The sequence below is a fragment of the Psammomys obesus genome, unplaced genomic scaffold, assembly GCF_907164565.1.
Source record: "Psammomys obesus unplaced genomic scaffold, mPsaObe1.curated_primary_1811, whole genome shotgun sequence".
NCBI classification, from domain to species: Eukaryota; Metazoa; Chordata; class Mammalia; order Rodentia; family Muridae; genus Psammomys; species Psammomys obesus.
In genome coordinates this window covers 1,164,257-1,236,345 of record NW_026590412.1, presented here as the reverse complement: position 1 = coordinate 1,236,345, position 72,089 = coordinate 1,164,257, and the positions used below count along the sequence as shown (strand labels likewise).

General features: G+C 37.8%; 1 protein-coding gene and 2 pseudogenes across 1 annotated transcript; 2 read left to right on the top strand and 1 right to left on the bottom strand.

Annotated features, from left to right (window-relative positions):
- The first annotated feature begins 1,430 nt into the window (after positions 1–1,430).
- LOC129676806 (PRELI domain-containing protein 1, mitochondrial-like) lies at positions 1,431–2,024 on the top strand (annotated as a pseudogene).
- Positions 2,025–33,920: 31,896 nt separating this feature from the next.
- Positions 33,921–58,666, bottom strand: Vbp1 (VHL binding protein 1). The gene is made up of 6 exons (XM_055607326.1): positions 58,547–58,666; positions 55,590–55,714; positions 50,530–50,596; positions 46,547–46,645; positions 37,888–38,026; positions 33,921–34,952 (listed from the first exon to the last, which is right to left on the bottom strand). The coding sequence occupies exons 1-6, from the start codon at positions 58,634–58,636 to the stop codon at positions 34,882–34,884; spliced, it is 591 nt and encodes a 196-aa protein (XP_055463301.1). The 5' UTR covers positions 58,637–58,666; the 3' UTR covers positions 33,921–34,881.
- Positions 58,667–61,521: 2,855 nt separating this feature from the next.
- Positions 61,522–64,224, top strand: LOC129676805 (E3 ubiquitin-protein ligase RING2-like; annotated as a pseudogene).
- Positions 64,225–72,089: the final 7,865 nt, after the last annotated feature.

The following is a 72,089-nucleotide window of genomic DNA, read 5'->3' as shown; positions in this document are numbered from 1 at the left end:
AGAGGCAAACATGGTGGTATATGACTATAGTTTTGAGGCACTTGGGAGGCTGAGGCAGGAGGATTGCTATGAGTTCAAGGCTAGCCTGTGCTAAAGAGATCCTGTCTCAAAAAACACAACACAACAACAATAGCAATCCGTACCATTTAAATTTCTGGAAAGACAGCTAAATAGTTGAAGAACATACACTGTTATTACAGAGGATTTTAGTAGCACCCAAATTCCTAGCATCCAAATTAAGCTACTCACAACTCCAGCTATCGAAAGATCTAACACCTCTGGCCTCTGAGGGTGCCTGCACTCATCATAACCACACCCACAAACACACATATAATTTAAAATATTAAAAATAATCTATGGTAAAAATCAGTTACCATTTTTATACCCTAACAATGGATTATCTGAAGAAAAAAAAACTAAGAAAACAATTACATTTATATCAGCTACAAAAAATAAAATTAGGAATAAATTTAACCAAAAAAAGATAGAACACTTAAAACTATGAAAGAAATTGAGAAAAATGCAATAGATAGATAATACCCTGCATTCAGCAATTGGAAGAATATTCTTAAAATGGCAGGTGATTGTGGAATTTGCCTTTAAACCCAGCACTCCACTAAGGAGGCAGTGGCAGGAGGATCACTTAGTTCAAGGGTAGCCTGGTCTACAGAATAAGTTCCAGGACAGCCAAGGCTACACACATACATACACACACACACACACACACACACACACACACACACACACACACACAAAAAAAAAAACCTAGAAAATAAAAAAAATCTGTGTGATACTGAGAAATATAGCGATTTAAGTTTGATTTCTACTAGAATCCCAATGACACTTTCACAAAAACAGAGACAGAAATTCTAAACTTTGTAAAGAACAAAAAAAGCTAAACAGCTTAAGCAATATTGTACAAAAAAGAACGCAGAAACATTACACTATCTAATTTTGAATAAAATCAAATACAAAGACAATATGATCAAAACAATTTCATATTGAATAAAAATAAACACAAACACCAATGGGACAGAAGAGACAGTTAATATCTAAAAGATATAGAATCAGTATGCCTAACAGATACCACACAATCACCTAAGTGAAGAAAAAAATCTATGGAATGGGAGAATAGATATTTAAACCATATATCTGATAATAGAATATGTTAGGAAATGCAAACAACTTGATAGTTAAAAAAAAATCAGTAGGCAAAGGACCTGAATAGAAATTTCTCAATAGACACAGAACAGTGTGTCTATGACAAAATGATACATATCGAGTCCTCAAGGCCCTCATGGCAGCAGTGGGGATCTGGGCACTGCACAGTGGTGACTGAGCTGCAAGCCTGGTGGTCATGCTCTGAGCCACATTCTTCCCCCTACCCAACCCCTGGGATCTTCACCCTAATGCTGCAACGGATGCTGAGCTGGCCTATTTCCTGGGCCAGAGCATGCTCCTAAGTTCCTGGGACCAAGTGTTAGCTGCCTTAACCAAAGACATAATGCACCAGGAAGTGACCAGAAGTTTCTGTCCCGAGAGACTCCTGTCCAAGACCAACAGGATGCCACAGTGGGCAGAGTGACTGTTTCCTGCTAATGTTGCTCACTCACTGTACATCTTAGGACTCTGTTGTGGACCCACAGAATAAGACCATGACCACCTTCACCTGGAACATGAACCACGCCTGGCAGATGGTGGTGGAGGAACAATGTGTTTACTGTGTGAACGCTGACCATAGCGGTTGGACTGAAATCCATAGCCTGGATCTCCTTTAGCTTATGTGGCATCTCCAGAGCTGTCCAGGAATTTGTTTTTGCCTGGTTCAAAAGCAATGTGACCAAGACAATGAAGGGCTTTGAGTACATCTTGGCCAAGCTACAAGGTGAGGCCCCTTCCAAAACGCTTGTTGATAGAGCCAAAGAGGCCAAAGAGAAAGCAGACAGCATTGGCAGCTACAGAAAAGACCAAGGACCTAGACAACATGGCCGCCACCCAAGCAGCAGCAACAGCAGCTCATATAGTTTACTTCTCTTCTCCCCAGTGTACTTGATTATTAAAAATTGACCTGCAGCCCTCTCTGCTGTCTGGGTGCTGGGTCAGGGTACTGGCCAGGTCAGCATCTGCCAGCCCCAGCTCAGTGTCCACTGGGAATTGCCCAACTTCCCAGCAGGTGGTGCTGTAATACATGATAGACTGTACGCTCCAGGAGGGCAGGGCTCCTTGTTTTATTCTCTGGTGTGTCCCAAGTACCCTGAACAATATTTAGCACATAACAGGCACTCAATAAACATGATTTAATTGCCCCCTCAAAATGATAAATATCTCTAATCATTAGGGAAATAGAAATCAAAACCATAAGGTGTTAATGGCTTCACATGTGTCAGAACTATTTAACTTTTTTTTTAAATATAATGTTTCATTTATTACAATTTTATTTACTTTGTATCCCAGCTATAGCCCCACCCTCCTCCCCTCCTAACCTTCCCCTCCCTCCCTTCCTTAACTCCTCCCTCCCTCTCTGATCTCCTCCCATGCCCCTTCCCCAGTCCACTGATAGGGGAGGTCTTCCTCACCTTCTATCTCATCAGGACTATCATTCATAGTCTTTCTCTATGGCCTGGTAAGGCTGCTCCCAGGGGAGGTGATCAAAGAGCCAGCCACTGAGTTATTTTTTTTTTTAAGATGAAAGATAAATGTTCATAGGGATACAGAGAAAAACTTGTGTACTCTTGTAGGAAATGTAAATTAAACAACAGCATGAAAGTTCCTCAAACAATTAAACCTATCATATAATCTAGCAATCTTGCTATTGGGTATATTTCCAAAGGATACAAAAATTAGCACGTCAAAGGGATAACTATATCCCTGTGTTCCCTGCTGCATTATTCAGAAGAGTGTAGCTAAGTAGAAGAGCATTTGTCAGGCCTGCATTAGTCAGAGTCCCATTCCCATTGTCACACAAAACAAATAAATAGGTGAGCCATGTCTATTAGTACATGAATGAATAAGAAAAATTTAGTGCATATAGATTAATGAAATAAATGAATGAAAAAAAGAATGTGTAATAACAAAAAAAGAATAGCCATTAAAAGGATAAGCTTTTGCTTGTGGCAATATGCAAAGAAGTAGAAGACATTCTATCAAGTGAAATAAGACAATCATAGAAAGACAAGGACCACACAATCTCTCTCAAATTAAATCTTAAAAGGTCAGATTCATAGAAAAGGAGTAAACTGGTGATTACCAGAGGCTGGAGGGTATGGGAATTGGGGTGATATTGGTCAATGGTCACGCAGTTCTAATTAGGAAGAATAAGTTCAAGAGTACCATTGGATAATGTGGTGACAATAGTATATTGTACACTTGAAAAATGTTGAAAACCTTCTAAATGTTATTACCTCAAATAAGAAACTGAAAGCATAGGACTAGTGAGATAGCTTAGTGGATAAAGTGCCATACAACTCTGATGACCTGAGTGTGGAACCAAAGAACCCATGTCAAACCCAATACTGGGCAGTGAAGCACATAATCCCAGTGTGGCACTACTGGGAGATGGGAGATGGAAACAAGAGAATTTCTGTAAGCTTAGAGGATCAGATAGCCGGTCATAAGCAGCAGTGAACAATAAGAGACTCTGTCTCAATGTGGGCAAAGACTGATGCTCAAATCTGACCTCCACATGCATGCCCATATTCAATCAACATGAACATACACACACCAACAAGACAATGGGAGACATTAGTCAGCTTCTTACTATAATGAAATAACCTGAGATGAGCTACTTTATACAGGCTTTTCCTGCTTACTTTTAAAGGCCCAAAGCTCAAATGGTATAATACAGGCTTAGTGAAAGTCACTTCTAATTCTTTCTCTTCACAGTGTAAACAGCAATAGTAAGAGCAACCAAGTTACTTCTCAAACCAATAGCAGAGACAGGTAGGTGGGACCAGGCATATTTCTTTTAAAACAAGCCTTAGTCCTAAGAACTACCTTCTGAGGGCATCTTCAAGTTCCTCAAAGACCATCCACTAGGCCTTACTTCATAATGGTTCCATGGCACTTTCTAACACTCCCATTTATGGGATCAAATCCTGAATCATAGTAGAGACTCCATGGTAGAAACATTCAAATCATAGCTGTGATACAGCACATCAAATACCTTGATTTGGTGATTTCACAAAACATACGTTTTTGTTTTTGTTTTCCCAGTTGGTTTTGTTTTGAGATCCAACTGACCTTAAATTCATGATTCTCTTGCCTCTCCCTCATGAAAGCTGGAATGATAATGCATGCACAAAACCTAGCCTTTTGCTTGCTTACTTGTTTGTAGCTCAAACTGGACTTCGGTTGAGATTACAAGCAGTTACTACCATACCTGGCAGTAGATAAAAGTTTCACTCTGGAATACTTCACTGAGAAATTATTGCTTGGCTAGACATGGTGGAGCACATCTATATAATTTAACACTTGGGAGACAGAATATCGTAAGTTCAAGTGAGTTTGAAAGCTTGGGACTATGTGACTCAGTTTAGACAAAAAACTGACAAAAGCAGAAAAGAGAAAAAGAGAATGAGAAAAAGAAGAGGAAGCAGAGGAGGAGAGGAAGAAAGGAAGGAAGAAAAGAAGGTAAGAAGGAAGGAGGCAGTCAGGTCATCCTACTCTAGTCAGCAATGGACCGAAGTAGTTCTGAATGTAAAAACTGAAGGAAAAAAAAAATCAAGAAACTCTTATTTATTGATCCCCTGGCTTTTTTCTGTTTTCACTCTCTAGATTTCACAGTTATGAATGAGAGAAACTAAAATTATTCAGACTAAAATGAGTTTACCTAAGAAAATGAAAACCTAAAATATATTTCCTATTTGATCACTGTCTACCTCCATCTAACGCTGTGTCGTATTCTATTTTGTAATACTATAACAGTATTACAGTAAGAGACTAAGTGTTTTTACAAAGAATAGAAGTCTCTAGTGTAGTAAATAAAAAGTTTACCCAGACCAACCTCCAACAGTTCCCTTTTTTTGTCTAAATAAAAGGCCAATTTTTTACAGTAAGAATAATTATGAAACAATTATAAAAACCAATAGGTAAAACTATATATATATATATATTCATATACATATATATATAATATTAGTCTAAGTGTACTTCGCAATCCTGAAGAAAATATCTATCTATGAGGGTATAAAGTTTTGTAAGTTATTTTTATAGTTTGTTATCTATCAACCTAAAATATCTATCTAGACCTAACACATCATTTCAATTCCTAAACAACTAAACCAAATGCAAAATTATGACTATTTGATTTTCAATGCCATTAGACTTGAGAAGGAATAAAATTAATTACTTGGGTAAATATGAAGTACATGCTAGCAGCTTCCAAAAATGAGAAAATTGACAGTTTGCTGCCTGGAAACTATAATGTTGGAGCATCATCTTTAGCTTTCTGGCTCAGTATATTTGACAGACATATATGTGAAGCAGGAACTACTTAGGACTTGCTTACCCTGACTTGGCAGAGTTCGGCAGTCAACTTGGCCTGCATTTAAGCTTGCCCATTTTAGGCATAATTCTGTCATGAAGTAAGGGCATTTTCTTTGCCCATGAAGCATTTTGCTTTGACTGGGTGGCTAATTTGCCACATTTGAAGCTATCTCCATATGGATATTCTTCAATGCTCATAATCTTCTTTGAGGTAGGCTGGATGCTGCCAGGAGATGACCATGTCTCATTGTCAAAGAATCTTTAAAATAATAAGAACACTTTTAAATGCCATATTCTGTATGTCTCTGAGGTTTCTGAAGACTTATCTAGCTATAGAAGCATATCTATTAAACCTAGGATGTATTTTTTTGTGATAAATTATACTAGTGTGTGACATGACCATGAGTTGATTAACAATTAACTTGTATTACCTAATATCCTAAACAGTTTGTAACAGCAGTTTAAAAGTATTGGAAGTAACCTTGAATTTGTATCAATATACTAAAATTTATCAAAAATATATTACACCTGGGATACCAAGTGAATAAACTGTAATCAATAAAAAATAAATTAAAAAAATAAATTACCAAAATACTTATTTTTGCATTAGCATACAAAAATCTTATACCAATGAGTTAAAAATAACCTTATTTGAGAGTAATAAAGCCTTAAGTTGGGTAGATTTAATAATCTACCTTTTGTCTTATTATTCCTGTAAGAGATCCCTACATTCCCCCCTTCTTTCCTTTCAACCCCTTTTTTCCATATCTAAGAAAGATAGAGAAAAAGAGAGAAATCCCTAAGTCTAACCTCATTTTTCTCTGAATAAGACCATTAATAACTTATCACCATCTTCCAATGACAATAAACATTCATAGCCCAAGAAAAGAACCAAAAACCTACCCAAATCCCCTTAAGGGAAATTGGATGTTGTTTTCATGGATTTCTTCTAGCTGACATTTGGACATGTAGAAATCCTATTTGGGGGCCCAAAGGAAATTGAGGAAAATGGTTAATTAAGCAAGCAATAACATTTGTGGTCCAGTCTTTGAATGATGAGAAATTTCAGGCTTAAGAGAAGTCCTGTTTGGAACAGTCTAAAATGCTGGACCAATTGAGATCGGTAGCTCTCTTGTGAGCAGGCTTTGATGTGAAACAGCAATTGAAACAGTTGAGGCTGGAACATGCAGGATGCTGGAACAGATGTGTCAGCTTCTCAGCATTCTGAAATATGAATCCTGTCAGGTTTGATTCAGCATCACTGGTATCCAGTTCTTTTGTTCTGAAAATATATAATTTCTCACAAGTATTATACAGTTCTAAAATTATAAATGTATGAGATGTACAGGATGCACAGATCAATTAAGGATGGCTCTCTGCTCTTTGTATGAGCAGAAAAAAGACATTTGTAAATTTTTATTCATGCCATATGAAAGAATGGCATGTACATATATGTCATGAACAACAAGAATTATTGGCTATGGATAAATATCCGTGTCTCAATCAATTTCAGAGTTATTTCCATATAGCAGGATTAGCAATGTAAGTTACCATTATTATTGAACATACAATCATTTCCATGTTGAAATCAAAGCAAGGTTGTATAGATCTAAATATCCTCTCTGGGCTCTTGGGCACCTGTTGTTTTAGGCCAAGCTGTTACCTATCTCCCAAGAGAAGGCCTCCAACTAGAGAGACAAGCTGGAAAAGGCATGTTTTAAGTACCCTTTATATAAACTCCTTTTTTAATTTAGAGTTTAAGCATACCCTAGGCATCTTGTACTTGTTTAGAGGTTTAGGCCTGGGTTTTAATATATGTTGTGGCTATTTTTGCCCTATTACCGTTTTTTACATGGAATGGGCAGTTATGCCTTTATAGCCAAACTTTATATAAACTCCCTTTTACCTTTAGAGTTTAAGCATACCCTAGGCATCTTGTACCTGGGTTTTTACATCAGTTATGGCTATCTTTGGCTTGCCCTCTTTTTGATATGGGATGGATGGTTCCACCTTTTGAACACACGAATTGTAATATTTGAGATTTTAGAACTTAACTAGGCTGGTATGTACTTTGCCACCTGTAAGACTTGTGTCTTTTTTTCCATCAGGCATGACCAACATTTATTTGGCTCCTGTGAAAGGATAAGCTGGCTGCCAGAGCAGTGTGACACCTTAATTTAGTCAGCATTAAAAGTTTTTTGATGTGGGAGGCATGCAATTTGCATGTTTGTCTCTCAATCTAATTTTGGGTCCTTACATTGACCAACAGAGCATATTTCTTAAGCCAAAATGCCCTTTGGTACCAGTTCTCCTGTGGAAGGAGGAGGACGTTGGCTAGCCTTTTTAGAGCAGTGTTGATATCATCTCTCCTTACATAAGCCTAAAATTGATGTGAACCCAACCTTTGGATCAATAAGGACATAAAATCCATTATTAAGAAAAAGAACTTACAAGGTAACCTTAAGGAAAAGTTTGTGGTTTTGAATCCTAGACTGTCTCTGCAAGCAGCCAAACAGCAGGGGTTCTCGCCCTGGCTTTATTATGTAAATTAAGCTGAACCAGAATTCTGAGATCTGCTTGTTTCTTTCTCTTTTATTTTCCAATTAAAGGCATGTGCCCTTCACCATCTTCTTTAAATATTTTCTCTCAAATCCATATTACTGTAACTCAAAGCCTTTAAATGAAAGTCAAGCAAAGACACAAGAAAATTTTAACTTTTGGGCCAGTTGAGCCAATTTAGGCTGTAACAAGCAAAGTCCAGTTAATCATTCTTTGGAAGTGAATCGGTGGCCCCCTTTTCCAGAAAGTGCTGATAAACATCTTGCAGCCAAAGAGCTTTGAATTCCAGCTGTTAGTTATCAATCTAGTTTATATTAAGAAGAGTGCCTTTTTATTGTCTGTAACTTAGTATTACATACCTTGGCTTTTTCCACATTCTCCTTGACCTTGGAGAAGGAATGGATAAGAGCCATATCACCATTAAACATATTGTAACCAGATCCATGACTATGACAACCAAACGAAAGCCAAAGAAGATGCAAACACCCTTTGCCATGGTGACATTTTTTTTTCTTTTCTTTTTTGATGCAGTTCCAGGCAGAGCCCTGCCTAGAGGTCTCTCTGCCTCCCAGTTCCTTCCTCTCTAGCCACGGCTGTTGTTGCTCTTTGAGAGCTGAGCCAGCAGCAGCATTAGGAAGCCATGCTTGTAAATCCCTCCTGGTAGAAGGCAGCAGCCGCCTGTTTTGTTAAGTCTGCTCCTTTCTGCCCACAGTAGGCTGTCTTTAGCTCCTGGGTCTGTTTTAAGAGTCTCTCTTAAAGAGACCAGTAATTGAATTGGGAGTTTTCAGGTTTTAAGTTTGGGTTGTATCTTCCCCCAAAATATAATTCAAATATGATTCAAAGGGTGTGGATACTTAGTTTGGTGCCACTTATTGTAGTAAGTAAAAAGTGTTGGCTATATGTTATTTATTAGCCCTAGGATAATCATGGCAATATTATTTAACCTGCTTCACAAATAAGACACAGACACCTGTTAGGTTTATAAGCCTTATTTACCTTGGTCCAGGCAGATATTTCACTTACACTTTTTCAATATCCTCACCGTCCCAGCCCCCACCCAATGCCATCTACTTTAATCCTCCTCATCTGGCCTACCTTCCGTACATATTCCCAGGGTACTTGCTTGTATTCAACATCTGGGTCTTTTCATGCCATTATTGGAGTCCTTTCTCTCAGCCCCCTTTCTCTATGATAACCCATCTTGGTGTCCTCCTTCTTCCTCTCTTCCCATCCATCTGTCTCCTGTGATTTTCCTGAACTCAAAAGCCTGGGAACCTTAGCTAGGCATACTCTATTCTGCCCTGCCCAGGTATAGGCTCTTTAATTAGCCAATCATGTAGATTTACACAATACAGATAGGCGTACCCAGATCTTGAGGGCTAGTAACATGCGTCAGACCAACCTCCAACAGATCTCCTGGGCTGGTGATGACTCAGTGGTTAAGAGCACTGGCTGCTCTTCTGGAAGTCCTGAGTTCAATTTCCAGCAACCACATGGTAGATGGCTCATGGCTATAACTATAAAGGAATCTGACACTCTCTTCTGGCATGCAGGTGAACATGGAGACAGAGCATTCATACATTAAAAAAACCCAAACAAATAAAAAATTAATTAATTAATTTAAAGAAAAGAATAGGTTTCTTCAGTTCACAGTTATGGATATTTCAAGGCACGATGAGAACATCTCACTTCTGTTAAGTGATCCTTTGATTATATCACAACATGACCATGTAAAAGAAGAGCTCATGTAACAAGACTAGAAGAAGCCAAAGAGATTTCAAGAGCCATGCTTGTGTTTTTATAATGTACTCTTGCAAAAACCAGCTAGGATTCCACAAGTACTATCCTAAACCTGTCTGCAGGTAATACCTCTAATAATATACTTCACTGGATGCCTCTCTGCAGTGGTTTGAATGAGAATGGGCACCCATAAGCTCATGTTTGAACACGTGCTCCCCAGTTGGTGGAGATGTTGGGGAAATTAACAGGTGGAACCTTTCTGGAGAAAGTATTAGGAGTGGGCTTTGAGTGTTTTAAAGATTCTGGCCATTCCCAATGTATTCTCTGCCTCCTGCTTGTGCTTGAGATGTGAGCTCTCGGCTGTTCCTGCCTCTACTATCATCATAGACAGGTCCAATTAAATGCTCATTTTTAAAAGTTTCCTTGGTCATGGTGTTTTATCACAGCAATGAAAAAATAACTAAGACACCCTCTTAAAGTACACCACTTCTCAATATTGCCATATAGGATAAAGGTTCCAACATAGGAACTCACACCACAGCAACCCAAAAACCAAATAGAATTGCCACAAATCCAAAGCACAGATCAAAACCATGGCCAAGGCATAAACAGTTAGCTGAAAAGTCCTGTACACATCAGGTTCATCCATATGGCTTTATATGGCTATAACAAATCTATCAACAAATAAGAGTGAAAAGGACACAAACAAAAGTATACTCTGTAATTAAACTTCAAAACATAATCCACTAGAGTTTTTACATACAGATGAAACCTTAGGCAGTACTCTGTTTAAAATTCAAACAAAGAAGTAATACTGTGCAGGTAATACATAAACCAAATATAAATAATGTCTACTATATACTATATAAACCAATAAACCATTTCTTTTGTTTTACATGTGTCTCGAATCTCAAACTACAACCTTTCTTCTCATAATTACATCACTTACCTTTGGATTTAGAAAGATAAAGATCTGTGAAATATATTCTTTTAAGAAACTGAAGTGGTGATGGTAAGGTGGGGGTGGGGAGCACTGGAGAGGTAGCTCGGTGTTTAAGAGCACTGGGTGCTCCTGTAAAGGATCCAAGCTCAATTCCCAGCACAAACATAGCAGTTCACAACTGTCTCTAACTCCAGGTCCAGGGGATCCAAAGTGAGGTGCGCATATGTGCATGCAGGCAAAATACCCATACACATAAAATGAAATAAATAAATCTTTCAAAAAAACAGCTAAAAAAGAAAGAAGCTGAAGTAGGAAGGGGTTAGGCTGGATATATGGCTTAGCTGTTAAGAACATATACTACTGTTGTTGTTCCTAGCACTCACATTGAGTGGCTCACAAATGCCTATAACTCCAGCTCCACAGGATCTGCCTCTTTTGGCCTGACAGCATTGAAAAAGATAGACACACAAATACAAAAATAGTAAAATTTAAATAAAAAAGGAATAATGGGAGATGGAAATGAAGAGTTCATATTGTTCCAGTAGAGGACACAAGTTCAGACACCAACACCTACATCAAGCTACTTAACTATAACTCCAGTTCCTAGAATATAGTTAAACCTACAACCAGCAGTAATGGATATTGCTCGTGCACTTAGTATCTTTGGGCAACTTCATGCCACATTAGTATGAAACAAGCACTGACATGGCTATGAAATGGGTATGAGACTACAGCTACCAAAGCAAAATGGCTGAAAAGTGTAATGACCCTAAAATTTATCACTTATGTTTCAGACTGAGAATGGCAAATGAATAACAAGAATATGTAATCATTATAGAAATGAACTTAACATTTCATACTTAATAAATATTTCTCAAGTACCAAATCATGATACAGAGGTAAAATTTTTTTCTCAAAAGCCAGATTTCAATTTTGTTCAGGATATGCATACTTTATGGCCCTAAATGGTGCTAACCCTACAGATATTACAGTCTTTATTTGGCAGGAGGGAATGTGAAATACAAATTAAAAAACAAAACAAAACAAAACATGCGTTTAGAAAAATATTACATAAGAATGGCTAAAGAAAATATCAGTTTGGGTTGTCTCTGTTTTAAAGATGAGCATATTACCCATGACCTTGAGCTCTTAGAATGAAAACAATTATCAAGCTGCTGTGGGTCTTAGTTAATAATACTTCACTCATTTCTCAAAGCATCTGAATACTTGTCAGCCTCTGTATCAAACAAGCTCTGTTAACTCAGTATTAAAATTCTACAACTTTTGACTCTATAAATTTAATTTTTTGACAATCTAGTCTCAGAAAAAATTCTAAATACAGGAAAAAGTCTTGTAGAAATATAGAAAAGCATAGTTTAGACATAACCCAAATGTCTAATAATAGAATGAACTTACAAATACCATGAAAAAAGAAAAATAATATTAAAATATGAGTATTAGGTTGGCCTGGTAGTTCATGCCTGTAATCTTAACTCTTGCTAGGTAAAAGTAGAAAGATGAGCAAATTTAGGAACACTGAGACTCTGGTCTCAAAAGAAGAGAACATTATATAAGAAAATTTCGTGTTAAGTACAATTATTTTGTTTTCTACAAATTTATTCCTAAAACAAGAAATAGAAGCCGGGCATAGATATAAAGAATAACAGCAAAGTGGGTAGGCATGGCAGCACATAGCTATAATCCTAACCTGGGATGCACAGTGAGTTTCAGTCCAGCTTGGGCTACAGAATAATACCGTAATCAAATAAGAGAAATAGGAAGTGAAAGGCAGAAGGATGGAGATTAGTTGGGTAAGGACTGCAAGTGGAACTAAAATATCTCCACCTCTGCCATCTTTCAATATTTCCCACGTTAACATTTTATAATGGAAACAGTTAAACTGAAGTTACACATCACGTCTCATAGTCAATCTTCAGCCCATGTATTCTCACTCAGTATACTGTGCTTATATTAAGTCTGATGATATCATGTTATATCTGGATGGTTATATTATTGTAAAAATGCCCATCATTATGAAAGAAACAATTTAGTAGAGTTAAGATTAAATTTCTTCTATTTATGAGGGCCTAATAGTGTTCATGAAACATCAAATATACATTTGCTGAATATTAACTTAATTTGTACCCTATAATTTATTATCACTGAAGAGCTTTTTTTCCTTCAGATTCCTGACATCACGTACAAATTCTTATTTAAATCGTTACAGTAAATACAGACAAAATAGATGTTAACAGAAGAGAAACACCATTCCTACAATAGAAGACAATGCAGCCAGCCTTAATGAGACCTGATAGGCTAGGGTCAGATAGAAGGGGAGGAGGACCTGCCCTATAAGTGGACTAGGGGAGGGGCATGGGGGGAAGAAGAAGGGTAGGTGGGACTAAAAGGTGATGAGGCAGGGGGATGTAGTGGGGATACAAAGTGAATAAATTGTAATAAATACATAAATTAAACTAAATTATAAAAAAAATTAAAAATTCAGTCAAATGTATATAATAAAATCCAAACTTCTTTGGCACATAAAGAGCCACAAAAAATAATCTTAATTTGTATGGAAACAGATTTTCAACATAGGCTAATCATAAAATGACACACATCATAGAAAGACCTGACAAGGAGAAGAATTAAAATGTTGGGCTTTTTAGATAGGGACTCACTCTAGCTCAGGCTGGTCTGAAAGTCACTATGTAGTTCTTAGCCTCCTGAATGCTGAAATTCCAGCACTGACTCACAACAAGTATTTACTGAGCAACCATGAAATATAATGGAAGTTTTGTTTTCTTTAAAAACTCAGTTATATTATCTAAACATGTTTTTGTTTTAATCTCAAGTGTGGGATTTTAAATTGTCCTTTAGTTTATCCACAGCTGATTATTTCCTCATGCAGGGGTGTGGTTTTGCCAGCAGAAGTTAGTTGGATTCTGAGGACTCTGAGAATGTATAAATAGGAGGGCCCAGAGAGAAAAGGGAGCATCCAATAGACAGTAAGATGCTGCTATTCCCCCTTGTGCTCCTGGTTGTTGTTGATGCAGTTTGACAAGAAAAAGTTTGAGATATGCTGAAATGAATATTGGACTCGCCCCCAAGGAACCCAACAACCGTAAACAACAGACAGTAGCCAAAGAAAACTACATGCCTTCTCCTACTAACTTTCTTTCTCTCCTACCTGGTGTTGGAAGGGAGAAAGTGGTACAAGCAACCCAAATAAAATAGTTTAAAAAGTACACGAAACAAGTGGCACCCAGATGTAGGGCTTGAAATAATAGAAAATCTGGATTTTAATGCTATAAAAAAGACAGCAGCATATGAAGAAATTAACATACTGTTTCAGGTTTTCAAAAAGTTTATTTTGGTTGCTGCTGCTTGGTTCTCTCCTACTTGGCTCCCAGAAGGGATTTTTCTTTTTTTATAAATTACAGTTTATTCACTTTGTATCCTAGCTGTAGCCCACTCCTTCAACCCCTCCCAAATCCCACCTTCCCTTCCTCACCTCCTCCCATAGCCCTCCCCAAGTCCACTGATAGGAGAAGTCCTCCCCCCTTCCCTCTGACCCTAGCCTATCCGGTCTCATCAGCTCTGGCTGCACTGCCCAGTAGGGATTTTCTGATTTTGTTTCTTTGTTTTCTTGTATTCTGTTTCAGAAAAGGTTGGGGGAATTGTTGAAAAATTAGAAAAGTTATGTATGGATATGGAGGTATCTAAGAAACAAATATGAAAACAAGAAAACCAGAAATATCACCCAATTCTCTCATTTATGAAAGGATTGCAGAGTTGGCTGTGCAACTAGAACGTTTGCAGGTAGAGAAGGAAACTTTTGGGAAATGAATGGTGCTGCTGGAAAAGGGAGAATACAAAAGGGCCCAGACCTGTAAACTGAGAGACAGAGTTTTCAGAAAATGCCACTATGCCCTGTTCTTCAAGCATGCTGGGGACCTTGAAGGAGCAGAACACCATACAGGTTGAAAGGGTTAAAGGAAAACATCCTCTTTCAAGAGCAAAATGAGCTGTCAGAGAAGCAGCCTCCTGTTAAGAGATTACTAACATTAGCTTTCCCTGCCACTAAAAGCCATAGATATCAAAATGTGAACAGTGTTTCACTTGCAGTAAATTTGGTCATTTAAAAAGAAACTGACAAAGCTGCTAAAAGCCTCAGAGCTCAAAAGGGCTGGTGCATTAACTCTGAGAAATATGGTATGTTCTGCCAGAGAAGTGAATGAGCCATTCCTGGCAACACTGAGTTCTTGGCAAGAAAGTCAAAGTGTCTGGACTTTGTAGACACTGAGGTAAAAGAGGTCACTGGATGAAGGTCCAAGAGGGACATACGATGTAACCTCTTGCCACTAGGAAACAGCTTTGGTATCCTAGCTTGAGGCTCACCAGCAAAAAGTATGAGCTGTTCCAGACAAGAGCAGTGGAGAATTGCCATTTTATAGAAGAAACTATTGATCCAAAAAGCATTTGGTTCCTTGAACATCTCCTTTTAAGAAAGCAACAAGCCCACACTGATCTGTGGCCTGAGACAAGCAAATTATTAGGGAGCAACAGTTCCCTGCTCTGCACCATTTCCTGGGATGGTCTCCAATCTGAGGCCCCTAAGACCAGTACAGATCAGGGAGCATCAGGTAAGGGAATTTCTGTTGTTTCTACAAATATAATGAGCTTTTAAAATTTAGTAGTTAGGCCATTTGCTAAGACCAACCCAAAAGTGCATCCTCCAAGACCAGCATGGATCAGGAAACAGGAGGAAAGAGACCCTTCCCATGTCCCCATCTACTGGCCTGCCACAGCCTGCCAGCAACAGTAGCCAGGTCTGCCTCAGGCCCTGTGTGCTCCACTTCCCCTGAGTGCCCCACACCCCAGTTCTCCAATATGCACCATTTCCCGGGACCCACACTGATCTGCAGCCTCTGAGACCAGCACAAAGCAGGGAGAAGCAGTGCCCTACTCTGAGCTATTCCCTGAGACCCACACAGATCTGAGGCAACAGAGACCAGCAGGGATCAAGGAGTAGAAGAAAAACCAGAGGACTGAGGCCATCTGGGACAACGAGATCTACCTATAACCCCAGAGACTATTACTAACAGAGACCACCAGGGTGGCTAATAACAGAGTCAATGAAATGGCTAGAGGTCAGAACAAGAACACCAGCAACAAAACCTAGGGCCATATGACACTACAAAACCCCAGCTATCCTACCACAGCAAGCCCGGAGAATATTATCACAGTGGAAGCACAAGAAAACAATCTTAAATCTGAGGTTATGAACATGATAGAGGCCTTAAAAGAAGGAAATAAATGCATGAAAGAAACACAGGAAAATACAATCAAACAGGCGAAGAAACTGAGTAAATTAGTTAAAGAAATATAAGAAAATACAAACAAACATGAGAATGAAATGAATAAAACTGTCCAGGACCTAAAAAGGGAAATGAAGCAATAAGGAAAACACAATTCAAAGCAATCCTGGAGATGGAAAACCTACGAAAGGGAACAGGAGTTACAGAAACAAGTATCAATAACAGAATATAAGAGATAGAAAAGAGGGGGCCAAGATGGCGGCACCGGGAGAACACCATGTCTGAGAAGCGGAACAACACACTTCCTGCAGCGACCAGGAGACTGAACTCTGGGCCCTAAAACTACAGCAATCGATCATGTTTCCCAGGTGAGGGGAGGCTCCCACGGCGTGGGAAGCGGTCGGGTCCACTCTCGGCTGCCCAGCCAGAACCTGGAAGAGAACCCGGCAACGCGGGTTTTGGGTCTCCGGGCTGGTGCCGCAAGCCTGCTTATCACGATCAATTTCCCAGGCTGATTAGTGGGCACAAGGGGGCCTAAGGCTGCGAGTCACAGTCGCAAAAAAAAAAAAACCCGCGGGGAAGGAAAGTTGCCAGACTGGTCACGGGTCACCTAGTCTTTCCCTGGAAGGTCTCTCCGACCTCGGCGGGTACCTGCAGCCATCACAACTGAGCTCCCGCCGCGGGCGGATAGCAGCTGCGCGCCCAGCTCAAAATCCCTACTCCCTCTTCGGAGGAGGCAGGAGGTGCCCAACAGAATCTGCCACAGACCACATTATCTGTACCCCAACCCGAGAGCGGGGCTGAGAAAACCCAATCCTTTTGGGCACTCCCCCAAACGCCGCCATCAACCTGCCGCAGAGGAGCAGAAGGATAAAGAGGCGCACAGCGGCTTCACAGTGTTGGAACTCCAGTGCTGCCGGCCGCTCCTAGCAAACAAACTACAGCTCGGGATCTGGGACTGTGGTCATCCTACGCGTCCTGAGATTCTCCTGGGTCCAGCGCAATAAGATATAGCAGCAAGTTCTATCACCGGCGCCCCCCCCCCCCCCCCCCGGCAGAGAAACGCCACCGGCTCAGGGCTCAGGATCCCACTGAGAAGCCCCAACCCCTGCTGGCACTCCCCTGAGAGCACCTCCATAAGCTCGCCCTATCAGAGGAGAAGGTCAGAGGGGAAGGACAGAGAGGCAGCCTGCCAAGGACACAGCACCCTCTCTCCAGCGGCCCCGAGCAGAGGGGATCAAGCTCTAGATCTGAGGACACTCAACCCTACCCGGTACTCTCTTGGGATCAGCAAACATAGATTCTACTGCTAGTCTGCTTCTGGCAGAGAGATCTGGGCCCGGGATCTGGGATTGAATATACTCACCCTAACTCTTTCCCGCGCCACCCAGGGACCAGTCAACACAACCCCTCCTAGCAGAGGGAAAGAACAAAGAGGCAGCACACAGGAAAGGTGGACACCGAGTCCTGCGACCACAGTGTCACAGAGCTGACTATTAGCCTACCCGTGCACTTCTGCAGCAGGACCAAAACTGAGAGTAGTGAGCAAGGGGAACCCCTGTGCATTCCAACTGGTCCTGCAAGAGAGTGAGTGAGCCTTCTAGGGAGAGATTGCCCCAGACCCAAGGCCTCTCCACAGAATCAACCAGACGAGATCCCTGCCACCCACACTCCTAGTGTGGGCATCAGAGAGATTCTTGGGATAGCGACATTGAAGCCTCTGCCTTGCAGCTCCACCAGGGTAATCCAGGCAAACAATCCCTGGATCTCAGTCAGAACTGTGTAATAGTGGCTTGCAGGCCACTGCAATAGTCAGACAATCCGCACACGCACACTGCGCCCGCTAAAAGCGCACGCGAATAGCGCCAGCATCACAATCTTTACTTAGGCAAAACTGAAAACACAGTGCACACCCCCAAAGCAGTGAACCTCTCTCATCTTACTGAAAAAACAGTCCAGAAAACAGAAAGAGAGGATCATAGCCCAAACTACAATCTCGAGGAACAACCAGTGAGGATTATAAATAACCAGATGGCTAGAGGCAGACGTAAGAACACTCCCAACAAAAATCAGGACATAATGATCTCACCAGCAACCCCACAAAAAAATGGACACTTCAATTCACTAGATATTCAAGAAAACGACCTCAAAACTATGTTTCTCCAGCTATTAGAGGCCCATAGAGATGAAATGAACAAAGCCCTCAGAGAAATAACCAAAGAAATCGAGACTAACCAAGAGGAAACAAATCGTGCACTCAGAGAAATGACCACGAAAATTGAGGCAAACAGAGAAGAAATGCACAAAGCTCTCAAAGAAATGTCCACACAAATGAAGGCAAATAAAGAAGAAATAAACAAAGCTCTCATAGAAATACACGCAATTATAGCCAAAGAAGTAGAGGCACAATTAGTGATACATAGAGAGGAAACGGACAAAAAAATAGAAGCTATCATTGAAAAACAGGAGTCCACATTCAAACAGATGAAGGAAATGGTGCAAGACATGAAAACAGAATTAGAATCAATGAAGAAAACACAAATAGAGAAAAACCAGGAGCTGGAGAACATAGAGAAAAGATCAGGCACCACAAAGGTAAGCATTACCAACAGAATACAAGAGATGGAAGAAAGAATCTCAGGAGCTGAAGATACACTTGTGGAAATTGACACGTCTCTCAAAGAAAAAATAAAATCAGAAAAGTTCCAAACACAAAACATCCAAGAAATCAAGGACACCATGAAAAGACAAAACCTAAGAATAATAGGAGTAGAAGAAAAAGAAGACATCAGGCTCCAAGGTCCGGAAAATATTTTCAAGAAAATTATAGAAGAAAACTTTCCCAACTTAAAGAAGGAGATGGCCATAAACATACAAGAGGCCTACAGAACACCAAGTAGACTAGACCAGAAAAGAAATTCTTCACGTCACATCATAGTCAAAACACTGAACCTACAAAACAAAGAAAAAATTCTAAAAGCAGCAAGGGAAAAAGGCCAAGTAACCTATGAAGGTAGACCTATCAGAATCACACCAGATTTCTCAACAGAAACTATGAAAGCCAGAAGGGCGTGGACAGAAACCATACAGTCCTTAAGGGACCACAGATTCCAACCCAGACTACTATACCCAGCAAAACTTTCAATCAACATAGACAGAGAATTCAAGATATTCCAAGACAAAACCAAATTTAAACAATATCTACATAGTAACCCAGCTCTACAGAAGTTACTAGAAGGGAAAATCGAAGCCAAAGAAAACAACTACATCGAAGGAAACAGAGGAAATAGATAACTACACAAAAAAAAAAACAAAAAAAAAAACAAAAGAAGACAAGCAGTGAAACTCAGTGACACCACCAACATCACATCTAAAGTAAGTAACAATTGTTGGTCACTAGTTTCTATCAACATCAACGGACTCAACTCCTCAATTAAAAGAAACAGACTAACAGAATGGTTGCGGAAACAGGATCCATCATTCTGTTGCATCCAAGAAACACACCTATGCAACAAAGATAAACACTACCTCAGAGTAAAGGGCTGGAAAAATGTCTTTCAAGCAAATGGTTCCAGAAAACAAGCGGGAGTAGCCATCCTAATATCTAATAAAATAGACTTTCAACCCAAGTTAATCAAAAAAGATAAGGACGGCCACTATATTCTCATCAAAGGAAAAATCCACCAAGAGGTCATCACAATTTTGAATATCTATGCCCCAAATACAAGAGCACCTACATTCGTAAATGAAACAATATTAAAGCTTAAATCACACATTGATCCTAAAACCCTAATAGTGGGAGACTTTAACACTCCACTCTCACCAAGGGACAGATCAACTAGACAGAAAACAAATAGGGAAATAAAAACACTTACAGAGACCCTAAATCAAATGGACTTAATAGACGTCTACAGATCTTTTCATCCAAACTCAAAAGAGTATACCTTCTTTTCAGCACCGCATGGAACCTTCTCCAAAATAGACCATATAGTTGATCATAAAGCAAGCCTCAACAGATACAAAAAGATTGAAATAATCCCTTGTATTCTATCTGACCACCATGGACTTAAGGTGGACCTCAACAACAACAGAAATAACAAACAGCCTACACACACATGGAAACTGAACAACTTGTTACTCAACGACAGCTGGGTTAAGGAAGAAATAAAGAAAGAAGTTAAAGACTTCATAGAATTCAATGAAAATGAAGGCACAACATACCCAAATTTATGGGACACATTGAAAGCAGTGCTCAGGGGAAAATTTATAGCACTAAGTGCCTGCAAGAAGAAATTCATAATATCACATACAAACAACTTAATGGCCCAACTGAAAACCCTAGAAAAAAAAGAAGCAGATACACCCAAGAGGAGCAGAAGGCTGGAAATAATCAAACTCAGGGCTGAAATCAATCAATTAGAAACAAATAAAACTATTCAAAGAATCAATGAAACAAAAAGCTGGTTCTTTGAGAAAATCAACAAGATAGACAAACCCTTAGCCAAACTAACTAAAAACCAGAGAGAATCTATCCAAATCAACAAAATCAGAGATGAAAAGGGTGACATAACTACAGACACAGAGGAAATTCAAACAATCATTAGGTCATACTACAAAAGCCTATATACCACAAAATTTGAAAACCTAAATGAAATGGACAATTTTCTTGATAGATTCCATCTTCCAACATTAAGTCAAGATCAGGTAGAAAGACTGAACAGCCCTATATCCCCCAAGGAAATTGAAGCAGTCATTCACAGTCTCCCCTCCAAAAAAAGCCCTGGGCCAGATGGTTTCAGCGCGGAATTCTACCAGACCTTCAAAGAAGTGCTCACACCAATTCTCCTCAAACTATTGCACAAAATAGAAACAAAAGGTACATTACCAAACTCATTCTATGAAGCAACAGTCACCCTGATACCTAAACCACACAAAGACCCAACAAAAAAAAGAGAACTTCAGACCTATCTCTCTTATGAACATTGACGCAAAAATACTCAATAAAATACCTGCAAACCGAATCCAAGAACATATCAAAGATATCATCCACCACGACCAAGTAGGCTTCATCCCAGGCATGCAAGGGTGGTTCAACATACGGAAATCCATCAATGTGTTCCACCACATAAACAAACTGAAGGAGAAAAACCACATGATCATCTCCTTAGATGCTGAAAAGCATTTGACAAAGTCCAACACCCATTCATGTTTAAAGTCTTGGAGAGATCAGGAATACAAGGCACATATCTAAACATAGTAAAGGCAATATACAGCAAGCCTATAGCCAACATCAAACTCAATGGAGAGAAGCTTAAATCAATCCCACTGAAATCAGGGACAAGACAAGGCTGCCCACTCTCTCCCTACCTCTTCAACATAGTACTTGAAGTCCTAGCCAGAGCAATAAGACAACTAAAGGAGATCAAGGGGATACAGATCGGAAAAGAAGAGGTCAAAGTGTCACTATTCGCAGATGATATGATAGTATATATGAGCGACCCCAAGAATTCAACCAGAGAACTCCTCCAGTTGATAAACACCTTCAGCAAAGTGGCAGGATACAAAATCAACTCAAAAAAATCAGAAGCCCTCCTGTATACCAAAGACAAAATGGCCGAGAAAGAAATTAGGGAAACAACACCCTTCACAATAGCCACTAACCACATAAAGTACCTTGGGGTGACACTAACCAAGCAAGTGAAAGACCTGTTTGAGAAAAACTTCAAGTCTCTGAAGAAAGAAAATGAAGATAATCTCAGAAGATGGAAAGATCTCCCGTGCTCATGGATCGGTAGGATTAACATTGTGAAAATGGCCATCCTGCCAAAAGCAATGTACAGATTCAATGCAATTCCCATCAAAATACCAACTCAATTCTTTACAGACCTTGAAAAAAAGATTCTTAGCTTCATATGGAGAAACAAAAAACCCAGAATCTCCAAAACAATCCTGTACAACAACAGATCATCTGGAGGTATCTCCATCCTCGATCTCAAGTTGTACTACAGAGCAATAGTAATAAAAAGTGCATGGTATTGGCATAAAAACAGAAAGGAGGATCAATGGAACTGCATAGAAGACCCAGAAATAAACCCACACACCTATGAATACTCGATTTTTGACAAAGAAGCCAAAACCATTCAATGGAAAAAAGACAGCATCTTCAACAAATGGTGCTGGTCCAACTGGATGTCTACATGCAGAAAAATGAAAATAGATCTATATTTATCACCCTGCACAAAACTAAAGTCCAAGTGGATCAAAAACCTCAACATAAAACCAGATACTCTAAATCTGTTAGAAGAAAAAGTGGGGAACAGCCTAGAACTCATTGGCACAGGAGACAACTTCCTGAACAGAACACCAACAGCACAGGCTCTAAGAGCAACAGTCAATAAATGGGACCTCATGAAACTGAAAAGCTTCTGTAAAGCAAAGGACACTGTCATCAAAGCAAAACGCCTGCCTACAGATTGGGAAAGAATCTTCACTAACCCTTTATCTGACAGAGGACTAATATCGAGTATATACAAAGAACTAGAGAAGCTGAAAAGCAGCAAACCAAGTAATCCAATTAAAAAATGGGGAACAGAGCTAAACAGAGAATTCTCGACAGAGGAATATCGAATGGCAGAGAAACACTTAAAGAAATGCTCATCCTCATTAGCCATCAGGGAAATGCAAATCAAAACGACCCTGAGATATCACCTTACACCCATCAGAATGGCCAAGATGAAAAACTCAAGGGACAACACATGCTGGAGAGGTTGTGGAGAAAGGGGAACCCTCCTCCACTGCTGGTGGGAATGTAAACTGATACAACCACTCTGGAAATCTATCTGGCGCTTTCTAAGACAATTAGGAATAGTGTTTCCTCAATACCCAGCTATACCACTGCTAGGTATATACCCAAAGTTTGCTCAAGTACACAAAAGAGATACTTGCTCAACCATGTTTATAGCAGCATTATTTGTAATAGCCAGAACCTGGAAACAACCCAGATGTCCATCAATGGAGGAATGGGTACAGAAATTGTGGTATTTTTACACAATGGAATACTACTCAGCAATCAAAAAGGAGGAAATCATGAAATTTGCAGGCAAATGGTGGGACCTAGAAAAGATCATCCTGAGTGAAATATCCCAGAAGGAGAAAGACAAACACGGTATATACTCACTTATATAGACCTATAAGATATGATAAACATAATGAAATCTATACACCTAAAAAAGATAATCAAGAGAGCGGACATGGGGTATGATTATCAATCCTCGTTTTGAAAGACAGATGGGATGCACATTAAACATTGACAGGAGTCTACTGAGCGCATTTGAAAAACTCTAACTAGCAGTGTTTTCAAAGCAAAGACTCATGACCAAACCTTTGGCAGAGTACAGGGAATCATAAGAAAGAAGGGGAGTTAGTCTGATGAGGAAAGGATTAGGAGTTCCACAAGGACCAAACATATCTGGGCACAGGGTCTTTTCTGAGACTGACATGCAACCAAGGACCATGTATGAATGTAACCTAGAACCTCTGCTCAGATGTAGCCTGTGGTAACTCAGTAACCAATTGGTTTCCCATAGTGAGGGGAACAAGGACTATTTCTAACAGGAACTCAATGACTGGCTCTTTGGCCTCCCCACCCCCCAAGGGAGGAGCAGTCCTGTTAGGCCACAGAGGAGAGCTTTGCAGCCAGTCCTGAAGATACCTGATAAAACAGGATCGGATGAATGGGGAGGAGGTTCCCCCATCAGTGGACTTGGCAAGGGTTACGGTGGAGATGAGGGAGGGAGGGAGGGACTGGGAGGGAATGAGGGATCGGGACACGGCTGGGATACAGAGTTAATAAAATGTAACTGATAGGAAAAAAATAAAATAAAAAAAAGAGATAGAAAAGAGAATCTCAGGTGTAGAAGACATGACTGAAGAAATTGATACATCAGTCAAAGAAAATGTTTAATCTAAAAAAGTTCCTGACACAGAACATCTAAGAAATCTGGGACAATACGAAAAGATCAAATCTAAGAATATCAGGAAGAGAGGGACAAGAAGATTCCCGTCTCCAAGGCCCAGAAAATATTTTCAACAACATCAGAGAAGAAAATTTCTCCAATTGAAAGGAGAGGCCTATAAGCATACAAGAGGCCTACAGAACACCTAATAAATTAGACCAGAAAAGAAAATACTTCTGCCTCATAATAATAAAAAACATTAAAGTATACAGAACAAAGAAAAAATACTAACAGCCGCAAGGAAGAAAGGCCAAGTAACAAATAATGGCAAACCCATCAGAATGATACCTGACTTCTCAAAAGAGACTATGAAAGCCAAAAGGCCTGGATAGATACCATGCATATGCCAAGAAAACACAGATGTCAGCCCAGGCTACTATACCCAAAAACTCTCAGTCATTGTAGATCGAGAAAACAAGATATTCAACAATAAAAACAAATTTAAACAATACCTACCCACAAACCCAGTGTTATAGAAGATATTAGAACGATAAACGCAACCTAGAAAAGCTACTCAGGAAAATACAGGAAATAAATAAATAACCTCACTACCACAACCAACATCAAAATCAAAGGATGTAACAGCCACTGGTCATTAATCTCTTTCAACAACAGTGGACTCAACTCTCCAATAAAATGACACAGACTAACAGAATGGATGCATAAACAAGACCTAACAATTTGTTGCATACAAGAATCACACCTAAGTCACAAGGATAGATATTACATGAGAGTAAAGGGCTGGAAGACTGTTTTCCAAGCAAATGTACCCAAGGAGCAAGCAGGAGTAGCCATTCGAATATCTAATAAAATAGATTTTCAACAAAAATTAATCAAAAGACATAGGGAAGGTCACTTCATACTCATTAAAGGAAAATTCCATCTAGTAGACACCACAATTCTGAACATCTATGCCCCAAATACAAGAGCACCCACATTTGTAAAAGAAACATTAATAACACTTTATCCACACATAGATCCCCACACATTAATATTGGGAAATTCAACACCCCACTCTTAATAAAGGACAGGTCAACACAACATAAATTAAACAAAGAAACAATGACTCTAACAGAGGTCATGAATCAAATGAACCTAACAGACATCTACAGAACCTTTCACCCAAACACAAAAGAATTTAGCATCTTCTCAACACCTCATGGAACCTTCTCCAAAACAGACCCTATATTTGGTCACAAAGCAAGCCTCAACAAGTATAAGAAGATTGAAATATCCAATCTGACCACTATGAACTAAAGCTGGACCTCAACAACAACAGAAATAGCAAAAAGCCTACACACACATGGAAACTGAACAACTCTCTACTCAAAGACAGTTGGGTCAAGGAAGAAATAAAGTAAGAAATTAAAGATTTCCTAGAATTCAGTGAAAGAGAAGGCACAACATACCCAAACTTACAGGACACAATGAAAGCAGTGCTAAGAGGAAAGTTCACAGCACTAAGTGCCTGCAAGAAGAAATTTGAAACATATCATTCAAGCAACTTAATGGCTCACCTGAAAGCCCTAGGGAAAAAAAAGCAGCAGACACAACCAATAGGACTAGATGGCTGGAAATAATCAAACTCAGGGCTGAAATCAATAAATTAGAAACAAATAAAATAATTCAAAGAATCAGTGAAACCAAGAGCTGGTTCTTTGAGAAAAACAGTAAGAAAGAAACCCTTAGCCAAATTAACTAAAAGGCAAAGAGACACTATCCAAATCAGAAATGAAAAGGGGGACATAGCAACAGACACTGAGGAAATCCAAAAAACCATTAGGTCTTTTTTTTTTTTTAAGATTTATTTATTTATTATGTATACAGTGTTCTATCTGCATGTACACCTGCACACCAGAAGAGGGCACCAGATCTCATTCTAGATGGCTGTGAGCCACCATGTAGTTGATGGGAACTAAACTCAGGACCTCTGGAAGAACAGCCAGTTCTTAACCTCTGAGGCATCTCTCCAGCCCCAACCATTAGATCTTACTTCAAAAGCCTATACACCACAAAATTTGAAAATCTGAATGAAATGGACAATTTTCTTGATCAATTGCACTTAACAAAGCTGAATAAAGACAAGGTTACTAAATTAAATAGTCCTATATATCCCCTAAGGAAATAGAAGCTGTCATCAAAAGTCTTCCACCCACAAATAGCCCAGGGCCAGATGATTTCAGTGCAGAATTCTATCAGACCTTCAAAGAAGAGCTAACATCAACACCAATACTCTTCAAATTATTACACGAAATAGAAACTGAAGGAACATTACCAAACTCATTCTATGAAGCCACAGTCACCTTGATATCTAAACCTCACAAATATACAAAAAGTAAAGAGAATTTCAGGTCACTCTCCCTTATGAAGACTGATGCAAAATTACTCAACAAAATACTCACAAACCAAATCCAAGAACACATCACAGATATCATCCACTATGACAAAGTAGGCTTCATCCCAGGTATGCAGGTTTGGTTCAATATACGGCAATCCATCAATGTAATTCACCATATAAACAAACTAAAAGAAAAAAGAAACACATGATAATTTTCTTACATGCTGAAAAAGCATTTGACAAAATCCAACGTTCATTTATGTTTAAGGTTCTGGAGAGATCAGGGATACTATGCATTTACCTAAATATAGAAAGGCAATATACAACAAGCCTATAGCCAACATAAAACTAAACGGAGAGAAACTTAAATCAATCCCACTGAAATCAGGGAAAAGGCAAGGATGCCCACTCTCTCCATATATCTTCAGCATAGTTCTTGAAGTCCTTCCTAAAACAATAAAACAAATAAAGGAGATCAAGGGGATTCAGTTCTGAAATGAAGAATTCCAGGTATCACTATTTGCAGATGATATGATAGTATGCAAGAGTGATGCCAAAAATTCTACCAGGGAACTCCAACAGCTGATAAACACCTTCAGCAAAGTGGCTGGATACAAAATTAACTGAAAAAAAATCAGTAGTCCTAGTATATACAGAAGACAAATGGGCTGAGAAAGAAAGGAAGGAAACAACACCCTTCAATAGCCACAAAGGACATAAGGTACATTGGTGTAACTCTAACCAAACAAGTCAAAGACTTGTATGAAATAAACTTCCAGTCTCTGAGGAAAGAAAAAGAAGAAGATATCAGAAGATGGAAAGATCTCCCATACTCATGGCTTGGCAGGATTAACATAGTGAAAATGGCCATCCTGCCAAAGGCAATCTACAGATTCAATGCAATTCCCATCAAAATACTAACACAATTCTTTACAGATCTTTAAAGAAAAATTCTCAACTTCATATGGAATAACAAGAAACCCAGAATTGCTAAAACATTCCTCTACAATAAAAGATATTCTGGAGGTATCTCCATCCCTAATCTCAAGCTGTAAAATAGAACGACAGTTATAAAAAACTGCATGGTACTGGCATAGAAACAGAATGGTGGATCAGTGGAATCAAACAGAAGACCCAGAAATAAACCCACACTTATGGACACTTGATTTTTGACAAAGAAGCCAAAACCATTTAATAGAAAAAACATAGCATCTTCAACCAATAGTACTAGTCTAACTGGATATCTGCATGCTGAAAAATGCAAATAGATCCATACTTATCACCCTGCACAAAACTAAAGCCCACATGGATCAAAGTCCTCAATTTAAAACCAGACACCCTAAGCCTGTTAGAAGACAAAGTGGGGAACAGCCTTCAACTCATTGGCACAAAGACAACTTACTGAACAGAACACCAAGAGCACAGGCTCTAAGATCAACAATCAATAAATGAGACCTCAAGAAATTGAAAAGTTTCGGTAAAACAAAGGACACTGTCATCAGAACAAAATGACAGTCTGTGGACTGGGAAAGGATCTTAACCAACCCTATATCTGACAGAGGGCTGATATCCAGAATACATAAAAAACATAACTAGTTAAACAGCAACAAATCAAGCAATCTAATTAAAAAATGGGGTACAGAGCTAAACAGAGAATTCTCAAAAGAGGAATACCAAATAGCACAGAAACACTTAAAGAAATGCTCAACATCCTTAGTTGTCAGGGAAATGCAAATCAAACGACCCTGAGATTTCACCTTACAGCCATCAGAATGGCTAAGATCAAAAACACAAGTGACAACTGAGAGGATGTCCATTGCTGGTGGGAATGTAAATTTGTACAACCACTTTAGAAATAATTTTGGTGCTTTCTCAGACAATTAGGAATAGTGTATCTCAAGATCCAGCTATACCATTCCTACGCATATATCCAAAATATGTTCAAGTATACAACAAGGACATCTGCACAAACATGTTCATAGCAGCTTTATTCACAACAGCCAGAATTTGGAAACAACCCAGATGTCCCTCAAATAGGCCCAAAAATATTTTCAGCAAAATCTCAGAAGAAAACTTCCCCAACTTAAAGGAAAAATAATGTCTATAAATATTCAAGAAACCTACAGAATACCAAATAGATTGGACCAGAAATGAAAATCCTCCTGTCACATAATAATCAAAACACTAAATGTACAGAACAAAAAAGAACATTAAAGCCACAAGGGAAAAAGGCCAAGGCACAAATAAAGGCAAACCTATCAGAATTACACCTGACTTCTCAACAGAGACTATGAAAGCCAGAAGGGCCTGGTCAGAGTTCATGCAGACACCAGTGTCAACCCAGACTACTATACCCAGCAAAACTGTTAATCACCATAGATGGACAAAACAAGATATTCCATGACAAAACCAAGTTTAAACAATACCTAGCCACAAACCCAGTTCTACAGAAGATACTAGAAGGAAAACTACATACACCTAGGAATACAAAAATAAACCCACAGCTGCAAAACCAAAAGAAAGGAAGCAGGCACACACACTCTACCACTATCAACATCAAAATAACAGGAAGTAACAACACTGGTCATTAATATCTCTCAACATTAATGGTCTCAACTCCCTTATAAAAAGCCACAGGCTAACAGAATGGATGTGTGAACAGGACACACCTCAGCAATAATGATACACATTACCCCAGAATAATGGCCTGGAGAAAAGTTTTCCAAGCAAATGGACACAAGAAACAACAAGCTGGAGTAGCTATTCTAAAATCTGATAAAATAGACTTTCAACCAAAACTAATCAAGAGATGGGGAAGGGCACTTCATACTCATCAAGGGAAAAATTGACCAATATGATGTCTCAATTCTGAACATACATGCCCCAAATGCAAGAGCACCCACATTTGTAAAAGAAACATTACTAAAGCTGAAATTACACATTGACTTCAACACATTTCTCTCACCAACGGACAGATCATTGAGACGGAAGCTAAGAAGAGAAATAACAAAACTAACTGACATTATGAATAGATTAGACCTAACAGATACCTACAGAACATTCCATCCAAACACAAAAGAGCATACCTTATTCTCAGAATCTCATGGAACCCTCTCCAAAATTGACTACACCTTGGACACAAAGCAAGCCTCAACAAATACAAGAACATGAAATAACATCTTGTATTCTATCGGACCACCATGGATTAAAGCGAGACTTCAACAACAGAAACAATTGAATGCCTACAAACTCTTGGAAACTGAACAACTCTCTACTTAATGACCACTGGGTCAGGGAGGAAATAGAGAAAGAAATTAAAGACTTTCTCGACTTCAATGAAAATGAAGGTACAACACAACCAAACTTATGGGACACAATGAAAGTAGTGCTAAGAGGAAAGTTCATCTCGCTAAGTATCTTCATAAAGAAAGTGGAGAGAGGTCATATTAGTAACTTAACAACTCACTTAAAAGCTCTAGAAAAAAAGGAAGCAAACACACCCAAGAGGAGTCGACAGCAGGATATAATCAAACTCAGGGTGGAAATCAATAACATAGAAACAAAGAGAACAATAAAGATCATCGACAAAGCCAAGAGCTTGTTTTTTGAGAAAAATCAACAAGATAGACAAACCTTAGCTAAACTAACTAAAAGACACAGGGAGAGTATCCAAATTAAGAAAATCAGAAATAAAAAAAGGGGATAAAACAACAGATACTGGGGAAATCCAAAAATCATTAGACCATACTTCAAAAACCTGAATAGCACAAAACTAGAAATTCTAAATGTAATGGGTGATATCCTTGATAGATACCATATACCAAAGTTAAATCAAGATCAGGTTAAAAATTTAAATAAACCTACAACCCTCAAGGAAACAGAAACAGTCATCAAAAGCCCTGGGCCAGACGGTTTTAGCACAAAATTCTATCAGACTTTCAAAGAAGAGCTCCAATACTCCTCAAACTGTTCCACAAAATAGAAACATAAGGAACATTATCAAATTCATTCTATAAGGCCACAGTCACCTTGATTCCTAAACCTCACAAAGACCCAACAGAGAAAGACCCAACAATTTCAGACCAATCTCCCTTATGAACATTGATGCAAAAATACTCAATAAAATACTTGCAACCAAATCCAGGAACATATCAAAAACATCATCCACTATGATCAAGTAGGCTTCATGCCAACAATGCATGGATGGTTCAACATACAGAAATCCACCAATGTAATCCACCATATAAACAAACTGAAAGGTAAAAAAAAAAAAAAAACATGATCATTTCATTAGATTCTGAAAAGGCCTTTGACAAAATCTAACACCTCTTCATGTTTAAAGTCTTAGAGAGATCAGGGATTCAAGGCAAATATCTAAACATGATCAAGGCAATATACAGCAAGCCAATAAGCAATCTCAAATTAAATGGAGAAAAACTTAAAGCATTCCCATTAAAATCAGGGACAAAACAAGGCTGCCTTACTCTTACCATATCTCTTCAATATAGTACTTGAAGTTATAGCCAGAGCAATAATACAAGGAGATCAAGAGGATAGAAATTGGAAGACAAGAAGTGAAAATATCACTATTCGCAGATGATATGATGGTATACGTAAGTGACCCCCAAGATTCTACCTGAGAAATCATATGGCTGATAAATACTTTCAGCAAGTTGGCTGGATACAAAATTAACTAAAAAGTCAGTAGCTTTCCTTTATACAAGTGACAAAAGGGCTGAGAAAAAAATTAGTGAAACAACACCCTCCACAACAGCCACAAATAATATAAAATACCTTTGTGTAACTCTAACCAAGCAAGTGAAAGACCTGTATGACAAGAACTTCAAGTCTTTGAAGAAAGAAGTTGAAGATTTTAGAACATGGAGAGACCTCCCATGCTTGTGGATCAGCAGAATTAACATAGTAAAAATTGGCATTCTGTCAAAAGCCATCTACAGATTAAATGAAATTCCCATTAGAATTCCAACACAATTAAAAGAGCAATTCTTAACTCCATATGGAAAAACAAAAACCCAAAATAGATAAAACAATCATGTACAGCAAAAGAATTTCGGGCAGTATCAACATCCCTGATCTCAAGCTGTACTACAGAGCAATAGTAATAAAAATAATAAAAAAAACCTACATGGCATTGGCACAGAAACAGACAGATTGATTAATAGAACCAAACTGAAGACCCTGAAATAAACCCACACTCCTATGAGCACTTGATTTTTGACAAAGAGGCCAACACCATACAATGGAAAAAGAAAGCAACTTCAACAAATGGTGCTGGTCTAACTGGACGTCTGCATGTAGAAAAATGCAAATAGACCTGTACTTATCACCGCACAAAACTCAAGTCCAACTGGATCAAAGAACTTGATATAAAACCAGAGACTCAAAACCTATTAGAAGACAAATTGCAGAAATATCTGGAACTTACTGGCATAGGAGACAACTTCCTGAACAGAACACCAACACACATGCTCTGAGATCAATTAATAAATGGGAACTCATAAAACTGAGAAGATTCTGTAAGTCAAAGAACACTGTCCATAGAACAAAATGGTAGCCGAAATATTGGAAAAAGATCTTCACCAATGCTACATCAGACATATCTAAAGTACACAAAGAACTTAAGAAATTAATCACCAACAAATCAAATAATCCAATTAAAAAAATGGGGTACAGAGCTAAATCGAGAATTCACAACAGAAGAATATAGAATGTCTGAGAAGCACTTAAAGAAATGTTCAATGTTCTTAGCCATCAGAGAAATGCAAATCACAAGCACTCTAAGATTTTATCTTACACCAGGCAGAATAGCTAAGATCATAAACTCAAGAGACAGCACATCCTGGAGAGGATGTGGAGAAAGGGAACACTCCTCCATTGCTGGCACAACCTCTCTGGAAATCTGGTGCTTTCTCTGAAAATTGGGAATAGTTTTACCTCAAGACCATAATAGCCAGAAACTGGAAACAACCCAGATGTCCCTCAACCGAAGAATGTATACAGAAATTGTGGTACATTTACACAATGGAATACTAATCAGCTAATAAAAACAAAGAAATCATGAAACTTACAGGCAAATAGATGGAATTAGAAAAGAGGATCTTAAGTGAGAAATTAAGACCCAGAAAGATACACATGGGATGTATTCACTTATAAGCAGATATTAGATGTATAATACAGGATAATCATATTACCATACACAGACCCAAACATAAAAAAAGGAGGGCAGAAGGGAGAATGTCACTCAAAAGGCGAAACAGAATAGACAGCATACAGGGATGAAAAGGGAAAATGTACCCGAGATGGAATGGGGAGGGAAAACAAGAGTACGAAACAGATGTGGGGAGAACGGGATGAGGTGAGGGGAGGGCTAGGAACAAGAAGGGAAACTGAGGGTACTCTTTGTCAAGCTGGAAGCTTGCGACAGCATAGGCTCCCAGGAGGTCATGGGTGTGATTCTAGCCAAGACTCAGGGGGGATATGAAAACTAAGTGACCACTTCCTAGCCAGGAACAACAACCCACCAGCAAACCTGTGATCCAAAAATTACCCTGCCTACAAGAAGTGCAGTGATAACAAGGGAACAAAGATTGAGGGAAGAGTACAACCAAAACTGGCCCAACTTGAGACCCAACCCATGGCAGAGGGTCAGTCCCTGACACTAATAATGATACTCTGTTATGCTTGCAAACAGGAGCTTAACTTGACAGTAGTCTGGGAAGCTCTAGCCAATAGCACATCAGGATAGATGCTGGGACTTGCAGCCAAGCATGAGGTGGAGCTCTGGGGTCCTGTGGAAGTGTTGGGAAAAAGATGGAAGACCTGACCAGCAGAGACAACTAACCCAGTCCCATGAAGGCTTATGGAGACTGAGACATCAACTAAGGACCATGCATGATCTGGACCTAGCACACATATAGCTGATTAGTGGCTGGGTCTTCATATGGGTTGTCTGGTGAGTGGAGGGGGGTGGTCTGTTTCTAACATGGACTCTATTGCCTGCTTTTGGATCACTTCTCCCTAGCCTCAGGGGATGATGATAGGCTCAGTCCTGATGTGACTTTATGTGCTGGAAAAGAATGATACTGGAGGTGGATGAATCTCCTTTTCTAAAGGGAAATGGAGAGGATAAAGGGGAAGTGGGAGGAGTGGAGGACGGAGCCATGCTTGGGATGTAAAATAAATTAAAAAATAAACATAAATTTTAAAAATATAGTAGTCATGTACAAGTAAATGAATCTCATAAAACTGTGAAGAGACTCATAACTTTGGATATCATCTGAAATGTTTCTTCTCATGTTAAAATATAAGGTCTAACAGCCCAAAATATTAGGATGTAGTGGGGGGGGGGGTTGAGAAATGAATACTGCCCTTGCACTTCAATTGATCTTACCAGTTTCCATACTCATGCAATATAAATGCTTGTTTTACCTGATTTATGCTATTTGCCAGAAACCTATACAGATTAAGACAAAGAGTAACATGCAAAAAGTATCAGGCAACAGTTTGTATATCATTGTTTTAATAACATGAAATACAAGTACAAAACATCATACAAGTATACTTTTCACTACACGGATATGGAATAACATGCATGTGTTTTTGCCAGAATCTGTATCACCAAGTTCTTTTACCACAGTATCAATGGCTTTCCAGAGATTTTATCCTTCCTATGCAATTTATCACAAATAAAAAAAGCTTACAACTCTTTTTAACCAAAGCAGATTTACATTTATGTTAATATTCCTGCTCCAGGTGCTTTGGAGAACTGTTACATAATATAAAATGACCTTAGCTTAAAATTTTGAATGGTTAGTACTCTCTGACCTTGATCAAGTCTCCTTTATACCGGCATTGCAAAGACAGTGCACTTATTTGGGGCCTAAGTTTTATGTATGTCAACAGCCCTCATAGTATGTAGGAAAGCAAATAATCATTTTCCTGAAAAGTTCAGAGTATCATAAAAGCTACAAGTTAAGCAGACATTCATGAAACCCTATTTACAGAACACAACAGCAACAAAGGGTGATAATGTCCTACAAGTACTAAAGAAAAACAAGTTTACAAATATTGGAACTGTCTGTCTCTTTTGCCTCTAAAAGGTTTACCACATCAAGTGAGAGTAATCAATCAATAAAGAAAAAGTAAACTGTGCTGGTGCCCAGTATTCAGCAACCTCCATAGCATTCCTCACAGTTTTCGGCCATTTCAGTTAAGAGTTGTTTTATAACATAAAATAAAGCAAAAGCAGCATTACCTTGTAGGGAAATATGAAAAAGATACTGTTAGTTTCATAAAATATTTGAAAGTAATTTGTTTTCATAAATAAATAAAATGGTGTTTTTAAAGCTTTAATTTTTCTTGCTATGAAAAAAAAAACCACTCAAAGTTACATCAATCTTTAAAGATAAACACTGGCTTATTCAACATGTTTGGAAACCTGGATCACACTCTCAATTGCCAGTGTTAAGCTTTGTTCTTGGTAGAATCATCTTTGTTTCTTCTTTTTACATCCCAATTATAAACCCTGGCCATATCTGCAAGAACTGTCAAAGAAAATGCAAATATAATTCTAAAGATAACAAAATTATAATTTACTAATAAAGTAAAACAAAGACACAGAAATCAAACAAAGAAAAATATTAGCGACAACTACTGTTGGCAGCCATGTTGCCATACTATCAATTGCTAAAAAAAAATTCTGGAATTAACTTCTACCAAAACCAAGACTCCCAATCACTAACTGCTTAACATATCTAGTCAACTATAATACTACACTTAATATACTCTTGATACTCTCAATAATTTTTGAGACAGCATCTTATGATATTTCTCAGGCTGTCTCCGAACTCATGGGCTCAAACTTAGACTCCAATTCCAAACTTCCATATATCTGAAACTAAACACTACTGTCCCTTCCCTCATGGAGTTTAGATTCATTAGAACATACAATAATGTCTGTCTACCATTCTAACTTTTCCAATTTAGTATTATGTCAATGATAAATGGCACTTCTTTAAGTTTCTAGGACTCAATTTGGATGACTTGTCCATCACATCTCCTTTTTCTCTCGTAATTAACAGTATATCCAACCCATGCTCCCCCACCCTGAAAGGTATAGCCTTCCTACGTCCTAGGGATTTCACAGCTAAATCAGAAGCCTTGTCTTACCCAAAAACTTCCTACTACATGCTCAGAGTTAAGCCAGGAAAACAAAGTACTATGTGCAAGGTAGGAAAAAACCCACTCTGACAGGATTAGAAAATGTTGAGGAATGCTTTGATGTCTAAACTGAGATATTTCCATGAAAATAAAGGGAAATCCTTGCAGGTAGGGGAACAAATGAAGGAAAGAACAAAAGAAGAAAACACAAAAGGTCTGAGACATTTTAGTGAATAAAACTAGTTATTTGAAATATGCAATGAGAAAAACCTGTTAATGGAAATCATTGCATATGACAGTGGCTGAGGTATGAGGTGAGACTAGTAGGAGGCACTCAAGACTGCCTATATGCATATATCATATACAACAGCTAATAACTGAAATATCATAACCAAAAGATTAAAAGATGTGTGACTGGGTAAATTCATGCTGGAGATGTTGTAAAGAACAGATCTACTATGTGCAGGTTCTATAGCAACAAAACTTAGTAACATCATAGTACAGAAAATCTCATGTGGAAAAGTCAGGAACAGAGAGAAGAGACAAAGCAGAGTTTCCTAGTTAGCTTTAGCTGTCACCTTGACTCAGCCTAGAGTCATCAATCAGACTGGCCTGTGACATGTCTGTGTGGGATAGTCTTGACTGTTAGTTGATTCAAGAGGATCCAGCCCACATGGGCAATATAAGAAAGCTAGCTGAGCATGAGTATGGGAGAGCCAACTAGCATTGATCCTACGTGGTTTCTGCTTCAAATTCTTGCTTCCCTCAGTGATGAACTGTAACCTGGAAGTACATACCAAATAAATCCTTTTGCTTTTGGTCAGATTTTTTAACACAGCAACAGAAAAGAAATGAGAACAGAAGAGCTAAGTATTCCTTCCCCTCTAAATTCTGTATTGTATTTGAAAACAGCGTGTAAGTTTTACCTCTTAAAAAGCATTTCCTGACCTAACAACAGAACACATCTGTCATTCTCAAACTTTAAATTATCTTGATGTTGAATACCCAAACCTCTTTACAACTGCTATGAAGTTATCATGGACCTATTCTATACATGCAGTTTTAACAGGGAAAGACATTGGTACAGGGAAAGACATTGATACCGTTTTTCCCTCTACTTGTTTTCATGATTCATACGGCTTAACACACTTGCAGAAACTGCAAAGACTTTCTAAAAGACAGGGTCTTACAGTGGAAGTTTTGGTTTCTTTAAAAATTCAATTATATAAACAGGTTTTTGTTTTAATCCCAAGTGTGGGATATGGAATTGCTTTCAGTTTATCTACAGCTGATAATTGCCTCATGTGGCACAGAGAGGTGCATGATCTTTGCCAGCTGGAGTTAGAATTCTGAGGACTCAAGAGAATATTAATACCAAAGCCCAGAGAGAGAGAGAGAGAGAGAGAGAGAGAGAGAGAGAACAGGGGTTTTCAGGAGATGGACAGAGTACAAAGAAGTCTGCTTGTATGTTCTGCTGCTGCTGTTTGTCATTTACTGTTGCTGGACCGCTAGATATCCTGATGACTGAGATTGGTATTTTCCTAAAGAAACGGGTGGCCCTAACCAGCCAGAACTAAGTCTAAAGAGGTCTATTTCCCCTTTCCCTTCTAACCTTCTTTCTCTCCTGCGTAGGATTGGGGGGTTGGAAGGAAGCTAGAGACCAAATAAGCTAAAGTTTAAAACTCAGCACCTACGGGGTCTCATGGTGTATCCCAGAGTGGCCTCAAATTCATAATACTTTTACCTCAGCTTCTGAAGTGCTGGGATTAGAAGTATGGACCATGACACCTAATTTATGGAAGACTTTTAAATGTTTGTGAAATTAAGCTCTTTGATTATAAAGATATCTTAATAAATATTTGAAAAAAAAAACTTATTCACCACTGTGAACCTGCTGTCCATGCCTATACATTTCTAATTCATTATTTATTTAATCTCTAAGAATTTTGATTCAAATAAAACACGCCCTGGGGGGTGCAGCCTTGCCAGGCCACATAGGAAGATGATGTAGGCAGCCTTGATGAGACTTGATAGGCTAGGATCAGATAGAAGGGGAGGTCTGGGGACTAGGGAAGAGCATAGTGGGAGAAAAGGGAGGGTGGGTGGTACTGGGAGGAGACTGCACCAGGGAAACAAAGTGAGTAAATTGTAATCAATAAATATATAAATAAAAGAAAATTTTAAAAAATCGTTGTTATCTTATGCAATCTCTACCTTCACATTTATTTAAGAATAAAGTCATTCTTCTTATGAAAGTACTTTTCATTAAATCTTTTCCTTCTTTCTGTTGTTTGTTTGTTAAAAGGATACTGACTTCTGTAGTAGTAAATTGATCTCGAAGAAAATCAAGGTCTTCCTCAAGAGAATCAAGATTCTTTGTGGCAGTTGATAAATTCTTTTCCAACAATGCCTGAGCTTCATCAATATCATATTCAAGCATTACATTAGCCTGAAGAAAAGAAGTCATGACAATTACTTAACAATCTCTAGGTTAGGACAAGTGTCTGCAAACTGCAGCCCTTGGGCTAAATGAGTCCGTTTTCTTATACTATGCCACAGCAGAGCATAGAATACACAAAATCACAACAAACATTTTGAAAGGAAATGGGCAAAAGATAGAATAACATGCATTACCATTTCTGCAAAAAGGCAGACAGATATGGTCTTACCTATGCATGCATACAATTTTTCTTGAAGAATACCAAGAAATAGACTGTCGATTACTGAAAAGGTGGGTACATTGCACTAATGAGTGTAGGCTTAATTCTTTATAAATTACCAAGTCTATGATAATTCAGTTATAGCAAGAGAAATTGACTAAGACTTCTGTACCTCTTTAAATGTAAATATGTTACCTGTCAAACAATTATTAAAGCTTAGCATAGAGATTCATGGCTATAATCTTGGAATGCGGGAGGATAAGGAAGGATTCCAAGTTCAATGCCAGACTTTGCTAAATACTAAGAGTTTATCTCAGATCAGAAAAGAAAAACAAACAGAAAAACTCACACCTTTAATGCCAGTACTCAGGAGGCAGAGGGAAAAAGGGTCATAGTTCATGATTATCCTCAGCTATACAGTTTGTTGAAAGCCTGGGATACATAACAATCTCTCAAAAAACAAACATAAAGCAAAAAGCATTAATCCAGAACGTCAAGGCCAGCCTGGGCCTCATAGGAAGACTTTGTCTCAAACAAACAAACAAACAAACAAAACAACAACAAACAGGGACTAAGGATGGAGTTCATTGGCAGAAGACTTGTCTAGCTTATGTAAGGTTCTGTGTTATGTAAGAAGGTAGATGGCTGTAAAGGTAGTTATTGAATCTCAAATACCTAAAAACCAGTAACCCAACTAACACTGATATGCCGGACATAGTAGAGCATGCCTTTAATATCAGCACTTTGGAGAAAATCACTTCCCCCTGGCCGTGCAGCCTTGCTAGCCCAAAGAGGAAAAGGATCCAGGCAGTCCTAAAGAGACTTCATAAGCTAGGGTCAGATGGCAGGGGAGGAGACTCCCCCTTTCAGTAGACTAGGTGAAGGGGATTGGGGGAAGAAAGAGGAAGGGTGGGATTGGGAGGAGAAGGAAGAGGGGGCTACAATCAAGATATAAAATGGATAAATTGTAAAATGAATGAATAAATAAATAAATATAAAAGGAAAAAAAAACTTCAATTTTTATTGCATAGCAACCTGAATCTGAGTTCCTGGACAATTATCACTCATATTTTATTCTAAAATAAACACTCTCTGATTCCCTGCCCTCACCCCCCCTCAAAAAAAAAAAAAGAAGCAGGAGAATCTCACTGAGTCTGAAGTCAGCCTTGTCTACATAGCAAGTTCTAGGAAAGCCAGGACTACTCAGAAAGACCCTGTATCAAAACAAAACAAGAAAAGGAAGGAAGCAATCAAGCCAACAAACTAGCAAATATTAAAAGCCAGGAAACTTACTTAACTCAAAAATACTGAAATTATATACTGGCACAAAAAGTTATTCATAGTATCCCAAAAGAAGAGATACACCAAAATATCTATTAGTTTATAATAAATAAATGAAATGTGGTTTATACAACAGGTTATTTGGGGCAATGAAGAAATGACACTGAAGTGGGTGGGCATGATGGCACACACCTATAATTCCAGCACTCAGGGAGGCAGAAGCAGAAAGATCTCCGAGTTCGAGGCCAACCTGATCTATAAAGTTAGTGCAGGACAGCTAAGGTTATGCTGAGAAACCCTATCTCAAAACAAAACAAAACAAAACAAAACAAAACAAAAAAAAGAAAAAAAAGAAATGAAGCCAATACACAGAGAAAGGAAGTAAACTGGTGGTTGCTTCTTAGCTGTCTGGTAAAGGTCAAATGCAGTGGATGCCAGAGGAAAGGAGGTAGCAGAAGAAATATACAATGAAGAAATATGGTTTCTTTATTAGGTAGATAAAATGTTCTGGAGATAAAAAGAGGTGATGGTTGCATAACTATGAACACACTAAAGGCCATCAAACTATCCACTCTTGTTTTTCCAAGATAAGGTTTCTCTGTGTAGCCTTGGCTGTCCTGAACTTGCTTTGTAGACCAGGCTGGCCACAAACTCACAGAGATCTACCTGCTTCTGCCTCCCTGAGTGCTGGGATTAAAGGCATGTGCCACCATGCCTGGCTGTAAATTTTACCTTAATTAAGTGTTAAAAAGAGACACAATATTTTCAAAGAGATGATTTGAGACCTTTACACATAACAATGTGGAACATAGTAGATATGGGAACTCCAAGCAGTATAAAATATCAGTAGGCTAACTGGGTTTTAACTCAGACATAAGGGGCAAATGTAGCAGGATGTATCTCTTTATATGTAGATGCATTTAAAAAAATGAATGTATAGTGATTATCAGAGACTGGGAGGGGTTTCAGGGTAGGAGATAGAAGGAATCTAGTAATAGGTAAAACACAGTTCTAGTGTTCCAAACAGTTGTGTTAACTAGAGTTCACAATACTCTACTATTTCTATATATTTGGAGGAGGGGTGTTGAAACAAAATCTTACCCTGTAGCCCAGGCTAACCTTGAACTTGAAGCAATTGGCCCACCAAATGCTGAGATTATGTGTATTGCCATGATGCCTGACTCCTATTATGTAGCTGATGAAATACTACAAAAAAGGAGCTTAAAGACTCCAAATGCAAAGTAGTAAAAACATGGAAATATTAATTGACCTTAGTAAATCATTACATATTGTATAATTACCACATTGCACCCTATAAATATATATAATCAAAATAATTAAGAAGTTGGTATAGGTCAGACACTGCCTAGTCTCTCAGTTCAACCCTACTACCAAAAAAATAATAATTATTATTATTTAATTTTAAAATCCTACAAAGAACTACATAGATACCCAGAGGATCTATGAAAACACTACCCAGGTATAGAACAGAGTATCATCGATACAGCAAATGTTTCTTATGTACACTTCTCGTTAACATTCTCCAGCCAAAAGTAATCATTTTCCTGAATGCTCTATCAATGTAGTTTTGTTTGTATTTGAACTTTTGATAAATGAAATCACAGAAGTATATCCTTTGTGATAGACTTCTATATTAGGCAGAATTATGGCTCTTTAAATCTATAATATCCCAACCTAATCCCTGAAAACTGTGGCTCCGGAGATTTGTCAGAGTGGATCCTAACATACAGACACTACCTAATCTATATCAAACCTCAGGAACACAGAATTGTCTATGGTTGGTGGCACAAGGAAATACTGGAAAGATCTAAAGGACAGCATTATTTTTATCACTGTTGGCTTTGTAGACACAGGCCAGCAAATGCACATAGACTATAAACACCAGCAAGGAAGCTGTATTTTGGTGTTACATATAGCACTGGAATGAGGCTGCAAACAAATACTCTTCCCCACAAACTTCCAAGGGAGCCCATCCATATTGATACTTTAAGTTTGGCTTTTTAGGACCATGAGCAGAGAGGACCCACTTAAAGTGACCAATCATTTTAAGACTGCACTGACTAAGAGTTTGCCTCAAAAATTTTTATGTAGTACACAAATTTACTCTTATACTTAACAATTGTATCTCCAAGAAGTATACAAAAAGGGAAGCCTTTCTTTACTAGTTTATATATACGTAAGTATTGGCCACAGTGCTGTTCAAGAAACAGGAAACCTTAAGATAATTTAAATTAACTTGGGAATACTCTATCACAATATTAAAAAGAGAATAAAAAGGCTGGAAAGAGGACACAGTAGTTAAAAGCACTGTTCTTCCAAATGACCAGAGCTTGTTTAACAGTAGCTTTGTTGGGCAACTCACAACTGCCTGTGACGCCAGCTCCAAAGGATGTATGCCTTCTTCTGGCCTCTGTGAATACATACAGTCACATGTCCCTGTCGTTGCTCTGTCTCTGTCTCTCTCACACACACACATGCGCACACTCACATATACACTCAAACTCATACATACACATAAACCCAAGGAGGCAAACCCTGTGTTTACTCAAGAAAAATGGTATCTGTGACACTAAAATGTCACATTGTACCAAAGAGGAAGTGGGCCTAGCTTTTGACAGGGGAAACTTATAGAGCCCTCATCGAGAAAATGACATGATTTCATATGTTCTAGAAGTATTACTTGGGCAGTTAAAGTGGGAAAAGTTCAAAAAGAAAGCTCTAGAGTAAAGGCTTGAAGGCAAAGCTTTATTTAACAGCATTGTCAAGGTCCAGGGAGAAGTCCAAGTGTGGCCAAACCAGGAAGTAGAATATTAGGTAAGAGAAGTATCAAAAGAGTATTTACTAGGCTGTGTTGGAACTTGCCAGCGACTCAAAAGGTTTTTCCTTGAAATGAGATGGTAAATTACCACAAAGTTTGGATAAAATAATGGCATGAGCCAACAAATCTTAATGGATAGTTTTGCCCCCTATGCTTGAAGAGGCTTTAGGAAAACAGAGATGAAAGCAAGAAAATGAATTAAGATGTTAATTTGAATTGAACTGTGTCCATCAAAAGATATACTGAAGCTCTAACCTCTGGTAAAAAATAAAATACATTCTAGATTAAGCAGTGTCTTTCTCCCACAAAAAAATGTTCAGGTCTTAACCTTCAGTACTGCAGACTACAAAATATAATTCAAAAATTATTTGAACATATAATTTCTTTACAAAGGTAACCAATTTAAAATTATTCACATGTGTTAATACAAAAAGGAAAAAAAATTCTGAACACCTATGTGCAGAGGTCAGAAAGGACACATAAAGGCAGAGATCAATAAAGAAATTTTCTCTCACAGCCTTTAGGGAAAAAAAAATGACCCTGATTCCAAGGCTGATCTCAGACTTCTGGCCCCGAGAACCACAAAAGACAACCAAGTTCTGTTGTTAAAGCCACCAAGTTGGTACTACCTTTCAATGGAAGCCATACAAACTATTCACATACATTACTTTAACAGTAATGGCCACAAAAATGGCACAGAGCAGGGAAATAGCAGCAAAAAAAGTGAGAATGGTTAGCTTTTCAATATATTTAGAAGAAGGTTTGATGAAAATCTGGCTAACAGAGTAAGTTAGAAGAGTCAAAGATGACTGAAAGGTTTTTGTTCTTAACTACCAGATAAAAGAGTCTATTTACTATTTACTGAAATAGAAAAGGCTATGGTAGATGGTGTTCTATGAGAGAAATTCGAATCCAAGTATTCAAGTAAGGCACATAAAGCAAAATAAGGATGAAAAAACTGGAAGAAGTGAGCAAAGAAAATGAAAATAAAGAGTGATAAAAGTAAAAGAGTAGCTGTAGAATTTAAGAGTACATACCCCTCATACTCTGTTAGCCAGAGGACCCTGGTTCAGCTCCAATCACCCACATGGAAGCTCATAACTACCTGTCACTCCAGCTCCAGGGGATCCAAAACCCTCTTCTGGCCTTCAAAGTACCAGGAATATATATGATGCACTTATAGAAATGTAGGCAAAACACTCATAGACATGAAAAAAAAATCTTTCTTTAAAAAAAAAATAAAAGAAACAAAACAGAGTAAGTACAAGGACAAAGAAAAAGTCAGAGAAGCTAAAGTAAATCACATCTAATAAAAAAAGACTAAAATAGAGAATGTAACAGATATTGAAAACAAAGGAAATCCAACATATGAATATTTTTATTTCCCCAAATAATAGGATAGAACCCAAATCACATTCAGATACACACACAAATCATTTTTCTTGAAATAAAAAAGATTTAATTTTAAGAATCAAAGGGTCACAGAAAAACTAAATATGGACAGTCATCCCACATTAATATACTCAGGTATATTTTCAGGGGAAAAAAAGCTTTGGTAGCTCATAACTGGAGAAATCACAGACCAGTCCAACGTGGAGATAACTGCTGCTGTTTCACTAAATGGTCATGTCAAACTGCTTTCTTAATATTTTTTTTTTTTACAGTAGCATATTTGTGCTACTCTTAATCTTGGACAGAGAAGTTTCCTTTCTGCAGTGGGTAGTGATTAATGCAGGGATTCATAAAAATGGTCAGTGTTCAGAATAAGTGACTGACACAGAGGACCTCTGAAAGGCTCTGCCCTGCAGACTATCAATGTAGATACTGAGACTTATGGGCAACCTTTGGGCAGAGTGCAGGGAATCTTATGAAAGAAGTGGGAAACAGTAAGATCAGGAGAGGACAGGAACTCCATAAGGAGAGCAACAGAACCAAAAAATCTGAGCACAGGGGTCTTTCTTGAGACTGATATTCCAACCAAGGACTATGCATGGAGATAACTTAAGACCCCTGCACAGATGTAGCCCATGGCAGTTCAGTATCCAAGTGGGTTCCATTGTAATAGGAACAGGGACTGTCTCTGACATGAACTGATTGGCCTCTCTTTAATTACCTCCCCCTGAGGGGGAAGCATCATTACCAGGCCACAGAAGAAGACAATGCAGCCACTCCTGATGAGACCTAATTGACTAGGATCAGAAGGAAGGAAAAGAAGTCCTCCCCTATCAGTGGACTTGAGGAGGGTCATGCATGCAGAGGGTGGAGGAAGGAAGGGATTGGGGCGGGAGGAGGGAGGGAACCACGGGGGGGGGGGGGAAATACAAAGTGAATAAAGTGTAATTAATAAAAAAAAGTAAAAAAAATGAGAAGAGAAAAAAAAAGCCTAAGTGATGAACAGTGAATCTTTCCTTTTAAACACAGAACTAAGACTAAACAAATTAGTTGTAATTATAGTTGAAATTATAGTTGTAGAACAAAATGTAAATGGACAAAGTAAAATTAACTCAACTAACAAAACTTGGATAAATGAACTATATGATAAAAGTGTTAAGTAGTCCATTGTTCACAGCACTAGAGCACCTCCTGAAATAGCAGCAAGGGAAAAAAATCAGTCCAACAGGAGATGTGGATAAGCAGGAAGTAATATGCATCGTGCACTTGCTACTTTGCATGGGAATCTGACTAAAGTAAAAAATGAATAACAAAAAAACTATGTTTAACTAGGTCAGGGGACCAAGGAAAGGAAGGCTGAAAAAGCACAGATACTACTGGGCCATGTATAGTAGCACAGGTCTTTAATCCCAGCATTCAGAAGATAGAAGTCGACATATTTCTGAGTTTGAGTTTCAGGACAGCCAGGGCTACATAGAGAAACCTTGTCTCAAAACAAACAAACAAACAAACACACACCAAAAAAAAAGAAAAAAAGGATATAAGTTTATGAAATCATCTTAAACAATATATTTAGGAAGAGATTGTGGTGGCTGGAGAGATGGCTCAGCTGTTAAGAGCACTAGCTGCTCTTCCAGAGGGACAGATTTCATTTCTTAGCACCCACATAACAGCTCACAACTATCTCTTAACTACTTTTACAGGGGATCTGATGCCCTCTTCTGGCCTCCAAGAGTACCAGGCAGGCATGTGGTACAAACAGAGAAAACACATAAAATACACTCATACACATAAAACAAAACAAAAAATTAAATTATTCTAACCTCAAAGTTTTTATAATCTTTTTCTCCTTACATTTACAGGGATCTTTCTAGAACTATTACACTCTTACAGGCAAGAAACATTTATCAGAACTAAACAGGGACTATTTTATTTCTGTTCTTCCTTCTGTTACATGCTTTTTAAAAGTATGTGTTTGTGTGCATGCACGTAAACGGCAGCACAACCTTAGGTGTCATCCTCAGGAAGACTTCTCATTTTTAAAATAGGGTCTCTCATTGGCCCAGAGCTCACTAATCAGGTTAAAATAACTGGCCTCTCTGTGTCTGTGTGATCCTCCTCTCTGTGTCTCCCAAGGGCTAGGATCACAAACACACAATGTCTTGCATTTTTTTTTATATGAGTTCTGGGTATTAAACTCTGTTGACATGCTTGTAAAGCAAGTACTTTACCAAATGAGAAACAACCCCTCCCCACTCTCTTCCTCTGCATTAAAAACAAACAAACAAACAAACAAACATTAAATGGAGAAACAGTTGGGCATGGTGGCATGCCTGCAATCTCAATATTTGGTAAGGAAAGGCAGGAGGACTATGAGCCGTAGGACACTGTGGGTTATATAAGAGATCTTGTCTTTAAAAAAAAAAAAAGACTGAGGAATATGGATCCATGGTAGAATACTTTCCCAGCATACTCAAAGCCCTGAGTTCATGTTCCTCCCCGTCCCCAACACACACAAAGCTAGAAGAGTAGGTTTGGTCAATTTTGTCTTGACTGGGAAAAACTTTAAACATGTTCAGTCTTGAAAATACTCCTAAATCCAGTCAGTTTATAATATGACTACTTGAACTTCATAGCTTCATTCTTTCTAAATTCAAAGGGAGATAAACACATTGCATATTAAGAAAAAAAATTGCTGGTCAGAAAACACTGGTGTACAAATAATTAAGAAAAAAAATAGCTGGTCAGAAAACACTGGTGTACAAATACATTCGTTGTGGCTTTATGATTTACTTACCCCCAACCACAGGCACACTTTATCAGTAGGAGGAACTGAAGCTTTGCAGTACAGGTTATCTGCCAGTAAGAATCTTGTCTCCATTGAATTGGTAGACTCCTTTAAAAAAAAAAATGACAGTACCACAAACAGGCCAAGTTGATACAAAGTTTATACAGGAAGGATCCCACACCTGATCCTAAAACATTTAAAAGAGTACCACCACAAAGGTTTCCTTAGTTGTAAAATAAATGAATGGTTATTATCATCAAATGACTGGACATGGTATTCGATTCAGCTACTTAATAGCTCTGTAAATTTAGCATGTCACTATTATCTATGCCTCAAGTTCCTCATCCATTAAAAAAGGATAACAATAGTCCCTACAGCTATGAAGGTTATAAGCTTCCAGAAAACACATTTTAGTTTTAAAGATGGGCAAGGTCTTAGCATAAAAGATAAACATATTCCAATCAAATGTCATCATTCTAATATTTGACAAAATAGACTTCAAACTAAAATTAGTCAGAAGAGATAAAGAGGGACACATCATTCTAATCAAGGAACAGTTAACCAAGAAGATATTACTGTCCTAAGCATATATATGAACTCTGGGGCACCCAATTTCATTAAAAAAAAAATCTACTACTGAATTTAAAGACACAGATTAACATCAATCCATTAATGGTAGGTGAGAAACATCAGAACTGACATCATACATCAAATGGACCTACAAGAATATACCCAAAGACCAAAGAATACACATTCTACTCAGCAGCACATGGTAGCTCTTTCTAAAATAGACCACATCTCTGAGACACACTGAAAGCAGTCCTATGAGGAAAATTTACAGCTCTAAGTGCCTATACTAAAAAATCAGAAAGAGCACAAATAAATGGCTTAATAATGCAACTCAAAAAATTGAAAAAAAAAAAAGAACAAACCAAATCCAAACCCAATCAACATCAAAAAAATAAAAATAAAAATCGGAATATCCAGCCAAGCTCCCTCCAAATGCCGCCGGCTCTCGAGGCTGGGTGTCTGAGCAGGTCCCCGAAACTTTAGCTAGTGGCGTCCTCGGCCGGAAGAGAGAAAAAGAAGCGGTTCTCTTGCGGAATTTTACAGCATCACAGGCCACGTGAGAAAAGGTTGATGTGGCTGACGCCCCTGGTGACTTTTTTCTCAGGCTTTCCTGTAGTCAAGCGCTTGGATGCTGTGGATATGGAGGGCAGTTGGAGAGGGGTGGGGTTGCGGGGGTCGGTAGTGGAAGCTGTTAGTTTGCATTGAGTTCTCCCTGTTTTTTTTTTTTTTTTCTTTTTGGGAGGGGTTTGTTTGTTTTTTCGAGGCAGGGTTTCTCTGCACCGCCTTGGCTGGTCCGGAACTCACTTTGTAGAACAGGCTGGCCTTGAACTCATAGCTCACCTGCTTCAGCCTCCCCAGTGATGAAATTAAAAAGACCTACCGCACCACCACCAAAAAAAAAAAAAAAAAAAAAAAAAAAAATCGGAGCAGAAATCAACTAAATAGAAACAAAGAAACAATATAAAGAATCAATAAATCTAATATCTGGTTCTTTGAGAAGATAAACCAAACTTAAATAACCTTGGCCCAACTAACCAAAAGAAAGAGGGATCAAAATTTTAACAGAATCAGAAACGAACAGGGCAACATTACAACCTACACCAAAAAAATATTGATTATGAAGAAATATTTAAATAACCTGTACTCCATTAAGCTGGAAACCTTAAAGAAATGGATGAGTAAACCATTCAGCTAGACCACCAAAATTAAACCTAAAAGTCAATGACCTAAACAGGTCCTAAGAAATGAGGAGATGACATAGAAAAAAAAAAAAAAAAAAAAAAAAAGCCTACCGGCTTAAAAAAAAAAAACAAAAACAAAAACAAAACATATCCAGGACCAGAGGGATTCACAGAAGAATTACACCAGATATTCAAAGAATATCTATAACAAATCCTTCTCAAACTATTAAAAAAAAAAAGCCGAATTACACCAGGTATTCAAAGATCTATAAACACTCCTTCTCAAACTATTCAAAATAAAAAGCCCAGAAAAACAAATAGAAACAGAAGGGTCACTCCTAAAAAACTCCTTCTATGAAGCCAATATGCCAGTAGCACACCCCTCAAAAATTAAATAAATAAATAAAATTAAAACGTTCTTAAATGTTGCTACCTCAGAATAAAACATTTTAAAAATAACTAGCATTTCTAAATAAAATTTTACACACATGTAATCTAAGTGAAGAGCTTAGAATTAAGCTTGATTTTAGGGGACAACCACAAAGCCACCTTTTTGACAGAAGTCTACTATTTTTGTTTTGTTTTGTGTATTCGAGACAGGATTTTCCTGTGTAGCTTTGGCTGTCCTGGACTCAATTTGTAAACTAGGCTGCTGGCCTCGAACTCACAGAAATCTGCCTGCATCTGCCTCCTTAAGTGGTGGGATTAAAAGTGTGTGCCACCACACCAGGCTGAAAGTATTCTATTTTTAACGTTACTGCTTATACTCAAAAAGGTAGAATGAATCCTACAGCATAAATGAAATACTGGTAATCAAAGAGTAAATGAAATCAGGACTCTGTTTAAAAAAAAAAAATTCTGAAACTGAAAAGCTTCCGTAAAGCAAAGGACCTGTCATCAGAACAAAACGACAGCCTACAGATTGGGAAAGGATCTTCACTAACCAGAGGGCTGATAGCCAGAATATGTAAAGAACTCAAGAAGTTAAACAGCAACAAATCAAGTAATCCAATTAAAAAATGGGGTACAGTGCTCAACAGAATTCTCAATAGAGGAACATCGAATGGCAGAGAAACCTTAAAAGAAATCCATTGTTGGTGCGAATGTAAACTTGTACAACCACTTTGGAAGTAAATCTGGCGCTTCCTCAGACATTTAGGAATAGTGCTACCTCAAGGTCCAGCTACAGCACTCCTAGGTGTATATCTAAAAGAGGCTCAAGTATATAACAAGGACATTTGCTCAACCATGTTCGTAGCACCTTTATTTGTAATAACCAGAAGATGGAAACAACCCAGATGTTCCTCAGTTGAGGAATGGATACAGAAATTGTGGTACATTTACACAATAGAATATTACTGAGCAATTAAAAACAAGGAAATCATGAAATTTGCAGGCAAATGGTGGGATCTAGAAAAGATCATCCTGAGTGAGGTATCCCAGAAGCAGACAGACACACATGGTATATATTCACTTAGAAGTAGATGTTAAACATATATAGGATAATCATACTAAAACCTGTACACCTAAAGAAGCTAATCAAGAAGGAGGACCCTGGTAAGATGCCCAATCCCCATTCAGAAAGGCAAATGGGATGGACATCTGAAGAGGAAGAAAACAGGGGAAAGGAGAGGAGCCTATCACAGAGAGCCTCTAAAAGACTCAACCTTGCAGGTTATCAAAACATGCTGAGACTCATAGCCAAACTTCGTGCAGAGTGCAAGGAATCTTATGAAAGAAGCAGGAGATAGACCTGGAGGGGACAAGAGTTCTACAAGGAGAGCAACAGAACCAAAAAATATGGGCACAAAGGTCTTTTGTGAGACTGATACTCCAAACAAGGACCTGGAATCCCTGATCAGATGTAACCCATGGCAGCTCAGTATCCAAGTGAGTTCCCTAGTAATGGGAACAGGGACTGTCTCTGACATGAGCTCAGTGGCCTGCTCTTTGACCACCTCCACCTGAGGGGAGGAGCAGCCTTACCAGTCCACAGAGGAAGACAATGCAGCTACTCCTGATGAGACCTGACAGACTAAGGTCTGATGGAAGGGGAGGAGGACCTCCCCTATCATTGGACATGGGGAGGGGCATAGGAGAAGAGTAGGGGAGGGTGGAATTGAGAGGGGATGAGGGAGGGGGCTACAGCTGGGATACAAAGTGGATAAACTATAATTAATAAAAATAAAATAATTTTTTAAATCCTTATTTGTTTATACTTGGAAACGAAAATATTCTTACTTTTTTCTTCTGCATGTATTTCAGAATTTCCAAAGTCTGTTTAATTTCAGGAATCTGACCTTTCAGCCTGTGAAGAAGGAAAAAAAAGTTAACAGTATTTTACAGGCAAAAATAAACATCACAACTATCTTATTAGCCCTGCAGTTTTCAACTAATATGTCCTTAAAAACTACTTACAGCAGTGGTCTTGGAAAAGGACAGGGAGGAGATGAGGGAGGGAGGGTTGGATTGGAAGGGAATGAGGGAGGGGGCTATGACTGGGATACAAAGTAAATAACCTGTGATTAATAGTAAAAAAATAAAAATTAATAAAAAAACTGCTTACATATATAAAAGTTATATCATAAATTTTATTTGAATTTTTAGATATAAAAGATGATAAATATTGCAAAACAAAGTATATTTAATAAACCATATAAAGAATAAAATATATAAACACTTAACTAAAATATTTACGGGACTAAAGAGATTACAAAGTGATTTAGAGCACGTGTTCTTTCCGAGAATCCAAATTCAATTCCCAGCATGTGGTGGCTCACAACCATCCATAACCCAGGTGCAGATCTCACATTAGTTTTGACCTCCACAGAACCAGGCATGTACATGGTGTATAGACATACAGGGAGGTAAAATATTCATACATTAACTATTTTTAAATTAAAAAATAAAATAAGATATGATGCTAAGTATATACACAATTCATAGTTTAAAAAGCCTTACTTCATGTCTTACTCCCTGTTGTTAACATTTCTAGAACAGGTCACATTTTGCAAAAGTGATTCATAGGCACTGCATTTGATTATAAAATTTCATTTAAAATAGATTAATTTTATAACTAATTTTTAAAATAACATGTATCCAAATAAATTAAATGCCAAATTTAGAAACATCAACCACCTATGTAGTATTGTATTGGGCTGTTTTGGGTATGCATATTCAGCACATGTATATTATAATAAGCTAAGTATCAGGCAAAGCACAGGGATGTCTTCTCAGTGTATACACTTGTCACACTGTTAAAAAAAATGTACAAAATCATCTACATGCTGTCCAAATCGCCCAGTGTGAATTATTACCTATCCTCTCAGAGATACAAGGGAGAAAAGGATATAGACATATATATGATCTCCAGACGCAGAAAAAGGGACAACCTGTGAAGCTGAGAAATATAAATACTGAGCCTCCACTTCAAAGATAACAAAGAGAGCCACGGGCTATCAAGAAAAAGACAAAGATGTCTATCTACTTTTGCCACTCTCCCTAAGTACAGTACTTCAAATTTTAGCCTACAGAAGAAATAAATGGAACTCAAATAAAAAAGAAATCAAATTAACCCTGCTTGTTGATGACATGATTATATACCTAGAGAACCCCAAAGTCTCTACCAAAAAATTCTTACAACTGATGAGTCTACAGCCATCTTACCCTGAAAACAAGGAATCTCATCTGATCTCAGTGATAGACAGGATTGGGTTTGATTTGTAGTTAGATGGATGAACTGGTAAATGAATTAGTAAAAAATCAATAGCTTTTCTATAAACCAATAACGAGTCACTAAAAAAGAAACCAGAAAAACAATCCCATTCAAAATAGCCACAAAGAAATAAAACACACTCAGACAAACAAGAGAAACATGATCAACAATATAAATGCTTCTACACTGAAAATTATAAAATAGTAAACAAAAAAGTGAAAATACTAGAATATGGAAAGATGCTCACTCCATGTTCATGGATAGGCAGTTAATACTGTAAACATGGTCATATTACCAAAAGTACTCTGTGTATTCAATGCAAACCCCACCAAAATTCCAATGACATTCTTCACAGAAATAGAAATCACAATCCAAAAATTCATATGAAACTTCAAATGGCCAAAGTAACCTTAAAAAGAACAAGGTTATATCCTGTATAAATGATAACAAAAAAAAATCATAGTAACAGACTAGTAGCTCACTGGTATAAAACAAAGGACCTAACCTAGACATAAACTCATAAAAAAAAAAAAAACCCAAAATTCAAAAATATATCAAAAACCTTTAAGTAACATTTGACATTCAAAAATACTATAGGAAAACATGAGGGAAATATTTCAAGGTATTAAAACAGGCTACAACTTTTCAATAAGATCCTAATAGCTCAAAATATAGAATTGAAAAATAAATTATATCAAATTAAAAGCTCTGAACAGAAAAATGAACCAATCAGTAAACTAACAATTATGAGGGAGTGGATATATATTTGCCAACTATTCACCTAATAGTGTATTAAAATCTAAAATATGTAAAGAATTAAAAACTTAACCAAAACAAAAAAAATAATCCAATAACTAAGTTGGTAATGATTTGAAGTGCTTGCTGTGGGGTACACTTAAATCCAACATTACTCAAACACCAGGTAAATGCAGATGACAAAGTGTATTATAATCAAGCAGCTACTGATTGATCAGGCCACAGAATAGACTCGGGAGCTGAACAGTGATGTTAAAGGGAGGTTGTACAGCATATTTAAAGGATGAATTATAAAACAAGGAATATAGCATTGTCCAATTTTATTTTGACGTAAGGGGTTGAGCAAGGGAGTTTCCATCAATCAGGGTAGTAGTGGGTTCCTGGGCTGGGGAACATGAACTTAGTGTGACCCTGCCAGAAAGATGGAGTAATCCTTGAGATATCTAGACTCAGATAACTTTCACCTTACAAGTTGTCCCTGAGATATCTGGACTCAGACAACTGTTTCTTTGTAACAGAAGCTGTTCAGCTATTGGGAAATCCCCAGCTCCCCTAGGGCCTGGGGCCTTGAATATAGTTTCTCCCTATGATTAAATAGAGTCTGAAAATGAAATGGTACTTAAAATAAGTTTCTTTTGCTGTTGCAAACATATCAAACGATTAAGAAAATGTTCAACACCTTTAGGCATCATAGAAATGCAAATTAAAACTAAGGAGATTCCATCCCACCAGAATCAGAATAGCTATCATCAAAAACACCAGGTTATGCCTGCTGGTGCAGACCTGTCATCCCAGACACTTGGGAGGCAGAGACAGGAAGATTCAAAATTCAATACCTACTTGGCCAACTTAAGAATCTATTTCAAAATAAAAAAGAAGTGCTGGCAATATAACTCAAAGGTAGAGCACCTGCCTAATACACCTGAGGCCCTATGTTCAATTATCCAGTATGGCAGAAATAATAAAGCCAGGCACTATGGTACACACCTGTAACTCTAACACTTGTACAGTGAAGGCAAAAAAATCAGGACCTCAAAGTCATTTTTTGTTACACAGCAAATTCAAGACCAGCCTATGCTACATGAGACACCATTTCAAAATTAATCAATCAATATTATTGACAAGGATATACAGAAAAAAAGATATCTTACACACTTTTATATAATGTACATTATAATAGCTTTTCTATAAAACAATATGCATGTTCCTGAGAAACATAAAAATGAGGCCAGAGAAATGGCTCCAGCAGGTAAAAGCCCTTTCTGATGAGCAAGCCTAACAACCTGAGTTCAATCTCTGAAACACACACACACACACACACACACACACACACACACACACACAGAAGGATTGAATAGCTGGCATCTGTAATCTCAGCATGGCAAGATGAAACCTGCTCAGGAGACAGGAGAACTGCCCAGAGGCTCCCAGGTCAGCTATCCTGGTATAGAAGAATTTTAATTCAGACCATGGCTGCTCTGGCAAGAGATCACATCCAAAGACCTTCTAGGGCTGTGTGACCTGGGTGGAATATAGATATGCCTTTAATCCAGGAGACAGAGGCAAGCAGATCTGAATTCAAGGTCAGCCTGGTACAGAGCAAGTTTGAGGTAAAGAAAAGCTTAGGTCCAGGTGTGGTGGTACATGCATTTAATCCCAAACAATGAAGGTAAAGTTAGTTTATAGAAGGAAGCACCATGTTTGAAAGTGATGTCTAATTGAGGGGCATACAAAGTGACAAATCAGATAAGATTTAACAGAATAGGATATGCCCAAGTCTCACGAGAAGAGAGAGGAAAGGGTAGCTACTTAATGGACAATGCAGGGGGGGAGGCAGTTTTCACTGGGACAATAATAGACAGGCTGCAGAGAAAGCTAGAGAATTCAGGTGAAGGCAAATGAGCCAGAAAGTGAAAAGGAGGCAGAAGATTAGAAAAGAATGATGGAATTAGTTTGGGGCCAAGCAGAGCAATTCAAAGGCTGAGAGAAAAGCCAGACGGTGTAAGTTAGCTTGGAGAGGAGTTTGAGCCAGACCAGCTAAGTTGATCCAGGCAGCCCAAAGCTTTTAAGAACAAAAGGATGAGCTTATTAAGCAGTAATTCTCAGAAGCTAGGTTAGATTGTTCGGAGGCTTCCAAGACTAGGCCTAGGTTAGAAGAAGGAGTCAGTAGGCCTCTGAGAAGACAATCACATCAGGCGAATAAGTTTCTTTTACAGCCTGGAACACAAAAAGTGGCAGAAGTAGCAAGAGAGACCTTGCCTCAACAAAGTGGCAGAAGACAGCTGACTCTACAAAGTTGTTCTCTGAACTCCACACATGCGCTATGGCTCAATCAAGCCTATGACTGTGCCATGGCTTTCGATGCACATGCACACACACACATTAATTTAAAAAAAAACCTGAAAATGGAAATACTAATTGATTCAGATGTGTTATTCCTGACTGCATACACAAAGAAAATAAAATAACCATGCAAGAATTGTATGCATACTAATATTCACTTTGGCACTATTCATAATAACCAAGAACAACAGATGAATGGATAAACAACTATGTGTGCATGGTATAATTGGAAATGGAACATTATACAACAATTAGTAAGAATGAAAATATGTCATTTGCAACATTATTAACAGAATGATAGGTCATCATGTTAAATAAAATACACCAGAATAAAGTAAAGGGTAGTTGGCATCAGGGAAGATGAATATGATCCAAGCACAATATTTGCATGGTATGAATATATCAGAGTAAAATTCATTAGCCTGTACAACTTATATTCATGAATAATTATAATAAAGTTTTTAAATGTAGAAATTGTTTTGATTACCTCCTTTTCTTTTGAGCAAGGTTGAGTTCCATAAACTTATACTTCTGATATTGCTCATCCAGCTTCTTTAACACTGTATCTGCAGTCTCATTCCCAGGCTGCTTCATAAAAGAATCTACATCTTCCTTTAATATAAAAAAGGTATTACAAAATTTTTAATTTATATCACAAATCTTCTTTTCACTTCTTTGTTTATAAAATGTAAAAGAGTAAGTTCTGTTCTCTTCAAGGCTTAAATTTTTGAAAAAAAAACTTTCATAAAATATATTCTGATCAGTTTACCCTCTCACAGCTCCTCCAAAATCCTCCCACCTCCTCAGCTCTGTACTCCTTTTCTCTCTCTCTTTAGAAAACAGGCAAGCAAACAAAAAAAAACAAACCATAATTTTAAAAACAGAAATGAAAAAAAAAACACGAGAAATAAACAAATCAATAAAAATGCAAAACCTGAAAAGATAAACACAAAAAATGAAATGAAAATATCCAAGCAAAAGGCCAATAAGAGAAAAAATGCTCAAAGTAATATGAGACAAAAAGTATACAAAAATGCTACTGAATTCATTTTGTGTTGACCATCTACTGCTAGGCATGGAACTTACCCTTAAGTGTGGCTATTATACCCACTAAGACTCCACTGGAGAGAATTAATTTTTCCAAAAGCATAATTTTTCCAAAAACATACTTATAAAAAGTTAAAGATGGCTGCAGATGGAGCTCAGTGGTTATACCACTTGCCTACAAGACATGAGGCCCTAGGTCATCTCCAATACTGCCAGAAGAAAAGTGAAAGATAAGCTAAACGTGATGGTACAGGCCTATAATCCCAGAACTCAGTAAGTGTGAGCAGAAAGATTCAAAATTCAGGGCCAGCCTCAAATATGTAATAAATTTGGGTCAGCCTGGGCTACATAATAACCTTTCTCAAAAAAGACAAAAATAAATAACATACAGACCATTTTGGTTTTGAACAGTTCACATATATTATGTACCTAATTTATTCTTCTGTTTTTAATTTAAGACACATGACCTTGCTGCTTTATACATTTCTCATGTGGGCTTAGTAGTAAATATGAAAATTACTAGCAATGAAACAGTTTACTGATGTGTCCTAGTCAGTAAGGAATTGAGCAAATTGTGTGCCAAATTTATCGTTTTTCTTACTACTTTAAGTCAATTTAACACATGGTTTATTTTTCATAATAACTCCACAAACACTGTCCTCAATATATACTCAAGACTAAGCAGCAAGTGGGAAGCCTGGGGCAGGATTCAAATACTCTCTAACATAGAATTTCCTGTTGTTACAATACCATGACACTCCCATTAATTTTGGAACATCAAGATAATTACGTTAAGTTTGGTCTGCTTATTACATCTTGTTGGTATAAAGTTTAACCATAAAATTTTAGAGGAGCCGGGTATCACAGTGTTTGTTTTTAATCTCAACACTTGGAAAGTAGAGGCAGGAGGGCTGCTCTAAGTTTGAGGTCAGCCTACTCCATATAATGAGTTCTAGGCCAACCTGGCCTACAGTGTGAGGCTCTGTCTCAAAAATAAATAGGGTAATTTTAGGATAAGACTATAAAGCCCTCAGATAAAGTTTGTATTCATTAATTCAATTTCTATCTGACTACTATGCTATATTTAAGACACAATGGGAATTCAAATACACACACAAAATTATGTATCAGGCACTGTGGTAGGATCAGGAGAAATAACACAAAAGAATTACCTTACCTCTAAGTAGCAGAGCATACATGACCAAAGAGGTTCTGAAGCCCTCCTGACTGCTCAAATGCAAATTCTGTATACTTCATTTATACCGTTTCTAGGTTTCATCAACTACATCTACAAAATGAGAACAGCAAAACTCTCTCCCAAAGTTTTGCAAAAATTTCTAAGAAAATTTCTGAATCTCAGAAAATATTATTTCATGTAAAGATCACTTTAAAAATATTTTTAAAAGCACAGCACATTAAGAATACACACAAAAATATTCCACTAACACATTAAAATATACAGTGCAAAATGCGATTTATGTTAAAAAAACATTTTGAAGATTGTTAAGACATAAGACAAGAGTATATTAATTTTTTGGTACAACCCAAAAAGTCAAGGAAAACTCGACTCAGATATTTAGTAGTCCTTCAGTACAAATAAATAAAATATATACAACTATCTTCTCTTTGAATTTGGGTTGGCATCCCTGTTACATGAAACCCTCCAATTGAACTCCCCACTATTCTCACAACCACATACAATTTGCTGTCTATCAAACTGCTCAAATAGCATAACTAAAGCCAACTACAAAATGGTTTTAGCTATCCAATGACAGCCGGTTACCCACTGTATAAGGCTTCTTCTTTTTTTTTTTTTTTTTTTTCTCATTTTTCATTCTTAAAGCAAGAAAACACACGGACTTCACGTTCGTGCTAACATCTACTTCCTAGGCAGTCTGGTTCCGTTCTCAAGAAACGGACCACGACCTTGCTCAAGCTGACTAGGTCCCCTCAGTACCCACACCTTAATAAAAGATGCTCTGCCTACTTACTGTACTAAGTGTCCACCCATCTAAGTCTCCAGATCTTAGCGGTCCTGTGCTCCTCGATAACCCGCCTTTTTTTTTTTTTTTTTTTTTTTTTTTTGGAGGCAGCAGTAGAAGATAACTGGCAGCAATTGGATAGTCCCAAAGGACGCCACGCCCCAACCCGCCTTGCATCCAGTTCCTGCTCCCCAGTCCTCCTCCCTGCTCCTTCTTCTGGGCCCTGGTAGAGCTACCATTCTTCGAAGCCATTCTCCACGAGGCCTGAAAAGCCGAGACGCAGGCGGAGGCAACAGGCCGGGCATTCCCCTCCGGGACCTTTCAGCTCAGCTCCTCCCAACAATCCAGGCCTGGCTAGTGAGCGGAAAGCAATTTTCAACCTGAAACCAAGACGACTAGAAACAGGGTCTCTTACCACAAACACGGCTTCAGGAATCCCTAGGTGGAGCCGTCGCCCGTTTCCAGAAGCAGTTTCTACGCCACCTCCGTCCTTAGCTGCGGCCATCTTTAGAAAGCCCGAGCGTAACTAACTGCCTTCTGAGGCGTCCGCCGTTGGTGTCAGTGATTGGAGGTTTGCGTTCTCAGGCCCGCCTCCGTTCCCGTGAGTCTGCGTATTCATTGATGCTTACGTATTAGTTGGTGATTGGCGCCACGCGTTTGAGTGACACACTTAGGAAAAGACGCGGTGGAGAAGCGGGAGGATCAATTCCAACTCCTGGGAAAATGAATGTTAGAGATTTAGGGAACCGGCAAGGCTAAAGCCATGGGAATCTAGACCGTGCCAGACTGCACCCCAACCTGCACCTCAAGATAGAGTGCAGTCTCCTGAGGGGTTTCCGCGGCGATTTCAATTACCTTTCGCAGACCAATGAGCCCGATTCTGAGTGTATGTATCCCCTGGATTAATAATAAATACCTCACCTTCTGCACCAATTTTTCTCAAAAGCCACCTTCAGTGAGAATCTCGTGCCCTCTGACTCAAACATATTCAAAGCTTATAGTTTACATACAAAATCCCACGAGCTATTCCTAAATTCGTAGGTCCAAGGACTTTCCACAGTGTTGTCCTCCACAACAACTCTTTAAAAAACAAATCAATAAACCGAGTGTGAAGGCATAAGCACTGCATAAGACCCTGTTTGCAAATAAACCAAATGTAGCATATAGAACCAAGTAATTATATGCTGGTACCTTTTTTAAGGTGTGTGTGAGAGAGAGTGGTGTGTGTGAGAGAGAGTGAGAGAGAGAAAGCAAGCCTCTCAGACTTTTGAAGTCTTGATACAACAGTAGTATAGTGAAAGGAGAACTATCAGATGAATTAAGAAAAATTTAAAGAATGCTAATAGCAGATTGTATATGTATATAAATTTAGTTTATTTTAAAATAATTATAATTACGACCAGCAAGATGTATCAGTTTTATAAAGGGTTCATTGCCAAACTTGAAATCCTGAGTTCCAGATGCTAAATGGTGGAAAGAAAGAACCTTACACCAGCAATTTGTCTTCTGACCTCCAAATCTACTCCCTGGCATGTAACCTTGCATGCAAGCACACACACAAACACACACAAATAAGTAAAATTAATCAACATCTTTATCATTCACATGTAATTACAGCCACCTGATACTTGACAAGATGCCAAGTATATATACTTGACAAATATACACTCAGGGGGAAAATAACTTCAACATCGGGAAAAATTGGATGTTCACATATCGAAGAATAAAAATGGCCTCATCTATCATCCTGCACAAAAATCAGCTTCAAGTGGATCAGAGACCTCAATGTGAAAATCAAAACCCTGAAATACTAGAAAAAAAAAAAAAGGCAGGCTCCTACAAGATTTAGATGCAGGAAGACTTTCTGGGTAGGATTCCATTCACTGAGAAAGTAAGGCCAACAAAACTGACAAATGGGACCTCATAAATAAAAGGCTTCTGTATAGCTGAGGAAACAATCAACCTAGTGAAAAGAAGCCCACTGCATGGGAAAGAATCTTTGCAAGATAAATATCTAATAGAGGATTAATATCCAGAATCTATAAAGAACTTAAGAAAGTAATAGCCAAGAAAACAAATAACCCAATTAAAAATTGACTATGGTTCAGAACAGAAAGTTTCCAAAGAAAGAAATAAAAATGGCTAAAATTGTGTTCAACTTTCTTAGCAATTAGGGAAATGCAAATTAAAGCACTTTGAGATCTCATCATATTCAAGTCAGAATGGCTAAGTTTAAAAGAAAAAAATGCTGACAACAAATGCTGGCAAGGATATGGGAAAAGTAGAACCTTTATTCACTGTTGGTAGGATTGCAAACTGATGCAGCTGCAGCCACTATGGAAAACAGTATGGAGAACTGTCTGAAAGTTAAAGGTAGATCTACCATATAGCCCAGTTACATCATTCCTTGGCACATACACAAAGGATTTAGACAGTCTTACTCCAAAACACTTGCTCACCTACATTCATTGCAGATCCATTCACAGTAGATAAGAAATTGAAGCAACCTAAATGTTCATTAGTTGATAAATGAGTAAAGTCACCAAGACCCAGAAAGACAAATGTCACATATTGTATTTATTTGTGGGTCTTAGCTCTGAATCCTTATATCTGAGTATAAAACCTGCAATAACAACAAAAGGCAGTAAAGTAGACACTATGGGGGAGTGAGGAGCTCTATAGAGAGGAATAGTAGGACACAGGTGCTAAAGAAGAAGGAAAAAGTGGGGATGTTAGCAACTGTGGAATGGAGGGAGAAAGTATAAAGGAGAGGTGGGGAGGAGAACTAAATAACCCTAAGGACGTTGGGGAAAGTTATAGGAAACATTGCTCTATTAGCTTACTTTAAAATGCATACAATATAATAAATGTGATCTGTGTATACATATTCATATATATTGATTTGAATGGAATTTTGTTACATGGAGTGATAATGCCCTACCAGGAGCCATAGACTATCTAACAAATACCTCAGTGCCAAATAAAGGAAACATCCCTTCAAGTTGTTGGTCAGGTAATTCAAGAGGCTCCCCTAAAACAATATAAACCATTGTTATTGCTCTTGGTTGCCTTCCAGAAGTGAAGGTTAAAATCCTTTTGCTGAAGATACTATATACTTCAGACACAGGATTGAGGGATCAAGCTGGTACTGACCAAAAACCCTCCTCCTTGAGCTAGCTCTCATATTATCATATTCTAAGAAAATTGTCAAGTGATAAAAGTAATCAGTAGTTCTACCCAGCTGTTAAGCCTGAAAAACACAATGACTGGTCCAATAAGAGATCTCAATGGTACAAAATTAGCACTTATATCTTGGAGGTAAGCAACCCCTGTCTAATTGGATTTAAGACCTGCTCAATACAAGGGTACTAAACACCTAGTCAACTACGCATGGCTGGAGAAGTCGTAGATCCTGGAGGAGGAATTACTGCTACCATTTTTCTAAATCAATATGGCTTCTAACTGTATTCTAAACACTAATTCTTATTCTTATTCTCACAAATAAATGTAAAAACTTTTTTTTTCTTTTGAAGAAGGCAGAGATTCATACTGGTCAAAATGCAGAGAATAAGTGACTATTGGGTGCACAGTCTCAACTAGTACATCTACAACATAATCCCTACATCTAAGACTTGAGGAACTTAGTAGAAGAGGTGGGCAGAAAGATTATGAGAACCAGAAGATCAGGACACTTGCTTCACTATAGTGACTTTTAGACATGACAGGGATATCATAACTAACCATGAAATCTCAACAACATGGTTACCTAAACAAGGCCTCTTCAATGACCATACCAGTAAACATGCCAATGGGGATAAGGGAAATTTCACAGGGCTCTACCACTAGATGGAGAACTACAGTCAGTTAACGGCTGCTGAGGGAGGGAGAATCAATTTTGTCCAGAGACAAGCCCTGCAATAAGTTCTCAATCATAAATGTGGTTTTTAATGTGTATATGAACCACATTAAATGGACTCAGTGAGTTATATATGTTTATGTTAAATACAATAATAATCATAGAAGAAGAGGCCATGAATCAAACAGGGAGTAGGGAGGAGCTTTTGGTAGGGGGAGTGTGGAAAAAATAGCAAAAATAAAAAATACAACATAAAGTTGAGATTGTATTTGTACAATTTGGGAGCCTTTGTATTTAGTTCATGTATGATTTAGATCACTAAAAAGAAAACAGTAAAAATAAAAGCTTTCTCTACCACTAAAAAACAATACTTTAAAATGAGTAAAATACTTTAAAATGGGCACAGTGGTATATAGTACTTTATCCCAGAACTGGCAAGAGGCAGAAGGATTCTAGGGAGGCCAGCCTGAACCACAAAGTTCAAAGACAACCTGCACCAAAACACTATCTCAAAAACAAAACTAAAACAAACAAAAACAAAAATGAGCATGATTTTAGTTTCAGGTAAACAAAACCTGAGTTTATCACCAATATGACTACATTAAATGAACATCTAAAAGGCTTCTTTCAACAAAGAGAAATGATCTTAATACAAAAAAAGACAAATAATTTATAAATGTTTATAAATTTATAATTTATTAACTGAATCTAAATAAAAAATGCTACTATGAATATTAACATTTATAATTTTAATTTTCAGGGGCTAACCAAGGAGGCATCAGACCATACTATGAAGCATTAAATTATATGTCAGGAGGGTGCTCTGGAATTAGACTTGTGCTACTTGGGAGGAAAATCACCCTTTCTTTTTCTAATAGCATTTCGATGGTAAATTTTAAAGAAAGTATTCAAACAAAATTTACAAATTTGTATAATTTAACTTGTGTTAAAATACATGCTGTATAAAAATATTTTAATAGGGAAAATCAGGATAACTACTAAAACAAAACAAAGTATATAATCTCCAAAATATTAAACTGAGTAGTCTCAAGATTATCAAAAGCCAGAGTTTCTTTTGTTGAATTTGGAAGATAAAGTTGATTCAGTTTAGTCCAGCCTTTTGAAAAGTCACCATTTGGAGGCTCCGGCTCCTTAGGAGGCGCCGGCGGTTGATCCTAAAGTCTCACTCTGGCTGCGGTTAGCACAGCCCCGAGCTGAGGCAGGGGCCGCAAAGTCTCAGACTGTGCAGACAAAGGGAACTCGACCGTTAAGCAAAACATGGGAACTCAGTTTGTACTAATTACAACGAACACCTCAGGAGGCAATAACAGATGGCTTCACCTAGAAGTCTACACAGTGAATTAATGTGCCCAATTTGTTTGGATATGTTGAAGAACACCATGACTACAAAGGAGTGTTTACATCGCTTTTGTGCAGATTGCATTACCACAGCCCTTAGAAGTGGCAACAAAGAATGCCCTACCTGCCGGGGAAAAAAAACTAATTTCTAAAAGATTGCCAAGGCTGAACCCAAACATTGATGCACTCATCAGCAAAAATTTTCCAAGTCGTGATGAGTATGTAGCTCATCAAGAGAGGGTGTTAGCCAGCATCAACAAGCACAACAACCAGCAGGCGCTCAGCCACAGCATTGAGGAAGGGCTGAAGATCCAGGCCCTGAACAGATTACAGCTGGGCAAAAAGCAGCAGATTGAAAATGGCAGCGGAGCAGAAGATAATGGTGACAGCTCACACTGTAGCAATGCATCCACACACAGCAATTAGGAAGCTGGCCCCCGTAACAAACGGACCAAAACATCTGACGATTCTGGGTTTGAACTTGAAAACAACAATGCAATTGTTCCAGTGGCAATTGATCCAGTAATGGATGGTGCTAGTGAAACTGAATTAGTATTCAGGCCCCATTCAACACTTACGGAAAAGGATGGCAATGCACAGACAAAATACATAAAGACTTCAGGTAATGCCACTGTTGATCACTTATCCAAGTATCTGTCTGTGAAGTTAGCTTTAGAAGAGCTTCAGAGCAAAGGAGAATCAAACCAGATGAACCTTGATACAGCCAGTGAGAAGCGCATACCATCTACATAACGACAGCCAGTGGCCAGTTCACTTTGTCAAATGGCTCTTTTTCTTTGGAATTGGTCAGTGAGAAACACTGGAAAGTGAACAAACCCATGGAACTTTATTATGCACCTACCAAGGAGCACAAATGAGCTTTAGAGATCAAATCTGAGACTGAACTTTTTATAGCCTATTTCTTTATTATTAAAGATGTTCCATCATTACTGTTATGGCGAGATCTGGGATATGTTCAGATTTTTTTTCTGAGCCAGACTTGTTTACACTACTAGATTCATTTCTCCTTAATTTAAGACTTACTTTTTGGAAGGGACTCTAGTGATTCACTCCCTGCCCCCTTAATAGTATAACTAAGTTATATGCTTATAGGAAGTGTGGTTCCTTTGGGGAGGACACTTAGCTTGGAGTTTTTCATAATTCTCTATTCTTTTCTTTTTTCTTCCAGTTTTTGATCTATTGAGAAAAAGTCTTATTATAAAGCCCTCACTAGCCCAGAACTCACTGAGTAGACCAGGCTGGCTTTGAATTTGGAGTGATACTCCTACCCAAGTACTGGGGTTAGAGGCGTGCATTAGCATGCTCAGCTTAAGGTTCAGTTGGCCATCAGTCATCTTTCCTCCTTTCAAATGTATTTTTTTAGCCTAAAGAATGTTAGATAATATGTATTCTGACTTTTTTTTCCCTTGGAATCTTGTATATTTATAGTTTTTGATATAAACTGTAGTAGGAAAAGCTTTTTTTTTTTTAATGAAGACGGAGGCTTAAATTTACTGCGCTTAAAACAATTCTATAGGATTATTATTTTCACGGTATTTTCTTACATAATATCTCATTTAAAAAGAGGTTCTTTATGAACTTGGTGTCCATTGTCATGCAATGTTTTATTTTTTGTTTGTTTCATTCGTGTTTACTATACGCTTAGAATTATTGGTTATGGGGAAGACAATCAAACAAGGTTCCTTGAGAACATGGTTCATTTACAAATTTCATTAAAGAAAAGTTTAAGTTGGTGGTGATTTGTATTTCTGTGTACATTTAAGAGTTTTCTTCTGCATTAGTTTTACTGTTCAGTTCTTTTATTATGTATGTTTGATGCTTTTCTCTATTAAAATACCAGAGATGTGGAGTTATTTTGCAATTTAGCCTTGATGAAAAGTCCAAGATATGTTCAAAGCTTTTCATAATTTCTTTTCTTATGAATTCAAGAATAACATGACACATAGAGTTAAAAATGGAAAAGAAAGTGCCGGAGCCCGCCGGCAGAGTCAAATAGTTCTTGAGTTGGGAATGAGGATTGAAAGAAAATTTAAAAATCAACACACTACACATGGAATCTGTCTGAGAGGGCTGTCAGTAGAACCCTTTTCATAGTCAGAGCAAAGCACCTCAGTACAATGAAGGGGTTCATGGAAAAGTCAATCTTGTTTACCTCAACCACCTGTCTGTGATTCTCACACAACCAAAAAGAAGTGAAACAAAAGGAAGCAAAACATCCTGCTTTTCCCTGACTCCAGGTGAAGGCCAGGGTGAAATATTTTTTTTTTCTGCTGAAAGCTCATTAACAAAATAGCCTCACAAACCAGCAGCTCTCCACAAGAAAGGTTGCTTTTGTTTGAAGAGTTCTTTGTGTTTTGAATTGCCATGTGTTTATAAATTTTGTGTGCTGCTAATTACACTCTAGAAGCAGGTTAATGGAGTGTGAACATTGCTTTGATACATAATGAGACAGTTCTGTAGAAGGATGTCACCCAGTTGGGTAGTCATTCAAAGATCCTTAGTTTTGTATTGAGAAAGTTTTGATACTTTGGGAGCCACGGGCTCTATGTTGACCAGTCAGACTTATGTCTTATTTTTCATTTCTGTCCTGATTCTACATGTCTCCAAGTTTATATTCGCACAGTATTTACAAAGATACATTTGCACTGAGAAATTTCACTCAAAAAGGGGTTTGTTAGGAAGAAGTAGACCTCCAATACCATTGTAACTAAAGTCTGTCTAGTCATTATAAATAGTTACCTGTCAGTTTAGACAGATTGGGCCAGCTTGATGCTTTAAATCTTGAGCCAAATATGAAAACTTAAAGGCTTACTCAATTTTTACCATTTTATTGAAAATGTTTTACAATTTTTGGTAATCTGTACAATAAGACTTGAAAGCCACCAAAAATCATAAAAACTTTTCAATCCAGCTCCTTTTCTGGGGTGATGTTACATTTTATAGATGAATAATGAGTGTCTGCTGAATAGAATCCTTGTTTTGTGATGTAATTGCTTAGATTTTATTGGTGACATATTAGATTAGTGGTTTTATTAAAAAACTAAATTCTCAAAAAAAGTCATTTTTCTACCTGAATCTGAATCTTTCTGTTTTGTTGCCTCTATTTTAATTGCATCTGAGTAAAAGAAAGCCATAAATTCTTTTATCATTTTTACATATTTCTTTTGTATATAAAATGAATTATGAATATTTTAATATAAAACTCTAGTTATTTTTCTTGTTATCTAATACCTGAAGTTTTGTTAGGCAAATACTCATGAATCAGAGCTAAAGACTGAAGAAAAACTTTGTTTTTTAAAAAAAACAGTACTCTGAACCAATGTACAATGCTGACACTGACTTTCTATCATTTTTATATTCATTTTGAAATTATCCTCATCATTCACTACTCACTGTCCTGGAACCTTAAATCTTTTAATTAATTATCCCCTCTTCAGAGTTCCTATGTGTATAAGTCTCCTCTCTGTTGCCTGGGTGTCTATTTTCTAAGTCATATCATTTATCTCATGTCACTTCTCTGGAAAGTTATACCTGAAATGTCCAATCTAAATTACCTTCATCATAAGTGACAGAACTGTTGAATGAATAAATGAATGGATGAATAAAAAGACCAGGAAAAATAGAAGAATCAAGATGGAATTTAATAAGACAAGCTTGTAAAGATCTGTAACAGGTCTGCACATTTCTGCAACTTTTTACAATATTAAAAATGATAAAATTAGCTTTGTCTTCTACAAAAGAGTAATACTACACAGAAATGTCCATTTATAAAAATCCCATTATAACATTGGGTCTTGCCTCCAGTGACTTCTCATTTCTATCAAAGCTGAAAGCAACAACAATTCAAATATTCCTGATATCCTGTGGGTCGAATGGGAAGATTGCTGGTCTTTAAGCCATAGATACCATTAATGGAAGAAATCCCATAAAAGTTGGAACCTATTTAGTAGAAAAGAAAAAAGAAAAGTGAGAACCTTGTCTTGCTTTTCTGAAGTTCTGTACCAAGAGGACAGACAAGTGGCTGCTCTTATGTAAATATTATATTTAATTAATGCTAATGAAAGGAAATGCCAACACAAAGAAAAATGATAAATCTGTAAAGGTGCTGCTAGTGAAAGATTAAAAGAGGAGTGACTTAATGAATCATTCTCATAAGCAATAATGAATTAATCACAAAGTAAGGTATACAAAGAATTTTTTTTCAAGGAATTCTTTACAATAACAAAACTGCCATTTCTAAACTAAAAATATCCTAGGCTGAAAAATAGAAAGAAAATGGAAATCTATATACTGGTATGCATATATATTTTAGTATAAGACCACTTTGTAAGTTTAAAATGTGAAAGGCATAATATTTATGGATTTAATTAGTAAGGTAAGAATAGGCCAGGCACTTAGGGTCAAAGACATTCAAAGCTCGGATAGTTCTTCTATTTTCTGTCACTTTTCCAGTGGCTTACTTGCTCAAATTTTAAAACATATCCAGAGATAAAATAAGGTCATTTAAAGAAGAAGAAGAAACATACAGAGGCTACAAAGGCCTCTCTTTCGGTCAGAGGAGGTAAGATAGGTTCTGTCTGTGTAGCCCAGACTGATCTCAAATTCTTGATTTTCCTGCCTTGGCTTCCCAAGTGCTGAGATTAAAGGCCTAGCATTGGTCTTCATCTCCAGCAATACTAATGTTGTAAATTGCAACTTCATTAAGCATATAAATAATGCATACATAGAAAATTATAATATATTAAAATAATTTGAAATACTAGTGTTTTAACAAACTACAGATAGGGCTTTAATTCAATAAGATAAAGATTGATAGTTTTTTGTTTGTTTTTGTTTTATTTGATCTTAGGTCTTAAAAAACACCCATAGTTGGGGCTGAAGTGATAGCCCAACTGTTAAGAGTACTTGCTGCTCTTGAAAAGGACCTGGACTTTAGTTCTCTGTACCTCCATGGTTCACAACCATCTGTAACTTCAGTTCTGGGGGATCTGATGCTCTCTCCCGACCTCCACAGAAACCAGGCACACATGTAGTGCACATTCATGCATGCAGGTAAAACATTCACACAGAAAAATAAATCTTTTTTTTTTTTTTAAAGTGCCTAGCCAGGTGGTGGCGGTATATGCTTTAATCCCAGCACTTGGAGGAACTTGCTCTGTAGATCAGGCTGGCCTTGATAGAGAGATAGGTAGATAAAATAAAATTGCTCACAATATGTAAAATAAGGGAGAAGTTGTGCAATTAGGTAGTACACTCTGAAATACTACCTGAGGTGACTAGACTGCAAACTGACTCATTTTAGAAGAACCCAGGCATAAATAAATACATAAATATATGTACATATATATATATATATATATATATATATATATATATATATATATATATATAATGTGTGTGTGTATGTATGTTTTTATGTATTTCCTTCAGTTCACCTGGATCTGAAGTTATCTATGTTTAAGGATAGGATTCTCATTCTGTAGTCTGGCCAAGGTTGGACCTACTTTGTACATGGTTCCTGTCAACTACACTTCCTGCCTACCTTTCTGTGAAATAACTACATTCTTATATATTTTTTACAGTTTACAATCTAAAAATCATACTTCTCACGTTCCAATATCCTAACTGATGCCTTTTTAGTTAATGGTATCTAAACTAGCATCTCCCAAAATCCTTTTGTGATTTTTTTTTTTTTTGCCCTGATCAATCATCCTTTCCTGTCAGTGAATTACAAAGTTTAACTCATATTTATATCATTTTTGGTATTTTGGAATGTTTTTTTCTTTCCTAGCATTCTGTACATAGGCACCTGCTGTGAAGTCAGTGTATAAGTGCTTTGAGATTTTACCTTGAAGAAACGGTCCAGTTACTATACGTTTTTACTAATATTGAATAAGAAACACAGATTGTTCTGCTGAATGACTTCTTATCCAGTGACTGACTGTATGTATAACAGTGGCTCCACAACATTATTACAATGATGTTAACATAGTTTCCTAGTTTTGTGCAAGCACACTATGTTATTTGCATGTCAAAACTGCTTACATTTTTCAAAATAAATCCTCACTGTTATGTGAGACACAGTCATATTATAACATACAGAAAAATAGTCTGCTTCATATTTAGTATTGAGAACAGATTCCTATTGAGTCTTTTACAGTTAGGACAATGACCTTTCCTTGCACATGGCAGACATAGAATGGTTAAAGATATTCAGTTACTGTTAATGCTATATTGGAAACCAAAGAAGAGTTTAAAGTAGCTCAAATTTACTGAGGAGTAGGATTTCACTTGGAAAACAGTGAAATATTCAGTTAACTATGACCCTTCTTTTTACATCATATGAGTAATATAACAGTAAAGATAATTACAGAAATAAAATATTCAACTACACCACCTCCAACAAATAGAACTTTCTGATTTTTCAGTGTTCACATGAAGTATTTAGGTATAATACCTTTAGATGCATAATAAAGATAATATGGTTTGCATCATAGCAGATGAAAAGCAAAGTAATACAAACACAACATGATGTGCACTTCTCAACCTTAACTTATTTAGAATAATTTTAAAAGAATTATTTCTTGCCAAAAGCAGTAAAATATCTCAATACTTAATATAGCATGAGATAGACATTGTCATACTCCAGAGTTCTGAGGATTGTCCAGTGTGTCTTAAATAAGAAGGCAGAAGTATTATTTCTCTGATCCTTCCCAAAGTACTCTTATTCCATGGTTTCTAATTTCACTATCATAGATTGTATGTGTGTGTATCCCAAGCTAAAATTAATGAATTATTTTTATTACTAACATTGATAATTTGTAACTATGACAAGGCATTCATCATTAGGCCTTGTTATTTAAACTGTTGCCTATGGGACATTAGAATCAACATTGGCTAAAGGCTTCGCAGAAATTTAGAGTATCAATCTCCATCTCAGATCTACTACATTTTAACAAGACAGCTAGATGAATCATTTGTAATTAAAGCTTGAAAATAATAAAATGAGGCAGGCAGGGTTCTAATAATTCTTTCAAGGGAAAACTGTGTCCAGAATGTTCAGAATATTCCCAAAGCATCTTCATTATTATTGTTATAAGATTCTCATTCTCCTTGCTTCTTATTGCTCCCTATTTATATAATCTTCCCTGAGAGCTGAAGTGATTAAATGTAATCGTTTATGCCTCAGACCATAGAAAGTAGAAGGATGCCATAAAATATTAACCATCATCATCATCATCATTATCATCACCACCACCACCACCACCACTATCTGTCACACTGCTAGCTAATATTTTTGAGTAGTTATTATGACCTACAAACCATTCTGAGAATCTTACATGCATTGGCAATTTCAATGAAATGGTTTTGGGTTTACCTCCTTATTTTAAATAATTTTAACAAATACATAAGTTAGGCAGTGTTTTAATTTAGGCTTTATGAGGACGAGAATACACAAAAGAACTGTTCTTTAAATTATTTATTTTATCAACACTTGAGACAATTGATGTAACTCGATCATAAAAATGGGCAGTATCTACCTAGGAGTCTAAACAGTCTAGGAGAGAGAATAGTGTCTAGGAGAGAAGCTAGCTGTATATGAATTCAGATCAAGTGACCACTTCCACTACTTATGAATGGGTGGGTCTAACCCTAAACACAGCAAAAACTCTGATTGCTAAACATTCTCGATAACATTTATCTAAAGATAGAATACCAAAAAGTAACTCAAGAGGAGATCTAAGATGGCAGCAGCGAACAAGCACGGTATATGATCAGCCGCTCTGCAGTGAGAGCAAGGTGACTGGTAGGCCATACTGTAGTCCCCAAAACCCTGATGTCTGTGTTTCTTGGGTGAGAGGAGAAGCCACAGGGATACTTGAAGGTCCATCTTCACTCCACGTGGCTAATACCCGGAAAAATTCCTGGGCTCCTGCCAGGCACTGCCACAGCGGCCCAATCTCATCTTCCTGAGACCCTGGCAGCTTTCAGGGCTCTGGCCCTATAGCCCTAGGCCTCCTGCCCAAACTCACCATCTGTGGATATATTCCTGGGACCCGCAGCAGCGGTGCATGTGGGAGAGGGGTGGGGGAGGAGGGAGCTCCTACCCTGCAGCTTTAGACCACCTAACCACCCAAACATACCATCTGTGGATACCTTCCTGGACAGGCAGCAACAGGGCACTCTTGGTTTTGACCCGGCAGCCTTAGGGAACCCACCCCCAAGCCCACTTTCTGTGGATATATTCCTGGAACCAGAGCTGGGCAGCCTCTGACCATGGGTACTCACTCTCATTGCCTGTGGACTGAATACCTTCCTGTACTGAAGGCAAGACTCTAAACCTCGGGGCCCACTCTTACAGTCCTGAGGACACCTTCTGGGTACTAGAGGTTCATGGTTCCAAACTGGGAAGACCACACTCAACATCTTGTGGACACCTTCCTGGTTGCAGCAGCTAGCACCATTCACTCTCATTGCCCAGTGGAGAGGATACATTCTGCCTACTCCTTCCTGCCTGGTTCACTCAGGTCAGAATCAGCCAGCATATCACAGTGAATACAGCAGAGCTAAGCTAGGTTTGCGACCAAGGTTCCATTCCCCACCATTTAAAGGAAGCCTGTGGGACACTGGAGCAGCTTTAGGCAAAGAGATCTATCTACCAGTGCCCCAGCAGCCTGGCTCACAGAGGCCAGAAACAGCAAGCCCAGCACAGACAGAGAAC

What these genes read in the sequence shown, in the direction of transcription:
- Vbp1 (XM_055607326.1), bottom strand. Translation starts at nt 58,636, where the DNA reads ATGGCCGCAGCTAAGGACGGAGGTGGCGTAGAAACTGCTTCTGGAAAC. An exon ending in TTCCTGAAGCCGTGTTTGTG is followed by an intron (nt 55,715 to 58,546) that starts GTAAGAGACCCT and finishes TTTATATTAAAG; the next exon opens with GAAGATGTAGATTCTTTTAT. An exon ending in CTTGCTCAAAAGAAAAGGAG is followed by an intron (nt 50,597 to 55,589) that starts GTAATCAAAACA and finishes CCTTCTTCACAG; the next exon opens with GCTGAAAGGTCAGATTCCTG.